Here is a 72,089-nt window from a genome sequence, read left to right as displayed (position 1 = left end):
CGATATCATACTTGAATAATCGATCGACAGAGCAAAAGGTGTATCCATCGATATCCCTATAGGATTATCGATCGACACTTTCTATTGATCAAAATACGACAGTTGAGATCAATAGATCTAGTTAATAGACAAGTCCAAACATTGCGAACGCTGATGGATTTGTTGACTAAGTAGTTGAGCTTTACATTATCATGCATGCAAATCATTAGGCATCTATAGGATTATAATCCCAAATTTCCTGAATAAAGACCCTAAGTCTAACTATTTCCTTTTTAAGCATCAAAACCTCAAACCAGCTATTGGACAAATAGTTGTTCAATATAAAACTGCAAATTTATATTTAAAAACTCTAAAATCATCTTGCTTAACAAATCATATTAAATTTCCTAGGTTCCCTAGCTCCCTGTGAATTTGATCCCTAAGTACTACAACTCGACCTCTTATTTGAGAGAGTATAAATCACTCATTAGGGTAATTTGAATGGTATCAAATTTGGCGCCGTTGCCGGAGAGATTTGATCACATGTTTATCTAATTTTTGTTAAGTTTCTGACACAAAATATTTCTTGGATTTTCAGGTACATGCCCAACAGTACCAGAAGCAACAAGGAAACTCAACTACTATTCTCACCAGATCCTGCAAGTTTGGAACGTTCGATCCGAAAGGAAGCACGCTCCTCATCGACCGACAACACCACTTGTGTGTCGCTCGATTCTGCTCAACCACCGTCGACCCAGATACTAGTTCCGTCGACCGATACTCGCTCTCCACTGTCAACCGACAACACTCAACATCCTTCATCCGACATCGATAGATACTGCATCCCAGACATCGATCGATACTGAGCCGCGTGACATGGTTGCACCTTTGATACTTGTACGAGAAAACAATGGAGACCTGCATGACCAGGAGGGTCATCTGCGTAAAGCAGCAGGTCAGAGGATAGATGCTCAGGGGCTGCAATCCCTGAGCCTGTTCCTAATGTTACAGGTACTACTTTACCTGTGGATGAGGCTGCGCAACCCAAAACGTTGCCTGACTACAACCGTCCAGATCGATACTACACCAACAGATCAGCCATTCTTCCTCCTATCGAGAGGGATTTTGAGTTGAAAGCGCAGTACTACACGCTTGTGGGACAGTTACCCTACCATGGATTATCCCACGAGCACCCTATGGACCATCTGAAAAGGTTCGAGAATCTGATTTCTGTTATTAGAGTCGAGGGAGTCTCTGAGGACTACCTGTTATGCAAGCTCTTCAGGTACTTACTTGCTGGAGAAGCTCTGCATTGGCTCAAGCAGTTACAACCAGGATCTTTTAAATCCTGGAGCAACATCAAGAATGCATTCTTATGCAACTTCTTTGATGAAGCGCGTGCTGAAGATTTGAGGAGCAAGATTGCTACATTCGCTCAGGAGCCTGCAGAATCATTCAGGGGTTCTTGGATCAGATTCAAGTCTTATCAGAGAGACTGTCCACACCATGAATTCAATGAAGTAAAACTGCTCAGTACTTTCTACAAAGGCATCGCGGTACTGTACCAGATGGCTCTTGATGCTTTTAGCAATGGAAACTTCAACACCAGGAATCCAGAGGAGGCAGCCAAGGTTATTGAAAACTTAGCATCCAGAAACAGCACCAAGAACACTGATCTTAAGAGGAAAAGATCTGCCACCATCCTTGGGAATGATCAGATGGGTGAGGTGAATGCATAGCTGGATAGTGTTCACAAGCTTCTCAAGAAGCAGGTTAGATTTGTTGAAGATGCAGAAGCTGTAGAGGGTAGAGCAAATGAAGAAGAGGTGAACTACATTGGTGGAACTGGATTCCAAGGTTCTGGAAACCAGGGTGGAAACAGAAACTCCTATGGAAATAGGAGTAACTTCAACCAAAATTTACAGTACCAGAAACCCTACAACAACAGCTATAGCAACAACCGGAATTATGGAAGTTCCTACTACCAGAAGCCACCACCGCCTACTCAAGAGAGCAGGATTGAAAAGATGCTCGATAGGGTTCTTGAGGCACAGCAGCGAATGACAGTGGACTTCAATGGGAAGATAGATTCTATCTACACCAACCTGAACACAAAGTTTGAGACTTTGAGCACTCATGTGAAGAAACTGGAGATGCAGGTTGTGCAAACAGGAGATGTTGTTAAGAGGCATGAAGCTTCGACAAGAGGAGAAGGGGATGATGTGATGAAACACCAAGTGAATGCTATCATTGAGGATGATTTTTTGCAAGTGGTGAAGGAAGAGAAGCTGCAAGAAGGAGATTTCGAGATAGAAAGTTTGATGAGTTTCGGCGGATCGCAATTGTGTCGATCGACGCCAGACCTCAAACATCGATCGACAGGAACTCCAGAGCATCGATCGATGACGCATACGGAGTCAGCCACGTCTTCGAATACCATGAAGATCCTAACTCACGAAGAGTTCGCAGCAAAACACCCACATCCCCCAAACCCTGATAAAGTCAGAATCGCTCGACGAGCTGATACCTCCATCGATCGACACGGAGAATCCTCCATCGATCGACGCTCGAAGGCCGCCATCGATCGACAACCTCCAGTGCCTATCAATCGACGAGCACCTATTACCTACCGAGTGCTGATGCCAAAGATAGATTTTGCACTACTTAATGCACTCAGGCCCAAACCCAAACCTTCAGAATACCCATCAGAGCCTGTCAGGACATCTTCAGATGATGGAAAAGATCCTACGGGAGAGGATAGGGTTCCTACTGGAAGAACCATAAGGAAAAGAAAGAAAAAAGTGGCGAAACATCTGAAGAGGGGGGGCAATGATAAGGAAAAGGAAAGTTTCCGGAAGAGAGTCTTCAGGATTCCTATAGATAAGCCATTCGAGGATGCCTATTATACCTACAGATTGTGGATGTTCTTCAGAGAAACCAGAGAGATAGAAAAAGACATCAGGAGAATGTTCTGTGAAGCTAGAGAAAAAATGAGGATGAGGATTACATGAAGAAGAAGAGTGATCCTGGCCAATTTGCAATACCATGCATGGTGAAGGGTATTGAGTTCCCACATGCCTTGTACGACACATGAGTGTTGGGGTCAAAATTGGTCACGACGGAATCAATGTCTGAAAGTTGTTGGGGTCGAAAACGGTTGCAACGAAGTTAACGTCAAAATCTCCGAAGAAGAAAACGTAGAAACCTTCTTCGACAAATACTTCTTCGAAATAGAATCTTCTTTACGAAAAGCTTTTCGGAAGAAACACGAGTCATCGGACAAGAGCTCGAAGAGGGTCGCTACGCAGCAACCGAACACATGTCCCGCTCAGTCGCTACGTAGCGACCAAGCTCGAGCAAAAAACCTCGGTCGCTATGTAGAGACCGAGCTCGAGCAGGAGCTTGGTCGCTACGTAGCGACCGAGCTCGAGCCAAAGCTCGGTCGCTACGTAGCGACCAACCTCGAACCAAATTTCGGTCGCTACATAGCGACCGAGCTCTTCTGAAACGTCGATACGACATCAGTCCATGCATTCTCGTCTACCCTTCGATGCTATCTCCCGAATACCGTAGCGAACCCATCTCACGTTCCCCGCCATTTCTAAGTTATCAATCAAACTTTACCGTAAAAACCGCGGAAAGTTCATTCTTTATCGAGAGAAGCCATAATAAATGATTCGAGTCGGAAGACGGCCCAAAGGGACCTAAGACATGACTCGAGGCCCAACTTACGATTTCTTAACCAACAGCCCGAAAACCGCATGTCGGTTTACGCTTGGTTCGCAAGGGAAGATAAATGTCAAATTTCCGCGGATAAATATAAAATTTTGAAGATAATTATGAAGATCAGAAGAAATGGAATATCTCCATTTTTATGCTATGGCGGCTTAAGGGCAGAAGAGAAAAAGCGTAAACCGACCTTGGAGCCAGTATATAAGGGGTCCTAAGCCAGAGGCATGAAAAAGACTTTTTCGGAGCAAACTTAGCACTTAGGGCAATTAGGCAACTTTCCATTTTTGTTATTCGAGCTGCGACTCAATTAGGTTTAGCCGTCTTAGGGTTGTTAGAACTAGGAATCTCGCCGACAGCTCTCGAGCCCAGGCTTATACCTTGTTGTAAACGCTCATACGCAAATTCGGAATAAGACTTCTCTTTGCTCTCTTTTTACGATTTCATATAATTTATCGTTGTTATCACGTGTTCTGATTGCTTAGCGTGTGGTATTAGTAGATATCCGGAACCTCTGAGAAACTAGGGTTCTCCTACTTTCCTAATTTAAACGGAAATCGACAGTGCGAATTTTGGTTCCCACAGTTTGGCGCTAGAAGGAGGGGGGGGGGGTACGGATCAATCTAACTCTCAGCCACAAAACGCTTGATCCAAACAATGGCTGGAAACACGAAAGACGAAATCGCAGTTCGCAACAATGCTGGTAAGACAACCCCAGCCGCCACTGCGCATATGGCCAACGATTACGCAAACGCCATAGTGCCTAAAAAAAATCAAAAAAAAAACCTAGCCGCGACTTTTCGCCAACAGGAAGTGCTACGAGACGAGCTTGCGATTTCCCTGTCTAAACATAAAGGAAAATGATAAATTTTATCAAATCCCGTAAGTTTGGCTCATTTTCGAGCTAAAGAAGTTTCAATGCATAAGGGTTTTACCAGAACATGTTTTCCGAGCACGCACACAGCTCGGTCGCTACGTAGCCACCGAGCACGCACACGGCTCGGTCGCTACGTAGTGACCGAGCTCAAGCCAACTCTCCACTCGCTACGTAGCGACCTACAAGGCCTCAGAAAGGTCCTCCTTTGGCGTTCTCATTTGAATCCTCATCAAAACGCTTTTCGTTTCGTCTCAATCGGAGTTTCCGTTGAGATTTTACGACGAAAACAAGTAGGACTCTTCTTGGCTTGCTTCCACTTGCTATGTAGCGACCTTTCAGACCTTAACTCAATACATAGCGACCTGTCAGGCCTCAGAAAGGTCCTCCTTTAGGTTCTCTTTTGAATCCTCATCGAAACGCTTTTCGTTTCGTCTCAATCGGAGTTTCCGTTGAGATTTTACGACAAAAACAAGTAAGACTCGTCTAAACTCCTTCGCTTGCTCCTACTCGCCCTTACCTCCATCTTTGTGTTCTCCTTCAAATCTCGATCGAAACGTCTCTTGTTTTGTCTTGATTGGAGTTACCATTGAAACTTTACGATAAAAAAAAAAAACAGCAAAGACTTGTTTTCTCGCTTGGATTCAGATTAATCGTATAAAACGGCAACGGTTAACTTAACACCTTAGCCGCCTCAACTATACGATTACGTTGAACCTTTTTATAAAAATGGACGTCGTATCTAAGGAGAAGATAACAGCCAAGTTTGGAAGATAAATGTCAAGTTTAAAGGATAAAGACCAATATCGAAAATGGCGAACATACACGACAAAACTGCGTCATCGAGAGAACTAAGGTATTTCCGACTTGAAATTTTTGAAATCAGACTTAGAATTTTCGTAGAAAATTACTAAGAAATAAAAACGCCTTTGAGACTGCCATAGAACTTTAGGGAACGTAAAACCTAGGTGGATAGTCTAGCGAACTAAGTCTTAGGCGATTTTTCTTGTCTCGATATATCGTTCCATAGCTGTTCAGCCAGATCTTGCAAACCGATCTAAACTCTCCGAAAATCGAGAAACGATCGCCACGCATATCAAGCTCGCTATCTAAAGAGAGAAAAAAAACTAGAGACATGAACGTCGTCTTAAAACCGATTCGTTTCTAGCAATTTTCTCAGAACCGACATATTCCAAGTCGTCAAAGTGGAAACAAACCAAATCACAGTCCAAGCGTCGTCTTTAAATCATCCAGGATTATTGATCATTTCAAACCTTAGAAGAAGAAACGTACACAACCCTTCAAAGTATCGGTTCAACTGTTTTTTTTCGTAAAAAAAAAGGGGAATAGGTACGTATACTATACTCGTATACTCCCAAACTTCAAAAACTTTTGCAAATCGTCTCAAATAGGCAAACGACAATCTAAAATTCGTCTAAACGCTAGCAACATATCCAGACGATCATGAACATAATCTCAAAGACTATACATCATTTCTTGTCGCAATCATGCGTACAGAAAACATATACCAATATCAAACTGAAACTCGACGATTAGCCAAAGTATTGAAGCCCTTTCCAGTTTTAGAAAGCCAGTTTCGTTTAAAAATTTCTACGAGAAATCTTCAATCACCAAACCATTTCTTTCAGTTTCCGTTCTACCAAGTGAGTCACGGAAAAGCATCGAAAACATTTGTGACGAAGAAAACTCGAGAAAAGATGTAGCATCGTGCACAAAGAGACGCTTTCCTCCCGATGGTGGCTAGATCCACCTCTGGTCGATCAATTCGTTCCAGAAACGAATGTGTCATGAGAATCCTTTCATAAAACCTATGAAAAACATTCTGCTACTAGATCGTAATGAAATAAACTTCGGTAACACTCCATGAGTAACTCCAAGCAACTTTCACCTAGGATCGAAATCACAGCAGAAACGTTTCTCGTGAAACCCACAGAAATAACGCTACTTTAACATATGTTTACATATGACCGATCTACAACCCTCGTAAAACCGGTCCCCGTTACTTACGCGAAAAATCCTTCGTACAATCAGACTAAGTCTTACGAAGAAACTTTCTAAAGTTAACATAACAGGCTTTATGAACAACCATGCTGCTTCTGGCTTATGCTTTTCTTTTCCCTCAGTAACATCCGAGAAGGCAGTCGTCCCGCCACTGACTCCACACTGGTTATGTAGCAAACCTCTTGGGCTTCGTCTTCCTCAGGCAAAAAAGATTCGATTTTCATAAGACTATAGGTCACATTATACGAAATATTCGTCGTATAACTGAAACCTAGAGCGGAGAATCGTTTTCTACGACTATCGGCCATATTAGAAGAATCTAAACTTTTCGAAAATTGACCGAGTTCAATACGCTCCACAATTTGCTTTAAGCCCGCAACGTTTTACCCATAATACGCGGCATGTAAGGAAAAATCCGTAACAAAGCTTGTAGAGCTATACGAAACATCCTAACAAATGCACAAAATAGATCTCGGAAAGCCAACACTTCACAAAGCACTATGAAGGAAAACACTTCTTCCCATGAAAAAATTTACGCGACACCTCAGTCCTAATTCCTCGATCGCAAATCAAATTATTAGCATCCAAACAGGAACAACAATTTTGGCTGCGAACATCCGTAGTCAAACAAGAACGTTTCTCAAACGCAGGGCTAAGACTAAACCCTTGCAACATCGCAAAACATCTTCAAGCCCGCGAACATTTCAATTACGAAACGAAACGCGGAATACGAAAGAATAACAAATCTTCAGCCTCGCGAGACGTCGCAGGCGCCTGAAGATGTGTTCTTCGACGAAATTTCCTTCCTGGATAAAAACACTCTCTTGGAAGACCAGACAGTCGTACGAACTAACATCTTCTCAAAACATATCCTTCGCGAAGACTCGAAACGGTATTTTTTACCATTAAGTTTGTTGCTGATCACAACGAACTCTTAACGTCCTAAACAGACTTAGCCATCTCGTGGAGATGACTCTCGTACATCCGACACAAGGATAATAGCGCTATAAAAGAAACCCAAAATTTTTGGTCAACACTTCCAGGAGGCTTAAAAATTGTCCTTGGAGAGATGCTCGGTTCCAACCATACAAGTCGTATAAGCCGAGAACCTATCGCGGACTTTAAATCGGTATGGAATCAGGATGAAACTGAAACGGGATACGTAAGTCGAATTAGTCATCGCACCCTCTAAAACCAGGAGTAAACCTAGGTCTTGCCCTAAACCCAGCGCACTGGTCTCTAACATCTCTAGGCATAGTATCAAAAACCTTGATACGAGATCCTAAAATTTGTCTCTTTGCCAATATTCGAGCGTCTTCAGAAATCCCGCAAGATTTACACACTGCGGAAAACTCTCGAAACAGATCACGGATATAGCAGTTCACAAAGAGTTAGACTACGAGATGACAACTTGTAGTCTTCCTTCTACACCCATATAAAATGCCATCGGCAGCAACACGCCTGATAACCGCTACATAAAAACTAGACCGTAAAGGTCTCGTTGGAAAACAAGTCATAAGAACCTTAACACCAAGACGAACTACGAAAGGCTTGATCCCTTCAACAAGGGTACGTAGGCAGCCGTCATAAGGCGCAGCCCCAATCTTATCGCGTTCTACTCTTAGAAGAGCGAGAAGACCACTTACCACGAACCTTTTCGACCATTAATTCTGCATAAGTCACCTAACTGCCAAGCCACTCGCTAAAACCTCACGCTAGACGCTCATGGTTCTAACGAACTGGGGGGCTAACTGTTGGGGTCAAAATCGGTCACGACGGAATCAATGTCTAAAAGTTGTTGGGGTCGAAAATGGTTGCAACGAAGTTAACGTCAAAATCTCCAAAGAAGAAAACGTAGAAACCTTCTTCGACAAATACTTCTTCGAAATAGATTCTTCTTTACGAAAAGCTTTGCGGAAGAAACACAAGTCATCGGACAAGAGCTCAAAGAGGGTCGCTACGCAGCAACCGAACACATGTTCCGCTCGGTCGCTACGTAGCGACTGAACTGGAGCCAAAAAGTTCGGTCGCTACGTAGCGATCGGGCTCGAGCCAAAGCTCGGTCGCTACGTAGCGACCGAGCTTGAACCAAAGTTCGGTCGCTATGTAGCGACCAAGCTCTTCCGAAACGTCGATACGACATCAGTCCATGTATTCTCGTCTACCCTTCGATGCTATCTCCCGAATACCGTAGCGAACCCATCTCACGTTCCCCGCCATTTCTAAGTTATCAATCAAACTTTACCGTAAAAACCGCAGAAAGTTCATTCTTTATCAAAAGAAGCCGTAATAAAAGCTTCGAGTCGGAAGACGGCCCAAAGGGACCTAAGACATGACTCGAGGCCCAAATTACGATTTATTAACCAACAGCCCGAAAACCGCATGTCGGTTTACGCTTGGTTCGCAAGGGAAGATAAATGTCAAGTTTCCGCGGATAAATACGAAATTTTGAAGATAATTACGAAGATATGAAAAAATAGAATATCTTCATTTTTATGCTATGGCGGCTTAAGGGCAGAAGAGAAAAAGCGTAAACCGACCTTGGAGCCAGTATATAAGGGTCCTAGGCGAGAGGCATGAAAAAGACTTTTTCGGAGCAAACTTAGCACTTAGGGCAATTAGGCAACTTTCCGTTTTTGTTATTCGAGCTGTGACTCAATTAGGTTTAGCCGTCTTAGGGTTGTTAGAACTAGGAATCTCGCCGACAGCTCTCGAGCCCAGGCTTATACCTTGTTGTAAACGCTCATACCCAAATTCGGAATAAGACTTCTCTTTGCTCTCTTTTTACGATTTCATATAATTTATCGTTATTATCTCGTGTTATGATTGCTTAGCATGTGGTATTAGAAGATATCCGGGACCTCTGGGAAACTAGGGTTCTCCTACTTTCCTAATTTAAACGGAAATCGACAGTGCGAATTTCGGTTCCCACAAGGAGCATCAGTCAGCATCTTACCTAGGGTGATGGCAGACCATCTGGGTTTGCAGGTGGAGCCTTCGCAGGAATTGTTCACTTTTGTGGGTTGTTCCCAGAAGAACTCTGGAGGAATTGTGAGAGACCTAGAGGTGCAGATTGGTAATGCCCTAATTCCAGTTGATTTCCATGTCTTCAACATCAAGTTAAACTGGAACTCTTCTCTACTACTTGGGAGAGCTTTCTTGTCAACAGTGGGAGCAGTGTGCAACTTGCAAACCAACCAGTTGTGTCTAACACTCATTGATCCTAATGCCCACTACGACCCTATACCAGTCAAGACGCCACAGACGATCTCCAGAAGAATCAATGATCCAGGAATCATTGCAGCTTGCCATTGTGAAGAGGATTAAGAGACAGATTACTCGGCATCGATCGAGACTCACACAGCAACATCGATCGACAGGGGCCACCAGAAATCGACCGACATACCACATGACGAATCAGTCGATAGTCGTCCAGTTGATTGGGAGAGTGACTACTACAACCCAATTATGGCAGTAAACGATGCACCAGCAGAAACCCACGATGGTTTGTTTGATGAGGAACAAATAAATATGCAAATACGCAATGAAACACGTCAAAGAGACACTACTTGGGGAAGAACACGAACAAGCCATCCGATCGACAGAGCAATCCGCCCATCGATCGACACTCATCACCAACAATCGATCGACAACGACAATGCAACATCGATCGACAACCGTCCAATACCGAAAACCACTATAAGCGAAAAAGATAAACTTGATGACGAGTATCTAATTCCAGACGAATTTGGTATTTTCAGGGACCCTGATGGCTATGCAAAAGCAATAGACGACCGCACACTACACGTATCTCGAGAAGATATCGCAGATATCCTTCAGACAGCCAATGGAGCTGACAATTTGTTCATGCATCACCGCAGCAATCCAGAACAGAGGGCCACAAAAGAGTTCTATGACACAGCTGGTGGCATAGACAACAGCTTCATAAAAAAATCTCGCCATCCAAACTCAAACATCGATCGACGTTGCTGTCCCAACATCGGTCAACAGACAGCCATAATTCGGCAGAAGAGCTTATGATCTCTATGGTAACAGGAAATTTTACTGGGAAGAGAAAGATGAGTACGGAGTCTACAGAGATGATCGGAGATACGCCAGAGATCTAGATGGAAAAACCATTCGTCTTCACAACACGAATATCAGAAGAGTTCTGGAAAGAGCTTCAAGAGATGAGACAAGCTACATATGTCTTCCTGAACATGCTAACCTGTTCACACAGACAAAGCTGGTACCAGAGATCTACACCAAGGACGAGATCAATGAGATGTTCTATGGAGTCTGTGGAGAACACGAGAAGAACAAAGAAACTTTTCTGATGAAGCTTGATGGTGTCTAATATCCATTGAATGATAGTATCAGTTGGCTAACTACTTGCATGGAGGAGATGAAGCAAAACATAGCCAGAATTCAGCACGCGACCGACGTTGCTCGACCTCCATCGATCGATAGAAGACGATCCCCATCGATCGATAGAAGACGATCCCCATCGATCGACAGGCATCATCACACATCGATCGACAACCCCATGCCAGCATCGATCGACGACCCCATGCCAGCATCGATCGACGACAGTCCACCACGCCCACATACGAAGAAGTCCCAAAAAGATTTTCACACCAGGGAGGAGAAAGATCAGTTGGTAGAAGAGATCTATAGAGCTCTGGAAACTACAGAGGAGAGGCTCGATGGGAGATGTGATGACATCTATTTCCCAATGGATCTTAGCATCAGTGCTTTGACATCCAATATTGAAGTTATACAGAAGGAATTGGTGGAGATTCAGAGTTACATTGCCCGTCGACCAGAAGCATCGTTATCGATCGACAGACGAAACAACATATCGACCGACATTCACCATCAAACATCGGTCGACGACGCTACAAACTGAGACCGTCTAGTACCAAAGATGACATCTGACATGTCCGAGAAACATTACCATGGAGAGGAGATCTCAGCTGCCACTTACGCCACACTTAGGAGACATCAGTTCAACCTAGAGAATCTTGAAGAAAGATTACAAAGGATGGAAAACACAACTGTAACAATGAAAGAAAAATGGCGTAGAGGGGATGAAGCTATAAGAGAATTCATTGGTACATGGTTCAACAAGCGCAAAGATGAGATGGATACTTATTTTCCAACAAGTCCCAGTTCTCAACATTACTAGCCAAATCACCTTCAAAGTCAAGTTAGATGACTATAACAAAGCGCTGAGTAGGCAACCCACAATTAGGTAATATTCATTAAGTTTTTATTAATATACTATTTATGTTGGTTTTTAATTATTGCAGGTCATAAGAAAAAAAAAGAACCGAGTAGACGATTGCCATCAGTATCGACCGACGCGAAACTGTCGACATCAATCGACATGGCCTTACATGCATCGACCGACATCAGCATCATTACATCGGTCGACATTCATTCCGGACTGGTATATCGCTCTTACTTGTTACATTGAGTCCTTATGATTGATTTCTCACCATAACTCCGACTGAGTTTACACTGGGGACAGTGTAGTTTAAGTCTGGGGAGAGGTTTACTGAAATTTATTTACTTATTAGTCTTATTAAAATATTTTTTAAATTAAGTTATTATTGAGTCAAGGGGATTATGAACTTTTAGATTTTGCTAGATATCTAACCACTCTTTAGCACCATTCTAGACTTACTGATTGCAGATAGTACTAAAGATACTAAAGTGGATCAACCTGTCAACTATCCACTCTTGCAAAGATTGTTTTGAAGGAACCAAAGCTAACCTGCAACACTAAACTTGACACAACTGCTTGTCTTGGGGCTTGGTATGCATGGGATCGGATTCTTCAAACAAGTCTGCTAGGTAAAGTCTTGTGTATATAGATTTATCACCCTTACTCTCTCTATTTTCGAAATTATAGATAAAAAAAAATTATTACTATTATTATACATATAGAGATTTATTAGGAAGGAATTCGAACAGGACTTGGTGGCTACAACCATTAAGGCTTGCTTCACAAATAATCCTAGGATATAGGTCAAAAAGAAGTGAACAGGACTTAGTAGCAACCACAATTAAGGCTTGATTCATGGAAGTCTGTCCAATCTTGGTCAATGATCTTGCTAATATAAGCAGACTTTGACTAGGAGAGAAAATTAGTAGAAAGAGAGGATATGAACTAATGTTTACATGCAGGTCCAGATAATTGTTTGAAAGTCCTTGCATCCTGTGATCGATACCCCCAAGATAAAGCCTGCACTTTTATTTATGCTAAGAATTGAGGTTAGTAGAGGAGAATGACAAACAAGATTTGCTAAGTTGTTGGCTAGATGAATTTGGTTGCTAAGCTAGGATATGGTATAATGTGCTTTTGTGATTAGGAATTCTTAGATGTGGATTGCAATATTGTAGAGGTGATGATTCTAAGTTTTAAATCATGTGAGTCCCTGCTGTTTTAAACCTCTTTCAGAGAGACTGCCTGTTTGTTTTGCTTGAGGACAAGCAAAAGGGTAAGTCTGGGGGAGTCGATAAACTATGGATTTGACCTATTTGCATTCATAGTTTATAAGTATTTTTACTAATAATTATTATATTATAGAGAATATTTATTATATTTATAAGATCAGAAGTGTTTTGGAGATAAGTGATGATTTTGAAGCATTTTGGAGATATTTGGAGCAAACACCCGAGATGACCATCGAGCTCGACCATCGGTCGATATTTGAGAGGAATAGTCGATCGATACTCACATCTGTGTATCGATCGACAGCTAAGCGCGCAGAAAGCCCGTTTGGTCACAGCCGACTTGAAGCCCAAGTCTTCACCATTTTACAAGATTACCCCTGAAGAGATTTACCCTAATTATATAAGCTTTACCGCCATGTTCAAGGCAAAGTGTGTTTTCTAGTTTTATTATTTCCACAGCAGAGGTTTTTAGGATTTTGATAGATTGGAGAGAAGATCCAAAGTTATAATTTGTGATTGAAACTCCATTAATATCTATTTACTATTCTAATGAAGTTTTTATACTTAACTGCTGTTATGAATAGCTTAGCCATGTCTGAGTAGTTCCATTGTTAGATTTTAGGGTTTAAATAGGTTAGGAGGGATTAGCTCCAACTATAGATTGCTGAGTTGTGATAATCATCTTTAGGATTGTTCATTAATGCTTGTGTCTAGATTAGCTACCTAGAACCTGCCCATGGATTGATTGATAAAGCGAGAGCTTTATTCTCATCCTGAAAACATTCTAATAGAACTATATTTCTTGCTATGAGCAAGGCGAGAGCTGATCTAGTGAGCTTAGTAAGCTATTTTTTAACCCGTGCATAAAGCTTGCTAGAGCGCGTCGATCGATATCACACTTGAATAATCCATCGACGGAGCAAAAGGTGTATCGATCGATATTCCTATAGGATTATCGATCGACACTTTCTATTGATCAAAATACGACAGTTGAGATCAATAGATCTAGTTAATAGACAAGTTCAAACATTGCGACCGCTGATGGATTTGTTGACAAAGTAGTTGAGCTTTACATTATCATGCATGCAACTCATTAGGAATCTATAGGATTATAATCCCAGGTTTTCTGAATAAAAACCTAAGTCTAACTATTTCCTTTTTAAGCACGAAAACCTCAAACCAGCTATTTAACAAATAGTTGTTCAATATAAAACTGCAAATTTATATTTAAAAACTCTAAAACCATCTTGCTTAACAAATCATATTAAATTTCTTAGGTTCCCTAGCTCCCTGTGAATTCGATCCCTAAGGACTACAACTCGACCTCTTATTTGAGAGAGCATAAATCATTCCTTAGGGTAATTTGAGTGGTATCACAAAGGAAAGTTAGAAGACTTCTAGGGAAGTCTTCTATTAAAAACACACAAAAGGTCAATTGCAAAACTAACATATGCATTGACCAGAATTAGAAGTCTTCTTCGTCGAACAGATCTGAAAAATAAAATGTAGTTCGCGATTTTATACCTTGAACTCGTGAGATGACTTGCGTGGTTTCTCCAATCACCCAGAACTTCACCACAACAGCTACCTACTCGTTAATCACCAAGAATCGTGAGCTTATGAACCTTACATAATTTGTAATTAAAATCTTCAGTTTTTTTGGTGAATTTTGAAAGAAAGTGTAAGATATGTGGTTTGTGGATAGGAAATGAGAAAGGATGAGAAAAATCAAAACTTTAGGGCATTAATACTCTCAATTTGGTAGTTCATGATGGTTGAGGTATTGATGTCAATGGCAAAGTTGTGAATATTTGGTGAAGATAAGGATGGTAAGGTAAAAGCCTTATTTTCGAAAAAAAAGTAATGGCATTTTCGTGAATAATTAGAACTTCTAGGGTGAATAGGACAAAACAAAGTTTTAAAAAAAGCATAGGTTATTTTTGTGTTTAACTTGAAATTTTGAGTCATTTTTTAAAGAACCCCATATTTTAATGTAGTTTCAGTACTAAAATTTTTTTTATTTTCCAACCACAACACTAAACTTCACATTAAAAACTATATTATAATATTATAATATTATATATTTATGTTTTTATTTATTATTGATTTAATTGCTTATTTTAATAATAAAATAAATGAATAGTTTTTAGTGATATGTATAGTATTTTAGTGTGGTGAATAATATCACACCAAATTTGGTGTGAAACTATAATGTTGCATTAAAATGGTATAATTTTTAGTGTTGGATTGAAGTACGTTTTTGTGTCAAATTCATACTAAAATAGAATTATTTATTAGTTACAAAAAAATAAAATTATTTATTTTAGTGTTGGATTGGAGATAGCCTAAGTGTATTTCAAAGGAGAAGAGCTCCGCAGGAAAAGAAGAATAGGATGAGGAAGGTACACACACGAATAAGGTGTGACCCGAATTGTTTACGTGTAAAATAGGCAATTATGTGCTAGATGCGAAGAAAAACATATATATAGTAATACAAACAATAACATTCTATAAAAAAGCGAAAATCTTATATACTCATAAGTCATGAGATATGCTACTTCTATATATACATTTTTAACAAATATACACTACTTGTGTTTCATATTTTTGATTTTGACATATGTTCAAGGTAAACTATATCAATAACTTTCCCCCTTTTATGGACGATTTAGGATTTTTCTTACCTAATTGCAATTCATATTTTTTGTTAATTTAAAGCACTAGATGTGGGAGCTTGGAAATGCCCTGAAGGCATCGCCTATCCGAGTCCTATCTCAGGAAGATGCTTTAATTCCAGGAGCACAGAGTGTAAAAAACACTATGAAGTTGAGGGACATAATGTTACTAATTGCCGTTGTGATACTTATAGCATGCAAAATCCTGCGAGGATTACTTGCTACTGTTGCAAAGTTAAATCATAATTGATCAACGAAACATCCAGAGACGGTCACTCTATGCAATATACGACAGCATTGGATCTTTATTTTGGAACATCTACTAGAAAATCATGATATTTAGCAGTCCTCCCTTTTATTTTCATATTAATATCACATTAAGTTCCAAAAAATAGTAATGGATATCAACTAAATTAAACTCAAAGACTAATTAATAAGACCCAGTACATCTTTTCTAGATAGGCCTTTCTATTTTTAGCACAAATATGTTTACTTTGATTTTGACATATGTTCAAGGTAAACTATATCAATAACTTTCCCCCTTTTATGGACGATTTAGGATTTTTCTTACCTAATTGCAATTCATATTTTTTGTTAATTTAAAGCACTAGATGTGGGAGCTTGGAAATGCCCTGAAGGCATCGCCTATCCGAGTCCTATCTCAGGAAGATGCTTTAATTCCAGGAGCACAGAGTGTAAAAAACACTATGAAGTTGAGGAACAGAATGTTACTAATTGCCGTTGTGATACTTATAGCATGCAAAATCCTACGAGGATTACTTGCTACTGTTGCAAAGTTAAATCATAATTGATCAACGAAACATCCAGAGACGGTCACTCTATGCAATATACGACGGCATTGGATCTTTATTTTGGAACATCTACTAGAAAATCATGATATTTAGCAGTCCTCCCTTTTATTTTCATATTAATATCACATTAAGTTCCAAAAAATAGTAATGTGTTATAAATCATGGAGTGGATTGCCATTAACAAGGTCCGGTCTAAGACCAGCCCAATACCTAGAAGATGGAGAGACGGCCGAAACCCTAGAGAGAGGAGAGAGAGGAGAGAGAGGAGAGAGAGAGAGCCGACTTCAGGAGAGAGAGAGGCGGCCACAGTTTCTTTTTCCTAGTAGATGTAATCTTTCCATTATTATGTATTAGTAGTTTTCCTAATCCTAGTGAGTTTAGGTTTTGGATACTTTCCATTTATCTTTATCTTGTAATCCTTATATAAAGGAACTTCTATTGATCATTAATAACACAGAAATATTCAATCTCTAAACTTTCTAATTACAACACGTTATCAGCACGATAGACTCCAAAACCCTGAGACAAAACGTAACCTAAAATCTGTCACATATAAACCTTAATCCAGGCGCAACTTAAAATCAATCTATCTCTCAAACCCTGAGGAACCAGACAACGAGCCACATATCATCTTGAAGCTCGTGACGAGAAAAATCCATCAGCGCAAACCGTTCGTCGATCCGATCTCAGACGCGCCCACACTCGCAGAAACAATACGCGGCGCCGTCTTGGTCTTTTGGAACCCTAATCCCGAAGAACCCTAAATTGTTCTTGCTTGCGTTCCGGCTTGCAAAATCCGATCAAACTCAACTCCGATCAAGCTCAGCTTCAGACGTTCCCTGCCCGTGATCAACGTCCTCAGCCCCAGCTCAGCTTGCGTCCAGCTCAGACCAAATCCCCGACCAGACGCAACCGTCCGCGAGAAGAAACAGGCTCGCGATAGCCCTCGGCAACGCGACCCGATAGGAGCCGTCCCGCGTCCGTTCGTCTCAGCTCGTCTCTGATTCTTGGTGGTCCGGTTTCTACAATCTGCAAAACAAGGGTAATCCTAAATTCTGAGAACATGAATCGAACCTGGTTGTTTTGTAAAGATTGAAACCCTAAAATCAGAACTCTAAAGATGAAATCCATAGGAAAAATAGATCAAATCCTAAAGAGTAAATTGGAGCTCGAATAAGTCCGATCTCCTAAACCATAATTTGAGATTGATCCATTGATCAATTAAAATCAAAGTCTTAATGATTTTGAATCTCAAATCAAATTCCCTTGATCAAAGATCAAAGTTTCGAAAACCCTAAAACCCTAAATTGGAAAATCGGTTTTAATTGTTTGATTTGAAACTTGATTGTTTTATTTGATCACCTAGAATTGATTAAGATTATTTGCATACATATGAATCTGAATATGGATTGCATTCATACTGTTTAAAAGGAATCGACCAGCATGTAGTTTATAAAATCTTGAAACCGTTTGCATTAAGTAGAACTACATGGCCGTGTGGCTTGATGATTGTTTTGCAACATGGTCGATTAGATTGCTTGATTTTCATAAATGCGTAAGACATGTTTGTGGCCGAGCTTGTCGACTATCTTGCGGCCACATGATCACATTGTGAGACTTAATTTTGAATGATGATGTGATTCAGATGTCGAAAATCTCAAACAGAGACTATGCAGCCCTTAATCTCTCCGGAGATAACTACTTGCAGTGGGCGCTAGATACAAAGATCAGTCTAAGGTCAAAGGGACTTGGTGATACTATCATCAAGGGCAACAATGAGACCGATAAGAATCGGTGCATGGCTATAAGTATTATACGCCATCACCTCATTGAAGTTCTAAAAGATCAGTACATCACGATGGAAAATCCACTAGAACTTTGGGATGCTTTACAGCATAGATATGATCACCAGAAAACGGTGTTACTTCCAAAGGCTAGAAACGACTGGAAGAATTTTTAGATTCTTGGATTATAAGTCAGTGGATGAGTACAATTCAGTCTTATTTAAGACGGTCTCGATGCTGAGACTTTGTGGTGAAGTAGTAACCGAAGAAGAGTTACTTGAGAAGACTTACTCTACATTCCATTCATCGAATGTGATACTGCAACAGCAGTGCAGAATGAAAGGCTTCGCCACATATACTGATCTGATCTCGTGCCTGCTTCTGGCCGAGGCAAACAATGAGCTCCTGATGAAGAACAGTGAAGCTAGACCTGTTGGAACAGCACCATTACCGGAAGCTAATGAGGTTGAAAAGAAAGAACCCAACGAGTGCAATTACGTCCAAAACAATAAGAGATCACATGGCAATGGCCGTGGTGGTTACAAGGGGCATGGCAGTGACAATTACTCGAACAGCCGAGACAACTACTCGACCGGCCGGAAAGGAAACCACAATATCCGTGGTCGTGGTTCCAATTATGGCTGTGGCCGAGGTAGTTATGGCCGTGGTCGAGGCGGCATATCCAAACCGTCTTACTCGACCAAATTCGTTTGTCACAGATGTGGAATGGGAAACCATTGGGCCAAGAACTGTAGAACCCCTAAGCACTTATGTGAGCTCTACCAAGAAAGTCTGAAGAACAAGAACCCGGAGGCTCACATGGTTCACAATTCCGGATATGAGGCCGATAATGATTCCGACATTGCTAAAGATGACCAGATGGACTTTGAGACTTCTGATTGTCTCAAGGACTAAATTTCGATACGACTTGTCTTATTGCTTTATGTTTTGCTTTGATGTTTTACGATTTTATATATATATAATAAGAATTGATTTTGAATTCATTATCTTGCCTGATCTTACTTGAACATATAAATGATTTTAAAGAGTTGCCTAAAGGGCATAAAACCAAGTAAGAAATCATGAATGGGTATAGTAAGCATAGTAAAGAAACTATGGCTAAGGCATTGCCTTAAAAAGGCATTATACACACCCAAAAAGAACATGTGACCCATTGAAGTTATAATGTATGGTTTCCAAGTAGAAACAATGGGTAAGGAAGGAAACAAGTTCCTTTAGACTTTAAGAAGAAAAACACCTAAGACCTTAAGAGAAAGTGGTCGAGACTATACCTATGATCTCTACTGATCAAAAACTATGCTACAGATCAGTATGATAAAGAAGCAAGAGATGTGGTAACCATATTGAGATAACACCACGAAATTTTACACTATATGGCATGATAGGATTAGCCATCCTAAAGTCTACACTTGATGCAAAGATTGGAAAGGTACAAAGTTATCCCGTAAAAAGATATCACGTTGTGAAACATGTACACAAAGGGAAACTCATTAGGGTTAATTGTCCCAAGCACCACGACCTTATAGTATGGTCATGAGGGGGAGAGAGGATAAACCCATGATCAATACTACAAGTTCGTGTACCACTATGGTCTAAGACCATGTTATATGGCTCGGCCATTACTCGGCCATAAAGGACCATTCCTCGGCCGTAGAGGCCATGATACAAACGGCCAAACCGAAGAGGGCGTTACTCGGCCGAAGAGACCATGTTATGGTCGGCTGCAAAGACCATCACCTATACACGGCTTGGCCACGACTTGTATATGCATAGTGCAGGCTTGGCCACACACAATCCATTACCTATAAAGGTTCGGCCAAGTAAGCCATTACCTATAAAAGGTTCGGCCATGTAAGCCATTATCTATAAGACTAAGATTCTAAAGTCTATAAGCTTCGAGACATTATGTTTTACATGTATAGAATGATAATATGATCATATGCATCAGGCCATATAAGTGAGAATAGATATTCCCATCTCAGATTGAATAACGGGTCATACAACCAGACATACACCATCTTAAGAGATTTTGAATAAACCACCACATACATATATGTGCCGTCTAAGATGGAACCTCAGAAGAGGATTGGGAATATATAAGAATAAGATCTTCTCCACGAATTCAAAGGACCGTGAGCCAAAACATGGGTGATTAAAATAGTGGCCATGTACGGATTGCATGAAACAAAGGACGTCTGGCTATCCCACTAGACGCGTCCGGCTTTTAAGACTAAAAGGCGTCTAGCCCTTCTTTTTGATCACGGGCTAGTAGAGACAAAGGATCAACCGGATACAAATGTATTGTAGTCCATAAGCTTGTGAAAGCCAAGATTAATGACCTAATAATATATACTTAGCGTGTGATATGATCCACAACAACTAAGGTCATGAGACGCCATCATTAAGATAGGAATGCAAAATGAATACGGCATTACCTAAGGCAAAGAAATCGATGTCCACATCCATGAGAGTGTTCGGCCGCAGAGCTATAATAAGAGATTATAAACTCACATCAATGATCATTGATCTTGAACACTCATGAGACAAGTAGTGGACATGTATAGACGAGGTCTATGACCCAGACATGGATCGGCCAGATCGAGACATAGGATCATGATAACCATGTCTAGTACATTGTCCATAAGTAATTATTTTGTCTGACCAAAGTAAAGAGTTAAACAGTAGGCGATCACGTCTAGACTATGGATATATGCAAACACGATTTGCAAAGACCCAATAGTGATCTCCGAGGACAATGTGATTCACATTGCTTAGCACGTATGCTTTACCGGGACACTTGATGTCAAAGGACATGAGAAATGACCTAAGAAGTCAAAGTGGTCTAATTACGGTTAAGTAATGATACTGGCTGATTACTCCCATCCTATACATACAGGAAATATCACGCACCAAGATGCGTAGAATGTAGAACCTACAATGAGGTTCACATCAGGGGGAGTAGTGCGTGTTGTACTCTTTTTCCTTCATCATGGTTTTGTCCCACTGGGTTTTCCTGATAAGGTTTTAATGAGGCAACATGAAGCGTACTACAAATCCTGTATGGTTATGGCATCCAAGGGGGAGTGTTATAAATCATGGAGTGGATTGCCATTAACCAGGCCCGGTCCAAGACCGGCCCAATACTTAGAAGATGGAGAGACGGCCGAAGCCCTAGAGAGAGGAGAGAGAGAGAGACGACTTCAGGAGAGAGAGAGGCGGCCACAAAGCTTGGAGAAAAGGAAACCCTTTCCTTTTCCTAGTAGATGTAATTTTTCCATTATTATGTATTAGTAGTTTTCCTAATCCTAGTGAGTTTAGGTTTTGGATACTTTCCATTTATCTTTATCTTGTAATCTATACTAATAAAAGGGACCTTTTGAGGCTCCATAGAGCGTCCACATCAGCAAAAAAAACTTCTCCCGAAAGATGACACGTGGCATAAAATATAGTTTTACATTTTAATATTACTAATTTTCGAAAATTATAAATAATATGTAAGCATACAGCATAAAAATGGAAAAACTACATTAAAAATATGTAAAATTACCATTTTTCACTTAAAAAAAAGACGGCTTATCTCCATAATGTAACATTACCGTTTTATAAAAAAAACAAAAAACATTATTTATAATTTCGAAATAATAAATATATGTAAACATACAACATAAAAAATGGAAAAAGTAAATTAAATAATAAAGAAAATAATAAATATATGTAAACATACAACATGGAAATACTACATTAAACATATGTAAGATTACCATTTTACATTTTTATTTTTAAAAAATAATATGTAAACATACAACATAAAAAATGGAAAAACTACATTAAACATATGTAAGATTACCATTTTTCACTGAAAAAAAGATGGCTTATCTGCATAATGTAACATTACTATTTTGTAAAAAAAAATATTATATATAATTTCGAAAATAATAAATAATATGTAAACATACAACATAAAAATGGAAATACTACATTAAACATATGTAAGATTACCATTTTACATTTAAAAATAACAATAATATGTAAACATACAACATAAAAAAATGGAAAAACTACATTAAACATATATAAGATTACCTTTTTTCACTAAAAAAAACGGCTTATCTCCATAATGTAACATTACCATTTTATAAAAAAAATAAAAAAAACATAAATATAACTATTTGACTATTTGTCCAAGTTCTTATATTAAACATTGCCGTTTTACAATAAAAATGGAAAAAAACATTAAGATTTAAACATCTATCTTAAAATATAAAATATAGATATTAACTAAATATAAAGTATAAGAAAGAGAAATACTAAATATATAGAAAAATAAATAATAAGTAAATATTATAAAATATATAAATATATGAATTATATATACAATAATAAGTAAATGCACAATTTTTAAAATATGGAAATAGTACATTAAATATTAAACATCTATCTTAAAATATAAAATATAGATATTAAGTAAATAGAAAGTATAAGAAAAAGAAATACACAACTTAAAAACAATGGAAAAAGCATATTAATATTTAAACATCTATCTTAAAATGTAAAATATAGATATTACGCAAATAGAAAGTATAAGAAAAGGAAATACACAATTTAAAAAAATGGAAAAAGTACATTAGTATTTAAACATCTATCTTAAAATGTAAATCTATCTTACAATATAAAATTATTAGTAAATAAAAAGTATAAGAAATAGAAATACACAATATAAAAAAAAGTAAATATATAATATCAGTAAATACGCAATTTAAAATGGAAAATTACATTAAGATTTAAAAATATATCTTAAAATTTAAAATATAGATATTACGTAAATAGAAAGTATAACAAATGGAAATATACAATTTAAATAAAATGGAAAATGTACATTAAGATTTAAACATCTATCTTAAAATGTAAAATAGAGATATTAATTAAATAAAAAGTACAAGAAATGGAAATACATATACATGAAAATAAATAATAAGTAAATAGTGTAAATATATAATTTATGAATTATATATATAATAATAAGTAAATACACAATTTTTTTAAAAAAAAATGGAAAAAGTTCATTAAGCATTAAACATCTATCTTAAAATGTAAAATATATAATATAAGTAAATACACAATTTAAAAAAAATGAAAAAAGTACATTAAGATTTAAATATCTATTTTAAAATATAAAATATAGATATTACGTAAATAAAAACTATAAGAAATGGAAATAAACATTTTAAAAAATGGAAAAGTACATTAAGATTTAAACATCTATCTTAAAATACACATTTATCTTAAAATGGTAGTAAATTATATAAAAATGGAAATACCACATTAAACAAAAAAAAATGTATAGTTTTATATCAAGAAAGTCCCTATAAAATTCATTATTCCATCAACATCAACCTCACACTATCAAGGAAAACTTCAAAGCACTCGAGCAAAAAAATGGTTCTACCATCAACTCTTCTCGTCCCAAAAACCTTTAATGACCTTGAAGGAGATTTTTTATAACAACGAACTTTTTGTTAGGTAGATTCATTGTTGAGCAACCCGCAACTTCCAAAAGCCAAACTTATTCATGGGAATTGAATTGCTTTTCATAGACTCAAAGGTATTCTTACAAATTTAAATTAATCTAATCCATAATTTTATTGTTAATATTCATACTAACTCTTTCATGATCAAACAATTACAGTTAATAACTATTCAAGCATTTATCCCGAAACACTTCTTTCCTCGCCGAATCAGATATTGGTTCATGTTGGTTTAGTATTGTTTTTGGTTTATTAACCGGTTTAGGATGGTCCTATTGTAAATATAATTTAAGTTGGTTTAGCATATATTATGCTTAAAATAACTTAAATTAAATAATAGTAATATTATTCTTAAAATATAATTTTAGAGAGTTTTCAAATATAGTTTACAGAACATTATAGGTGATGAATTTAATTTATTAAATTCGTTTATTACTTAAACTAAGTTTTATTAAAAACATACTGAGTTATAAATATCAATGCTGGATTGGTGAGTATAACATGAAGACAAAAATATAAATATTTCATTTTCAAGATAAGAAATTCAGCTTTTATTCAATTACTCAATATATAATATCTTAAATTATTTTTTTTTTAAAAATATATAATTTATATATATATATATTAATCTTCCAAACTTAAACTATTATATTATATATGAATAATGTTTTTAAATAAAAATAATTTCTGATTTAAAAAAAAATAAAAAAAACAAATGGTTATTTTCAAATAATGGATGGAATTTATATTATACTATCATTTAACAAGTATTAGATACATTTTGATATATTATTATTTTCTGTTTCCAGAAAAAAATAAATTGTTAAACATCAATATCATCTAGGTTAAGTATACTAACAGCACAAATTCAAACATCACAAAAAATATTTACATAAACATTATAATACAATAATTTAATCAAAAGAATAGTTATATACTTAATATTTGAAAATCAAAGATATTTTTGCTAAAATTGTACTTACCTGGCCAAGGAGATCGACCATATTTTTACGGATCGATCGATTGTTGAGCATGTGGTCGATCCGAAAATACTCTGCAGTTTAGTTAAATATCTAAAACATTTATTCCAACACTCAACAGATAGTTTTGCTAAATATGATAACTATATAGCTAACAAAATTACAAAAAAATATTTAAATAGTAAAAAAAATGTTAATTTAACGTGTTAAAATTTAAAAATAAATTTTAATTATGACATGCATCTTAACATTTATATAAATATATATCATAACCTAAATATAAATAATTAACAACTTAAATTAGAAAAAAATAAAAATCCCGGGCGTAGTCCGGGTTAATCCCTAGTCCTTATATAAAGGAACCTCTATTGATCACTAATAACACATAAATATTCAATCTCTAAACTCTCTAATTACAACATAATGGATATCAACTAAATTAAACTCAAAGACTAATTAATAAGACCCAGTACATCTTTTCTAGATAGGCCTTTCTATTTTTAGCACAAATATGTTTACTTTGTAAAAAAAAGCACAAATATGTTTGCAATATGCTTTAAATATAACAATATTATTTTGTCTTATTATGATTTCTGATTTTTAATTAAAGTGTTACAAGATTTATAACTAAATACAATACAAAATAAATTAGTCTTTATAAAATTAAAAACATAGCAAATCCAAAATTATAAAAATGAATTTTTATTTAAATATATAGATGTATTAACAGAACCCCCCCCCCCCCCCCCCCCCCCCAAAAAAAAAGCAATTACACTTGAAATATAGTAAGTTTTTTTAAACAAAATGATTTATTTAACATACCACTTTAGTTTTTAAACAACAATAACTAATACCATCAACAAATACAATTTATTTATCTATGCTATTAAAATAGAAGTCCTAACTTTTTTTCCTGTGTAATATTTCATTTTAGAACATCTGCTACAAAATCAACATATTTAATTATCTTATCATTTGTTTTCATATTAATGTCACATTAAATCTAAAAACATCTTAATGAATCAATTAAATTAGAGAGGAGCAAGTGGGTCAGTGGTCGCACCACCTCTGCTACCATTCCACCAAGCGGATTCGAACTCAGCAACTGCCTCTTATAAGAAGAACTACTAGACCCCGATAGACCCCGAGAAACTTATTGGTAAGTTATTAATTTTTATTACTTTAAAATTTAATTAATGTTTTTTTCAGGTTTGGGACTAACAACCGTGTTAGCCGGAGCGTTTCGGCGACGATTAAGGGTTACTACGACGGGGCATACCCGAACTGGAGTAAGACACCAAATCACGTTAAGATCACGTGGTTTAAATGTTTTGCGGTAAGATTTTTACATTTAATTAAATTTTCACTTTTAAATATATATATATATATTTTTTTAATATCTATTATTAATTGTAATTTTTTCAAAATTTTTATGTTTCAGCAAAAGTGGCATTGGTCTTTGGGAATCACCGAGAAGGTGAAGGCGGAATTCGTTGCAAAGGCAAAGATACGCCTCTGCAACACAGTCTCTGATTGGAAGGACAAGTGGGAGATCTACGGGTATGAGGGAAAGCCCACTGAGCTCACGACGGATGTGTGGGATGGCCTCATCGCCTATTGGGAGGACCCCTCTTCGATCAGAAAGGCCAATTCGTGCTCGGCTTCTCGAAGGACGAAGGATAAAGATGGTCATTTGCCCATGCTTCGCAGAACCGGACAAAAACCTCATGTAGGAGTCCGTCTAGAAGCTGTAAGTTTTGTTTTAAATATATATTTTAAAATATTCAATTAATATAATTTATAATATTTAATTTAATTTTTTTTTTGTAGTTCGAGAAGACGGGAGTCTTACCTTCTCTGTCTGACCTATTCAAGATGACTCACGCCACATCCGACGGAGTTTTTGTGGATCCTGCATCTGAGAAACTCTTCCAAACAGTGGCTGGTCGGATTGAAGAACGGGAGACGCAACTAACCCAGGAGTCTCCCGATGGATTACCAGTCACATTGTCCACCCAAGAGGTCGACAGAATCTTCGAAGAGGTAACTTAAAATTTTAGTTTACATTATTTTAAATATTTTAACATAATTAACTATATTAATATATGTTTTGATTTTATAGGTGGCTCCTAAAAAGAAGGGACGGATAGTCGGTATAGGCTCTGTTAACGAAGTTGCAAGGGCAACTTCGTCATACACTTCGAGACGGGAGGAAGAGACTGCTCAGATGAAGGCTCAAATGGATAGCCAGTAGGCTCAAATGGATAGCCAGCAGGTTCGTTTAGACTCTCTTGAGGATTTGCTAGACGTGATGGCCGTGAGAAACCCGGTTATGTAGAGAATGTTGAGTGAGAGACGAGCCGCTCTTGGAATGCCACCACGAGATCCCCAAGAGTCCGATCCAACCCGTCAACAGCCGAGCAACCCCACCAACTACTTCGACAATATGTAGTTTTTTTTTTCTGTTTGTATTATGAATTTAAATATTATTGTATGACTTTTTAATAATATGTTTTCCAATTTCATATTTTGTTTTAAAATTTAAATTATTTTAAATTCTGAATATTAAATATAAATTAAAATCTATTATATACTAATTAATAATAATATAATAAGAAACGATGTAAACTCCTCGTAAACATTACATGGAGTTTACATCGAATGTTTACGAGTGATTAACATCGAAATATTTACGAGGATTTTACATCGAAATGTTTACGAGTGATTTACAACGAAAGTATTTACGTTTGCTTTACATCGAAATAATTACGTGGGCTTTACGACGAAGTCTTACATGGCGTTTACGACGAATCCTTTCCCTGCGCTTTACGAGGAATATATTTCGTCGTAAACGTAACGAGTCGTTTACGACGAAACCTCCGTTACGACGGACGTTTAACAACGAAACGTCTTTCGACGTTAATTCGTCGTAACACCCCGTTTACGACGAATTTACAACGAATACTGCCCTAGTAAAAAATATGTTTTCTTGTAGTGAGAGGAAAAAAAATGAATCAATTAAATTAAACTCAAAGACTAAATAAATGAGGCCCAATACATCGTTTCTATATATGCCTTTCCACACAAATATGTTTACAATATGTTTTATATAACTTAATATGATTTTTTCTTTTATGATTTCTGAATTTTAATTAAAGTGTTACAAGATTTATAGATAAATAAAATATAAAATAAATTAGTCTCTATACAATTAAAAACATAGCAAGTCCAAAACTATGAAAACTGATTATTTATTAAATAGATATTCTAATAAAGAGAAACAAACAAATGGTATGCTATATAAGCAAATACACTTGAAATATAGTAAGTTTTGTAAAAATATACCAAATAAAATGACTTATTTAAGATATCACTTTAGCTTTTTAAACATCATCATCAACTAATACAATTTATGTATATTATTAAAACAGAAATCATGATTTATTTCATGTATTTTGTTTTCATTCGAATCATTTCTAAAGAAATTTATCAAATTTAAATTATTTAATTAAAATATCTTTCAATATCTGTATTTTTATTTAAAATATAAACGAATATCTTTTAAAGAAAATTTTTTGAATCTTTTAAAATTATTTCCAAAAATTAGTTAATTTAAATTCTAATTGTTATAAAAATATCTTTAAAATTGAACTTAATTTATTTTTTATTTATAAAAAATAAATTATAAAAAATATTTTTAATTATATTTAACAATATAAAAATTTAAATTGATTAATTTTCGAAAATACATTTTACAAAGATATTTAATAGAATATGTTAGAAACAAATATTTAATTTATTTCAAATAAAAAAAATCTATATTATTAAAACAGAATACCTTTTTGATGTACCTTTCTGGTTTGCAAGTAATTACAAGACACTGCCATCTGTCTTATTAAAATAGAAATACAAATAATAATTACCCCTTAAACTTACAGCTTATTTACAACTAGGTGACTGGTCCGCACCCTGTGCGGGCATAAGAAAATTCAAAATATGGAATAAATATTATATAGTTTTTAGAAGTAACGGCTTTTACAACATAATACCACCGTCTTTGGGAGAATTCATCAGCCATCAAACATTATATTCTCTGTCTTTTTATAATTTATTAGATCATATCCTAAATCGAATATACAACAAAATCAGTATAAAATCTTTAATTCCGTATTACACATCAACACTTAGAATATCCAGCCATAAATTCGTGGATAGCCTTTTTTTTTTTTTTGTCATTGAAAGTGTTCGCAAGGAACAGTCAACCAAAATGGTTGTAGTTCAAACAAAGAACAGAATAATCAACCAGTAGGCACCATAAACCCCAAACACACGGGATAGAACCTTGCTGCTTCCTTTCTGATAAGCAATTGTAGCCATCCTGGCCCATTCCTAGCCACATAAGATTGTTGCCATTGAAACTCCAGGGCGTCTGCGATTGACGAGGCTACCAAATTACCCTCTTTGTGGGTTACCATTACTCGATCTGTCTCCAGTTGATCCAAAGCTCTTCGCAAGCGTCTCCAAAGGGGTTGAAGAATATTAGGTAGTGATGACTGAGTATAATGGATAGCCTAAACCGGGAAATTAATGTTTAGAACCAAACACTTTTTTTTTTTTTTTTGATAAACGCTATCAGCTGATCCGGTCAGCTCCGGGAAAAACGCACACGCACTTAATGCTACAGAGTGGACTAATCCAAAAGCGTACCATCCTTGCCTGGCCCGAGTTTGGACCAAGCACTTTTTTTCCCCACCAAACATTGAATTGATATATTAGTAGCTATTATAATTATATCTGACCAAACTAAACCAAGAAAATTAAATTAAATTAAATTAAATTACCAGAACAACCACATAAATTTTTTTAGCATCTATCTTATGTAAATATTCAAATGTATTATTGATAAATTAAAAATAAATCTATGAACATATGTAAAATTGTTATAAATACACGAGTGCTGACCATTGTGCTATACTATAACCAAACAATAAGAAAAATGTGATAGCTTTAAGAATATATCGGTAGAATTATACATGGCTGACTATTGTTTCATTATAATATTTTCTGGAAATAAAATGTTACTAACTCAATTATGGATTTAGTACAAATCTATATATTCTTTTAGTCATTGATTTAGTTATGTGTTTCATTTAATTTAGTCAAATAGACTTATATTAAGCTTACTATGCATTTATATATAATTAATTTAATAAAACAATAAACTTATGTCAACTGTGTTGTGTTATCTATTAAAAACTAATAAATATGTTCAAAATCTAAGTACTAACTCCTAAAATCATATACACATATAAATTATTTCATATTTTTCAATGATACTTGAAGTTTTTTATTCATTTACTAAATGATAACATAATATTATTTTAAATCTAAGTTGTTGCATTTCTAATTATTTATTAGTAATAAATGAAAAAGTAAAAACTACAAAAATAATCTATTTATATAATATATGCATAAAATACAAATTTAATATGTTAGTATATTATTGAAAACAAACAAATGTGAGTGATATAATTGAAGATTAAAAACAAAAGTCATTACTCAATGTAATAAATAAATTTATTACGTTTTAAAATATAACAAGGATAAGACCTGCACCTTGCGCAGAGGAAATTTATATGAAAATTATTTAAGAAATATTGTATGAAAAAATAAATTTATATTCTTGATCGAATTAATATTTTGGCTTTTTTTTTTTACTTTTTGTTAATTAAATAATTTATATACAGATGAGCTGATCCTATTTTAAAAAATGTTTTAGGTCAAAAAATCATTTATCGCATAAGAACGTTCTTAACGTTTAGGCCGAAGAATTTCAGGTCTACTATTTGGTTACAATGAAACTATGTCAGCTCAGTTTTATATCATGATTTAGAAAGTTAAAAGTTAATTATGGTCGTGAGAAGTTTACGTTCACGTGCCAATCCTGTATATCTTCAAAAAAAAAAAATTGTGTCTCTTTTTCATTTTGGTTATTGCTCGATGTAAATATTTATTTTGGAGTTTATTTTCATTTTGTTTGTTTGTTTTGGTCTGAGATTTATAAAATGTTTAAGATTTAAAATTATTAAAGAGATACAGACTTAGGTTAAGATCTGCACCTTTTGCAGAATAAATATTATATATTTATTACTCATTTTATGTTTTCTGCATATTATGAAATAATAAAATAATAAATATATATATTAAATAACTAAGAAATCAGTTACTATTATGTAATAAATTAGCGTGTGCATATAAATCATACGATCATTTTTATTTATTCACAATTATTTTAGGGTAAATAAATCAAAACAATCAATCTTATCTATCGTATATGATATATAATTAAATTTAAATGATATTAACATAGATATATTGTATACTTTTAATATGAATATTTATTAAATGAGGTTTCTACTTTTATGATTTTATGATTATTTGCATATTTGTGTAACAAAATTTTACACCAACGATTTTTTTTTTAATGTGGGATGTTTAGTAGTTTCAATAATTTATAATCATTTAAAAAACAATGAAGATTTCAAAATTAAAATATTAACTTTTCAATAAATGTTTAATGCAAATATCAAAATATAAGTATGTATTTTCATATGATGTATATTTTAATTTAAACGATATATATATATATTAACATAAAACCTATTAAAATAAAATTATTTATTCATATGGTCTTATAATCATTATATCTTAATATAGAAAAAAAATTCAAGCCTTGATCACAAAAGTTTATGTGAGACTTTTAACAGTTTTAGTAATTATACTCGTTTTGAAAAATTCAAAATACAACATATATAAAAATATCTAGATTTTTTTTATTTGATTAATATAATTGTGTTATTTATTTTAATAATAAAAAAATAGAAAATGATAAAAATTATACATATTGTTATCAAATTTTTATTATTTAAAATTATTAATTACCATATATATTTTAATCACATTAGGTAATTCCGTAGGTTTCATTTAAAGAAAGAATAGATAACATTATATTATGGAAATATGCGACAACAATATATTAAACTATGGTTTATATTAGGTACTCTAGAATTCTTATAAATAGAATTTAGAAGGCATTTAGAAATGGCACATGGGATGAGGTTTTTTTTAATTAATACAAAATTAAGGTTCTAATTTAAAAAAATCCTCAATTAATATATAGGGGATATTTACCCATTATTTAATACATGTAAATTATAAATATATATTATGTCTTTTATACAAAAAAATTAATTATAAAAAAGGGAAAATAAATACATGCGTGGTTGCGCGGATCAACCTCTAGTTACCTTTTAGTTTAAAGTATATTTAGTTTATTAATATCCCTATTAATATTTGAACACGATTTTGAGTCAAAAAAAGTAAGTAAAATATATCTTCATTTAAAAACGCGACTTATCAAATTATCTATAAGTCAAGTATACATAGTGTTTCCATTTGATTCAAAATCGTGGGAATTTTTTTTAACATAGTACCTCATGCTCACATGTATTTTTTATTTCAAGAAAACTTTAAGTACCTCATCTCCAACGACAACACATATGATGATGATCTGTTGATGTTAGTGCTTATAAAGAAATAGATATGAAGATGATAATCTATTATCCCCACTCAATAAATGTTTTAAAAAGTTACCTTATTATATCATTTTCCTATGTTTAATCAAACAAATATATCACATTTATATATAGTAATTGTATTTACTATAGATTTAAATATATAGTAAATAATATTAAAACCTGTAATATATTTAACAAATATTTTTACATGTGTTTTCAAATTAAATATGTTTTTTAGTAAACACTATTTTTTTTTCATCTAATATCTTTAACAAACTAGATTTTATTCTTTGTTACAACATATTATTATAAACTAACAATATTTTTGAATAATCATCCTAAATAAATTGTAACAAATTTAAATCATATCAGTACATTATTTTTAAACCATTTTTACATTTTTCAAAATTAAAATATTTTATTTATATCATAGTATACACATTAACAATAAATGTTTGAAAAAGTTACCTTAGTATATCATTTTCCTATGTTTAATCAAAAAAATATTTAACATGTTTATATAGTAATTGTATTTTACTATAAATTATAATATATATAGTAATATTAAAAACTCCAATATCTTTTTTATTGTAAACAAACTCCAATATCTTTAACAAAGACTTTTACATGTGTTTTCAAATTAAAATATTTTTTAGTAAACAATATTATTTTTCAATATCGTTAACAAAATAGATTATTTCTTCGTTTACAAAATATTCTTATACACTAAGGGTCTGACTGGTTCAAACGCAGCGGTTACGGTTGCGAATGCGAAAATTTGTGGATGCAGGTAGTTGCGGTTTAAAGTATTATTAAGTGTTTCGTATGACTGGCACAATATTTGAATTTTTTGCGTTTGCGGATCATATTTGACTGGTTTACCCACATATGCAAAAATTAATTAATAAAAATTTATTTTACTATTATTTTGATCAATAAAATTTTTTTAATAGATAAATAATTATAAAAATGATAATTTTAAACCCAATAAAAAAATAAAAATATATATTAATAAATCATATCACTAAAATAAATATAAAAGTTATATTTATAAAATTATAGTATTAATATTATATTTATAAAATTATAGTATTAATATTATATTTATAAAATCATAGTATCCAAATTATATTTATAAAATCATAGTATTACAAATTTAAAATAGTAACCAAAACCCAAATAAAAAGGTAACCAAAACCCAAAAATCTGTATAGAATCTATCATTACTATTAACAATGATAAAATTAATAACCTTTAAACTAAGCCCACTAATTGTTAATAAATTTACTAGATTTTTGATCCGCGATTTAGATTTTGATCCGCGCTTGAAAAGCGCTGATATTTATTGTTGACTGTTTGATAAATTTTGAATGAATTTAGAACTTTTTAGTAGAAATTAATAATTAAAAAGTTGTTCTGTTATATTTTTTGAGTTTCAGATAGTGTTTTCATATCGGATCCAGACTTGTGGTCGAACCGATAGATCCATTGACTCATATATAGTCCGGTTTGTATTAATGAAACAAAGTATGGTAAAGATACGGTAAAAATCCAAAAACCTTGCTATTACAGGTTGGATAAATCCTTAAAAATATGATAACATTTTTAAAAATATTTGATTAAATTACTTATATACTTATTAATATTACATAAAATTGAATAAACATGCGATTCCTTAGACTTTGATGAACTTTTATATCATGTCATTCGAAGAAAATAAAAAATAGTAGTAAAAATAACAATTGATATGACAATATTATTTTTTATTACTCACCTGTTATAAGTTCATTTTTATTTATTTTAGATTTAAAAGCTCATTTTATGATAAGGAATATTATGCGAGTATAAAGCAATTAGAATCTACTTTTTAAATTTAAAAGAGTTAATGTTAATCCAATCAAAATAGGTTAGCGAAAATTATGTATGTATAAGGAAAAGAATAGTTAATTGTGGTATTAGATAAACTTGTAGATGAAGCAATTTAAATATTTCTGGATTTAGGTACTTAAATCGTATCTACAATATATTATTAACAAAAAGATTTGAACAATATATGAAATTAGCATATTCAAATTTTTTTTTTTAGATCGTTGGTAACGATTTAGGCAAGATCAAATTTAATTAGATATGTTAGTTTGTGGAATAAAGAATATTATGCGGGTATACATCAATTACAATTTACTTTTAAAATTTATAAGATTTAATGTTAATCCAATTAAAGTAGGTTAAGGAAAATTTTGGTTTTTAATTTTTTGATGGAGATGCGGGGATAGTATAGGAAATAGTTTTAATAATATGTTATGATGTTATGATATCTCATAGCTTGTATATTACATTTTTGAGATGAATAAGATGGTATGATCGGGTGAAAATTATAGTGGTATACCTCATTGACCCTACCTCACGTACTTGGAACTCACGGGCAATTCGGTTTTTGGGTGGATCCACAGGATGCAAAACTTATAGAAATCATACTACTGAGCAGGACTCAGAAGGTAAATAGAGATGAATGGCACTTCACCAAAAATGGGAAGTATACGGTCAAATCAAGATATTAAGTAGAACGGATTTATCCAGATAGGGAGAGACCACCGTTACTGATTGGTCCTACAGTGGATGTTCTGAAGGCTTTCTGCTGGAAAATACGGTGTCCACCTAAGTTAAAACATTTTCTATGGCAATTGGTGACAGGATGTATAGCAGTGAAGAAAAATTTATCAAGGACGCAAAACTCAACGGCAGATAGACTAGCACGCAGTGCTAGAAAGCAACCGTCTTTTGTCGTTCACATGGATACAGATCACCCGATTTGGTTTATAGAGTTAGTATGAGTCTGTAAAGTTGATGACAAAATATATATATATATATATATATATATATATAGTGGTATACCTCAAGAACACTGTCATGGTTCTAATATTTCCTCCGTATTTTGATATAAGTCGTTTTAGAAAATTTTTTATGTTTCAAATTATATGATGTTCTTGGTTTTCTATGTAAAATTTATTAACGCTTAATATTATATGACCAATGATAATATACCTTTTATTTTATTATTGGTTGATTTGTGGTTAGGTAAATAACTAATGATGTTTTGTTTAGAAAATATAAGAAATTAATGATTTTTTAATCTATGTGCATAATTCTAAAATGACTTATATTAAAGAAGAGAGGGAGTATGAATGAGTGAAAACATTGAAAGAGGATTTTCATATTGTTAAACCATTAATATATAAGTCCGATAGGTGCACCACGTTAAACCACATGTCACTACAAGAAAACATCGGTATTCTGACGGACATTCCGACGGAAAATGAAATCCTCGGAATTTCCCGAGGAATTTCCGAGGAAATTCTGAGGAAACCCAAAATTTGGGTTTCCTCGGAATTTCCTCGGAATATACCGACGGAATTCCGAGGAAACATCAATCCGTCGGAATATTCCGAGGAAATTCCGACGAACTAGTGATCGATCGATGCGTTTTTGGACATATACCCATCGATCGATCACATTGTTACGCTTTGGTCCATCTTAGTGATCGATCGATGCGTTTTTGGACATAAATACATCGATCGATCCGTTTATAAAAAATCATTCGAGATTTTGAAACCCCAAACACTAGTTCCTCAGAATTTCCTCGGAATATTCCGAGGAAATTCCGAGGAAATTCCGAGGAACACTTGATATCCTTGATCGATCGATGGGATAATCTCATCGATCGATCACATTGTTACGCTTTGGTCCATCTTAGTGATCGATCGATGCATTTTTGGACATAAATACATCGATCGATCCGTTTATAAAAAAACATTCGAGATTTTGAAACCCCAAACACTAGTTCCTCAAAATTTCCTCGGAATATTCCGAGGAACACTTGATATCCTCGATCGATCGATGGGATAATCTCATTGATCGATCACATTGTTACGCTTTGGTCCATCTTAGTGATCGATCGATGCGTTTTTGGACATATATTCATCGATCGATCCGTTTAAAAAAAAATTGACGTTTTGAAACCCCAAACACTAGTTCCTCGGAATTTCCTCGGAATATTTCGACGGAATTCTGAGGAAGAAAAGGGTTTCCTCGGAATTCCCTCGGAATATTCCGAGGAAATTCCGAGGAAATAGGGTTTTTAAACCGAAAACAACGTTTTGCGGTTTGAATAACACCTATATAACCCTTATTAAGTGTCTTACGTTCATTATGAAGTCAAAAATTTGTTCATTACCCTATAATAAACACTTTTCCGATTGTATGAACGAAATCCCCACAACATAAGAGAAACACTTATACACTTTAATGAACGGTAAAGGGAATACTTACAATTCGTTTTGAAATTTGTTATTTCATGGTTTATGCTCATCTATAAAAAGAATCTTCAATGGTATGCATTACAATTGTATAAGAAATGAAATACGGCAAAAAAAATTGATGTTTTGAAACCCCAAACACTAGTTCCTCGGTATTTCCTCGGAACAATATAAATTAATAGAAATACATGCACAGGATATTCTTTTTCCTCGAATTAATGAAAATATTCCGAGGAAATTCCGACGGATATTTAAGTGGCCGTCGGAATTTCCTCGGAATATTTTCATTTAACCGGGCAAACAAGCCGCCAAATATTTCGCGAAAATTGAAATTGAAAATACTGAGGGAATTCCGACGGAAAATATCCGTCAGACCCAAGGTTTTATAAACTCGAACCGCATCTTCTTCCCCATTTCTCTCTTCTTCCCCATTTCTCTCTTCTTCCTCTCCGACGATCTCTCTCTCCTTCCGGCGTTCTCCACCTTCTCTCGCGACGATTTCTCCGGCGAATCCTTTCCATTCCTTTACAAATCATGTAAGGACCTTATCCCACTCTCTTAGGTCCTATTTGTTAGGTTTTTAAGTAGATTTGATGATTTTAGAAGTTTTTTGATAGATTTTTGTTAGGGTGATTGGGTAGGATTGTGATTTGTTGTGTGATAGGTTTAGAATTGTGATTTGGTTGTGTTGAATTGATTTAGAACTTTTTTTATAAATTGTTTATTATTTTTGTATTTACAAAACGTTTATATAAATTCGATTTTACAAAACGTTTTTGTATATAAATTCGATTTTTGGATTTATAAAAGATGATTTCATATTTATAAAAATATTTATATTTATTAAAACTAATTTTGTATTTATAAAACATTTTTTTGATTTATAAACACTATTTTTTTATTTTTGTATTTATAAAAACTATTTTTAATTATACAAAACGTTCTTTGTATATAAATTCGTTTTTTGGATTTATAAAAGATGATTTCATATTTTAAAATTAATTTTGTATTTATAAAACATTTTTTGATTTATAAACACTATTTTATTATTTTTTGTATTTATAAATACTATTTTGTATTTATAAAAAGATGATTTCATATCTATAAAAATATTTATATTTATTAAAACTAATTTTGTATTTATAAAACATTTTTTTTATTTATAATCACTATTTTATTATTTTTTGTATTTATAAAAACTATTTTGTATTTATAAAAAGATGATTTCATATTTATAAAAATATTTATATTTATTAAAACTAATTTTGTATTTATAAAACATTTTTTTATTTATAAAAACTATTTTATTATTTTTTGTATTTTAAATATGTTTTCTATTTCAATTTTAATTTTATATTTTTGAATTTCAATTTAAAAAATAAATTTATAATTTTTTTTTGAATTTTGGAAATATTCCGAGGAAGTGTATCCCTCGGAATATTCCGACGACATATTCCTCGGAATATTCCGAGGAATTTCCGACGAAAAAAGTCCTCGGAATATTCCGAGAAAATTCATTTCCTCGGAATTCCGTCGGAAATTTCCGAGGGATTTCCGAGGAAAGATGAATTTCCGAGGAGTTATTTCCGAGGACTTTTTTCGTCGGTATGTCGTCGGAATAGCGTTATTCCGACGATATACCGACGATTTTTTCCCTCAGTATGCCGCTGTTTTCTTGTAGTGTGTAGAGGATTTTCAAATTGTTTAACCATTAAATTACAGGACCGACATTAAACCACTTTAAACCACGTGCGATTTTATTAGAGAATATTAAAACACTAGGATAGGATATGACATGCGTCTTGCGCAGGGTGAGTTTATTTGTATATATTATCTATAGTTTCTTTTATATATTTGATCATTTTATTTATATATATAAAATATTTATTATTGTTATTATATAATTTCTTTCCGATGGATCGGATCAACTTTTATTAAAAATAATGGAACAAAACTATAATTAATACATCATGGGTTGATCGAATTGGACATTAAACAAATTATGACATAAAAACTTTATTTTTTCCATCGAACACATTCTTGAAAAAAGTGAACAGTATTGTTTTCACAGTTGAATTATTTTGACTTTTATCTTTCATATGGTTTTGAAAGCTTTCAAATCAACCATCGAATTGATACATGTCATTTTAATGTTTTTAGTCGTATACTTAAGGAAAACTTACATTTTTGTAATTTAAAGTCGTTTTAAAAAATTTAAAATATAACATATAAGAAAAAATCTAACATATAAGAAAAATATAACATATAAGGTGTCCTCATTTTTGTATTTTAAAGTAATTTTTTTTAAAATATAACATATAAGGTTTCCTCATTTTTGCAATTTAAAGTCATTTTAAAAAATTTAAAATATAACATATAAGAAAAAATCTAATTTTTTTATTATATGGTTAATGTGATTATTTTTTTTAATAATATAAAATTAAACAAAATGAAAAAAAGATGCAAAAATTGTTATCAAATCTTTATTGTTCATAATCATTGATTGTCATATATATGTAAATAATATTAGGTTATTTCGTAGCTTTTATTTAGGGAAAAAATACACACTTCTTATATTTTAGGTTAATATAATGTTCTCTAGTGGACATTAAAAAATTATGACACAAAAATCTTATTTTTCCTCTCGAATACATTCTTGAAAAAGTGAACAGTATTGTTTTCACAGTTGAATTATTTTGACTTTTATCTTACATATGGTTTTGAAAGCTTTCAAATCAACCATCGAACTGATACATGTCATTTTAATGTTTTTAGTCGTATACTTAAGGAAAACTTACATTTTTGTAATTTAAAGTCGTTTTAAAAAATTTAAAATATAACATATAAGAAAAATCTAACATATAAGAAAAATATAACATATAAGGTGTCCTCATTTTTGTATTTTAAAGTCGTTTAAAAAAATATATAACATATAAGGTTTCCTCATTTTTGTAATTTAAAATCATTTTAAATAATTCAAAATATAACATATAAGAAAACATATATTTTTATATTATATGGTTAATGTGATTGTTTATTTAAAAAAATATATATAAAATTAAACAAAAATGAAGAAGTATGTAAAAATTGTTATCAAATCTTTATTATTCATAATCATTAATTGTCATATATACGTAAATCATATTAGGTAATTCTGTAACTTTTATTTAAGGAAAGAATACACACTCCTTATATTTTAGGTTAATATAATGTTCTCTAGTGAACATTAAACAAATTATGACATAAAACCTTATTTTTTCCATCGAACACATTCTTGAAAAAAATGAACAGTATTGTTTCCACAGTTAAATTATTTTGACTTTTATCTTCCATATGGTTTTGAAAGCTTTCAAATCAACCATCGAATTGATACATGTCATTTTAATGTTTTTAGTCGTTTACTTAAGGAAAACTTACATTTTTTTTAATTTAAAGTCATTTTAAAAAAATTCAAAATGTAACATATAAGAAAAATATATCATATAAGGTGTCCTCATTTTTGTATTTTGAAGTCATTTTAAAAAAAATATAACATATAAGGTTTCCTCTTTTTTGTAATTTAAAGTCATTTTAAAAAATTCAAAATATAACATATAAGAAAAAATCTAATTTTTTTATTATATGGTTAATGTGATTGTTTAATTTTTTTAATAATATAAATTTAAACAAAAATGAAGAAGGATGCAAAAATTGTTATCAAATCTTTATTGTTCATAATCATTAATTGCCATAAATATGTAAATCATATTAAGTAATTCCGTAGCTTTTATTTAAGGAAAGAATACACACTTCATATATTTTAGGTTAATATAATGTTCTCTAGTGTTATATAATTATGAAATAAAGTGACACCATTAGATTAAACAATACTTTATATTAGATGCTCTAGAATTCTTTGAAATTGAATTTAGAAGGCATTTAGAGTGCCACCTAAGATTTAAGGGTTTTTTTAATTAATACAAAATTAAGGTTTTAATTTTTCAAATGCTACTCAATTAATATATAGGGAATATGCGACATCTATCGAGTAAAGGGACAAGAAATTTTGACCGAGTTAAATATGGCAGATCTTGGTAGGCGAAATATAAGGTAGACCATCTATACTTACTACTATTATTTAAATTAAATGGTCCAAACAACTTTTATAAGTAGATGTTTTAAAACTCTTTCCTTTTTAATAGTATTGATTAAATATATCACATATATAAAAGTTGAAATATAAATAAATTTAATTAAAAAATTGAAACTTTTATAAATATTTAATTATTATGTATTTAAAAAAATTGTGTCAATTTTGCAGTAAAAGCCTAATGATGATAAATAAAATAAGTTTTTTTGAAGAAAAAATAAGTTGGGTTTATAATTTTGTATCATTCTTTAGACTATGATATAATCAAAAATCCATATCGTTTTCTTTGCGTTGAATCTCATGGCGGGAATCAGACTACCACCGGAAGAACCAGAGACAACTCCTCAGCAAAAGGCAATAGCCACAACCGATAGTTTTGCTTCCGGACGACGACGATCGTTCTATTGCGGCAGATTCATGGTCACGCCGACGCCGACGCCGCCGAGGCTCTCTCCTCCGCCAACTTTCGCGTCTCTTACAGGTTTACCTTTTGTCTGGTTCATGCTGATTTTGAAGGAACGGTCGGATTGATTTTCCAGATCTTAGGGTTTACTTTCGGCTAGTTAACCTGAATCTAATGGAGTATCGCTGTGAATCTTAAAATAATTTTCTGTTTTTTTTTGGTAAGGGATAAATAGTACTTCCGTTTCTTACCTTATTAATTACATCTTTCTAACTAATAGTATTTCTAACCAATAGTATTTGAGATAAATAAATTTTTTTATAAAATCAATGCAGTTTATAAAGTAACACTTTTTGTATAACAAGAAAAAAAATCTAGAATGATGTTATCTTTTATATACTAAAGCGCAAATCGCCTGGCGAATTAAAAATTGACATGTGGCAAAGTTTTGTAAAAATATAATAATGTAAAAAAAATAACTGAGTATGGTTTATTTTTTGAAACAGAAATCTAAATCCCTGAATTTTCTCCTATAGTTAATCAAAATGATCGTGTCATCTATAACTTCCACTCATGCCACGATTTCAATAGGTCTGAACTTTTTAATAAATTGGAAGCAATAAAATTCATCTTTGTTCAACTTCTTTCGCTCTGGTTCTATATCTTCCTCATGCAAGTATGATTCAACGAGAAATGCTTTGTTCTGATCCGTGAAACTCCTCTTACTTGGTTTTTTCTTCAAGGTTTGGTTCTAAATGCTAACCATGTGCACTGAAAGTCCTCATTAATTAAGCAACAAAATTTTAACTTTGGCACTATTAGGCAAACCATATGTCTTTGCCTTTGTCTTATTATTTGATCTTCTCTACAGCTGTGTACGAGTCAGCTAAACACTGCTCCGTTACTCCACTCCAGTATTAAATCATGCCAGGTCAGTGCAAGATTATTATTTGACTACTTTTCCTTCCAATTACGTTGGATTACTTCTTGATTTTAGTTGTTCCGCAAGATCTCAGATTTCTAAACTCTGATGCATCACCTTCTCCTCTATTGGGTTTAAAAGAGTTAATTAACCAGAAGATCAAACATATAATTTGGATTTGTGTTTGCTTTGACCAGAAATATGTTGAAAGCAGCGTACATGCTACTGCTTTGATCTGGGAATGGTGTTAGCTTAATATGGAAAGCGATCATGATTAGGAGCAACCTTAGACCCTATATTTTCTACACATGGCTGAAGGTGAGATGGTACGAGATAATCTATTTCTATTTATTTGAAGTTAATACCCTTCCACATATATTTGATGCATAATCATCAAACCGTAACTCTCCTGCAGTATTTTGAAGGCCATGGAAAGTAATGTTAATTTTATTCATTGTAACTTAATCATATGCTCTTTTCATGTTCGTCACATCTCACAACTTAAGAAATCGTTGCTACAGTTCTTCACTTTCTTCCTTGTGGTAAAGTATATAAATTACTATTCTTTCATGTATCTCTTTGTAGTTAAAGTAGCAAGAGAATTATGAGTCTGATCTAGGATACATGAGGTAGCCCCAAAGAAGATTAACTGCCCAAAACACATGATATCTACAAAACAGTCTCTAATTACCAAAGTAGTATCTTTTTCTAATGCATATATACATATGAATTTTATCTATGTAGGTTTAGTCACTATATATATAGGTTCTCATCAAAAAATACTTGGCATCAGATTTGGGAAGTGACAGTACAATGCTCGTGGAGTCAGAGTATGAGGTTTTCACATTCAATGCCAAGGTATGTCTTTCTTATGTGGTTCACGAACCTCACTTACAGACTTTACTCCATCATAAATTAACCACCAATTACATATACAACCCCGCGCAAGCGCGGGGTCCTGCCTCTAGTAAACCATATGATGGATATTCATAACCGGCCCGGTCCATAAGCCGGCCCAATATCTAGAGAGAGAGAGGCGGCCGCAGCAAGAAGAGAGAGAGAGAGGCGGCTAGGAGAGACAGCAAACCCTAGTTTCCTTTTACTTGTATTTTTATACTTTCCATACTTGTATCTTTCCATTTATCTTTTTGTAATTCTCATATATAAGGGCACCTTATGCTATGAATAATAATAAAAACCTACAGATTCTAAATCCTTAAGTTTACAACACGTTATCAGCACGAAACTCTAAACACCCTGAGCCAAAACCAAAATCGCAAAACCCTAAACCTAGCCGCGACCCGACGAACCCTAATCATCCGATCGCGTCTCTTGTTCCAGCTCACGTCCCCGATCAGCTCCAGCCCAAGGCGTTCCTGATCCTAGACGAACTCAGCCTCAGCTACCATCCAGGACATCTCGCGTTCCCGGACAGCATGCGTCCCGTTCGCACCAGACGATCAAGCCGTTCGCAATCCGACAGCAAACAGCTCGCGTCCCCGATCAGCCGCTCGCGACCTCAGCCTCGATCCGTTCGCAGTCAGCTCGCGTCCAGGCCAGCTCGCGTCCAGTCCAGCTCGAGGTTCATTCTTTTGTGGTCCGGTTTCAACAATCAACTAAGCTAAAAGGTAATTCGAAATCTAAGAACATATGAATCGAATTTGGATTGTTTGATAAAGAATGAAACCATAAAACCTAAACTTTATGATAAAAGCCATAGGGTAATAGATCAAACCCTAATGAGTAAATCGAAGCTCTAAAGTTCGATACCCTAAACCTTAAATCATGTTCCTATACATGATTAAAACCCCAAATCGGATTTTACAAGTTAAAATCCGATAAACCCTAACCCTATATCTATAAACCCTAAATAATATAAGTATCAGAATTAATTATACTATAATTATCAAATCACATATTAAAACCCTAATAGAATATTTTTGAAATCAAAACTGTTTTCGGTTTTGATCATTGAGGTTTTAAATCTGATTGAATCTGATGCTATGTTGCTAAAATTGTTTGACAGTTAAGATGCTAGATTTATTATTCTCATCCTGCTAGTTTAATAATTCTGATCTGTTTAAGTCTTGATTAAATCCAACCTGCTTGTTTTTATTAATGCTTTGATCACAGTTAGGATTGATAGATTTATTTTCTCATCTTGCTTGGTTAATTGTTCATCTGATTTAAAATTGATTAAACCGACCAGCCTGTTAAAGCATTGATTGAATCCGAAGGTTGCTAGCTTGCTTTGCTTATATAATCCGATAGGTTGATAGATTCATGATAAAATCTAATGTCTTGAGGTTTAAGATTGTATGCTAGGTTCGATTTTATTGATTGATCTGATTAGAAATCATGAAACCCTAACCTTAATCCTCATATCTGAAACTTGAAACCCTAAATTCATTATGCTTATGAGATATATTAAATTGATTGATCTGATTATATGTTTTTGAGGTTTAATAAATTTGGATACTAGATAGATTATTTACACACGGTTTATGCTAAATACTAATCAGCCTTGAAACTGATTCATTGAAATTCATGCTAGAATTCTATATTCTAGTATTGCTAAAATCAGCCTTGAAACTGATTGAGTGATTAATTGAATCAGTTTTTGCTAGTCTTAATAAACCATAATATTATGAGCACATAGAAATAGTATTGCTGAGACTTGCTAGAAATTGACTGATTGATTAAATGCTTTTAAGATTGATAGTTTCATTGTCCTCAAGATTAAAATCCGAATTGATTGTTTTTAAGAATAAGGCCGCATGAAAAATTATACCTAAATATTGACTGATATATGATTTGAGATGTCGAAAATCAACCTGGATTTTGCTGCCCTAAATCTCTCTGGAGATAATTACTTACAGTGGGCATTGGATAGAAAGATTATCCTAAAGTCAAAAAGACTTGGTGAATGTATCATAGAAGACAATAATGCAAATGAGAAAGATTGATACAAGACAATATTAATTATTCGTCATCATCTTATTGAGAGTCTCAAAGATCAGTATTTGACAATTGAGAATCCTCTAGACCTTTGTACATAATTCAAATCGAGATATGATCACCAAAGAAAGGTGTTATTACCAAAAGCTATGGAGGAATCTCAGAATCCAGGACTACAAGTCTGTGGATGAGTCTATTGCTAGCTAAGCCTCCAATACTGCTGAGAAACAATGAATTGAGACCTCCTGGACTAACCCCATTACCTGAAGCCAATAAGGCCGTAAAGGAAAAGAAAGAATCCAAAGAATCTAACCACGTCCAGGATGATAGACCACACGTCCATGGCTGTGGAGGGTAGAAAGGACGTGGCCATGGCCACTATTATACATTTGGCCGTGGGAACCACTATGGCAAAGGCCGTGGGAACCACTATGGCAAAGGTCGTGGGTATCAACCTAATTTGATACCATGGTCGAGGCAGAGACCGTGGTATATCCTTTAAACCACAAAGCTTGACCAAATCAGTGTGCCATAGATGTGGAATGGGGAACCATTGGGCTAAGATATGTATATAGGACTCCCAAACATCTTTGTGACCTCTATCAAGAGAGACTGGAAGGGAAGAATCCTGAAGCCCACTTGGTATATAAAGATGGTAAAGATGATCTTGATCATGAAAGAGATGATCCTACGGAATATGAAATTTCTGATTGCCTAAAAGAATAATGTTGATTTCGACTTTTGTGTTTGTTTTGCTTTTATACTTGCTTTGTTTTATTGCTTTATTTGCTTCGAACTTAATAAAAGGAATGAATGATTTTTTCAAATATAAAAGTTTATAAGAAATATGGTTGCGGGTATAGCCATTCTCATGATAAGCTACGACCAGACTAAAGAAATTTAGTGATTTATATTCACTCATAGAAGCCCATTGAGTTTAAAAGACATAAGAGTGGTTTCCATATTGAAACAATGGGCAAAGGAAATAAAAAGTTCCTTTTAGATATATAAAATTCGCCCAAGACCATAGAAAAATGGTCGAAACTATACATGCATTCTCTACTGGTCTTTACTATGCCAAGATCGGGATGATAGAGGCTAAATGCCGCGAAAAATATTCAATTTATGGCATAACCGGATTGGCCATCCTGGTTCAAACATGATGTGAAATTGATATACAAATGGGCACACATTGAAAGAAAGAAAGAGTTATCCCAAAGAATCTCACGTGTGTAGCATGTACACAAGGGAAACTCATTGATAGGCCATCACCAGTCAAAGAGACTAAGTAAATAATAAACTGGTGAATACATGTCTCAAGCGTTTAAATGATTATGGTATGTCCATGGGGGTAAGTGTGGACAATTCCGTGATACATGTCCATACCAAGTACGGCTTGGCCGAAATCTTTTATTAAACGCATACAACTGATTGCTAGACCATTACTTATGAGGTCAAAACTCCCAGTCACAGCTTGGACCACACAAAATTTACATGCATCTAAGTTAATACGCATCAGGCCATTTAGTGAGCATAGATATTCCCCATCGATTAGATAACGGGTCAAGAGCCAGACATATCCCATTGTAAGACGTTTGGATGTGCCGTCTATATACAAATTACTCCACCACAGAGAACTAAGATGGGACCTCAAAGGAGGATGGAGATATATGTTGGATATGATTCTCCCACGATTATTAAGTACCTTGAGCCAAATATGGGTGATCAATTTGAGGCCAGGTACACGGATTAGGGGGGAGAAAGTAATAAGCTGGTAAAAGAGTAAAAGAAATTACATGGAATCACACATCCTTATATTGACAAGATCCTCGGACTCAAAAATGATATTTAGAAGTCCAAAAGATTATACAAAAGCTAGCTTAAACAATTGCCAGATTCCGTTACTGACCCGAATAGAATGACTAAGTCATATATACCAGCTGTAAATGCACCAAATTCGAATTGATGTTCAAGAAGGACACAATCAAGTTGCTACTGAGTCTAAGGCACGTTTGAAACGTGGTAGACCAATAAAGTTCCAAAGATAAGATCCCTCGGATATTAAAGAAAGGTGCTAATGAATCCGTGGACGAGGGAATCCTAGACATGGTCGATCCTAAGATGGATAAACTTAAAAGCCACGGCCGTGGATGAGGAAACCATAAACATGGTTGTACCTAAAGTGCCTAACAATGAGGCTTGGGACGCCAAGCTTCAGGGTACTGAAGGTTATAATGAAACCTCAATAAGTTATCTCATGCTCGGGGCACAAATGGAACAAGAGAAAGAAAGTCGACATTGATGATATATTTGCATGCAGTGTAGCACTTGAGATTATGAAATGAATGAGGATCATGAACACACGTCAATACAAGAGTGCACTCAACAAATCAGATTAGATCAAATGGAAAGGGGGCGTGGAGTTAAGTTCATTAAGAAAAGAGAGGTTTTGGTCCCATAGTTCGGACACCTCTAGATGTGAAACCAGTTGGACAAAAATGAGTCTTTGTGAAAGAAATGATACATGGCGAGATAACAAGATATAAGGCACGGCCATATGCACAAGGATTCCACAAAGACCAGAAAACAATTATGAGGAGACATACTCCCCTGTGGTGGATGCAACAAACATTTAGATTCCTAACAAGTCTGGCCATAAAAGAAGAAAAATAGACTTGCGGTTAAAGGATGTAGAAACCGCCTACTTGTATGGTCCACTGGATAATGAGATATATATAAAAGTCCTTGAGGGTATTGAGTTGTCAAATGCAACAGGTTCTCGAGAACTAAAGTATACAAGTATATGTTAATGATCTAAAATATCCTAGGAACCTCTGGAGAGACTTTCAAACGATTATCTAAAGAAAGAGATTGAAATGAAAATTTGGGACAAGCAAATTTTTGTTTAGGATTACAAATTGAACATCTTAAAAGATGGAATCCTTGTGCATCAAAGGACTTATAAAAAGGTATTCAAATGGTTTTAACATGGACCAAAGCTCGCCCATTGAGTTGTTCCATAAGGTCCCTTGGTCCGGACACAAACCCATTGTCAGTCCCAAGAAGGAAATGGTCGTGAGCACCCCTGACTTGGACACGGATCCTTTGGTCCCAAGAAGGACAAGAAATATGGCCTTGGTCCGGTAAAGTCCCTTATCCAAGTGCCATTGGCGCCTTGATGTAATAGGCAAGCCATACTAGGCCGGACATGTGTTCTTGTCGTGAATCTCTTATATATGTTTAGCTCATGTTCGACCATGAGGCACTGGAAATAAAGACATACACGTCCTTTACCTTAAGTACTATTGGCGCCTTGCCTTAATGTATTTGTCATGTCATACACATCCGGACATGAGTATTGATGTAAACCTATTGTCTAGGTTTAGGTCATGTCCGAACATAAGGGACTGGGACAGGATAAAATACATCCTATGTTACATACAAAGAACTAAGAAATTGAGATTACATTATATTAACCAAAACCCAAAGAATGGTTAATATGTTTTGATTGATACATGTTATCTCTCGGATCCACAATGATAGATCCCAGGCAAGTTATGTCTTTGCAACGCGGTAGCACTACTTTACCTTGGTATTGAGATCATTAGTCATTGGCGTCCATGAAGCTCAACCATCAGGTTGGGATGCGCCAACTTGAAGGATATACGGAGGTACACATCAGGGGGAGTAATACGTGTTGTACTATTTTTCCTTCATCATGATTTTGTCCCACTTGGTTTTTCTGATAAGGTTTTAATGAGGCAACATCCAAAGCGTATTACAAACTTTGAATGGTTATGACATCCAAGGCAGAGTGTTATAAACCGTATGATGGATGTCCATAACCGGCCCGGTTCATAAGCCGGTCCAATACCTAGAGAGAGAGAGGCGCCCACAGCAAGAGGAGAGAGAGAGGCGGTCAGGAGAGACAGCAAACCCTAGTTTCCTTTTACTTGTATTTGTATACATTCCATATTTGTATCTTTCCATTTATCTCTTTGTAATTTTCATATATAAGGGTACCCTATGTTATGAATAATAATAAGAACTTACGGATTCTAAATCCTTAAGTTTACAACAAATGACACTTATTATGTTTGCTCAAAACAAAAATGACGCTTGTTATGAAATAGAGAGAGTAATATATTTTTTGATGAAACTAGAATTTTATTTATCTTCAGAATACAAATATGGTATAACAAATGAAAAACAAAGTCAATAGACAGAATTTCCTGAGAACAATATTACATAAGCAGAAATATATGCTATTTGCTGAAGACAATAAAATAGAAAAAATGAATTTAAAGATGCTTCCGGAAGTAAAGACTTATCCCTAACAGATTATTCATTATGTTATTTTCCTTGTTCATAAGCGAATTGTGTGTTTAGCTAGCAATTCCAAGACTTTTATTTGTACACTGCATAGTGAAACTCAATGCTTCCATTAAATAAAATTATGTTGCATAAATAGATACCGATGCTTTCGTACCCAACATCTTATAATACAGTTTTGCTTTGACTGCATATTTCTTGTTTGATTCAATTTATTATATACACTTGTATAGAAATATGTAAACATATTCAATTCATATTAATTATTGAAAAATATCATAGGATAACCATAAAAAAATCTTTAATCACAATATAGCCTCTAGAGACCAAAACGACTAAAAATATTCTATTAAAGAGGTAAATAAATATTTATACCGCTAGAGTTAACTAATCTAGAAGTTATGGTATAGAATTAAGGGTTAAGGTTTTGTAAGTGAAGTTTAAATTTTTTTAAAAATAAAAATAAATATTAAATATAGAAAAATAAAAATTCTAAAAATATTTTCCCGAAATTTTCGAATTTCCAAAAAAAATTTGAAAAAAAGTATTGCATAATTTTTTTAAAAATGTATAAAAATTCGAAAACATATAATTTGAAACTGTAAAAAAATATTTATTTATTTTTTAATTAGTTATATTTATGTATTTATGGTATAAGGGCCTTTTTCTTTTTAATGAAATGTATTTTTGTCATTTTTCTCTTCTTTTTCTGACGAAAACTTAAAAAAATTATGAGTGAATTAGCTTAAAAACCAAAAGAATGCTATATATATATATATTTTATATAAAATTTAGAACATATTTGAAATTTATAATATAAAGTTTATACTTTGAAAAAGGTGTATATAGTCATATATTGACATAATATTATTTGTTAATAATTTTATAATAGTATTGATTAGACTTGTATATAATAATAGTCTAGTGATTTGACTACTATATAGTATTTGGTTAATATATTGGGATGTCTACGAAAATGGGTTAGATAGTTATATTTTATTTATTTATCTATTTTTAAATCAAAGATTTTTCTAATTACATTTCATAGTAACTAAGGCTTAATGATTAATGCAATGTGGTGAAACAGTGAGACAATCAAATTATAAAGTTTTCACATAATCGTCTTCTCAAATAACACTACAAGAAAAACGCGTTTTTATAGCGGACGAATAACGCTATCTAACGATAGGAAAGCGGTTTGTTAAGCGTTGTATCATCGCCCGTCATAATAGGTCGAGGACATTAAATAGCGGTATTTCGTTGTGCTATCTTTTCTTCCGCTACGATAGCGCTTTTATTTCTGCAATTAAATATTATTTAATAGCGTCTTTTTACTGCTATTACTAATTTTATAAATAGCGTTTTCTGTTTGTTTTAGTTAATTCTACTATAGCAGTTACCAAAGTGCAATGTATATATGTACTACTATAGCAGTTTCATTTGTGTTGTATATATAATGTTAATATATTTATATATTTTAATTTTTAATTTTTATATTTTTATATTTTTAAATTTACACAAATTCGTTTTCTGGGATTTTGAAACAAAATATCAACTTATATAAATAAACATAAATTTCATAGATTCAACTTAAACAGATTAAATAGTTGTTCACACATCCTTAGAGATTACATTATAAGTTCACACTAAAGCAACATTGTAATCCTTAGAGATACACAATGTTATCATTTGGCCAAGCCACGGTGCTTCCTACTGCATCACCCATGAATTCGATTTCAGAGTTTGGCCTCCACACTCGAGCCCCATCGAACTCGGAAACCTCTACCCAAACCTTCGTAGCATTGGGACCTAAAGGAACGAAATGCACTTTCTCTGCTGGATCAGTTGAGAACACACGACCTAAAGCAACTCTCTGTCCTAAGTTATGACAGTCCAAGAGAGCAACCTTCTGTTTGCCACCTTTGTTGCTACTACTAGTGCTGTTGCCACCACTCTAAAACCAAAAAAGACAAACACATTCACCACAATATCAACACCGGCAACCTAACAATTCAATATCTAATCACCTTCTAAGAATTTACAAACTTACCTGATTGGATATCTTGTTTGATTCAGTAGGTGAATGTTGATCAGTAGGCGAATTTTGATCGGGTAGTCTTATCTTATCTAGAGGCCACGCTATTGTCCCATGTACTGCATCACCCATCTTTGTCATTTCAGGTGTAGGTCTCCAGATATAGGCATTAGGTTTAAAAACCATTTCGACTCTAAGAACTGCTGCATTCGGTCCCAGTGGAATTTGGTTGACGAGGTGAGTAGGTTCGGTTGTCAACAAGACACCCTCAGCTATCAACTCCTCTTCTATTTTCCAGTAATCAAATATTTTAACATTTCCTAAAGATGCAGCTACATCCTGAATCATGTAAAATATATTCACACATTTCAGGAGTACATTAATGAATGATTATCAAGATTTGGAGGACGGAATTTATTTACCTCCGACTCGTCGTTGTTGCCATTGTTTGAAATGTCAATGCCATCATCCAAGATGAGCTTCTCAGATGGCCATGCAATTTTGACTCCAACAGCCTGACTAAGCGATACACAAGTTGGAGTAGGTCTCCATATAGGCGCTGTTACGACTGATACAGACTTCACTATAACAGCAGCCGCATTAGGACCCAGTGGAATGCGACCAATCTTATATGTGGGCTCACTAGAGTAGAATTCTCCTTCAGCAACAACCAAATCATCATTCGAAACCCAATCCAGTATTTGGCACCTTATTCCTCCGCCCTTGCTCACATCGCTTCTCTCAGAATTAGAATCAAATCCGTTTTTTTCCTATACCCAACAACCACAATCATTTTTGTTACAACCTTATACATATCAGAAGTTTGAATAATAAAACAAGAAGAATAACGAAGTTACCTTTTTACCAGCCAAGTCTTTAACCACATTTTGCAAATCTTGAACCTTGTTGATTAGTTCTGCTTGAGCTGCTTCAAGTTGCTTGACATGTGAATCTCTAGCATGTAAGAATGTCAACTTGGTTACAGTAACCCCTCGTCCCAACCCCCTAATTCTTCCTGGCTTATCTTTTCCTAGAACCTGAGTGACAGCATCTTCACCGATATTATCTGCTGAACTTGATTCCATTTCACTGTCAATTCTCTTTATCTTCTACTGCAATTAAAAATTACAAAAGTTATGTAAATTGTATTCTATAGCCAACAATATTATTGTTACAAGTAATCTTACTATTGTATCTGCAAATTCTTGACGAACGGGTGTTCCATCAGAATGTGTATGACCAGCGACCCAAACCTTAGTTCTAGTGACTAGCTTAGGATCAGAACTGTTTTTTTTTTCTACAAGTTAAATAAAGTAGTAGTCATCAGATCTCATAAACCCAATAACACACCAATTATTATTTCAAATTGTAAAACATACCATCTCCTCTGCAAGCCGATTCATGCCTTTTCGACTAGTGGTGTGTGGAATTTGAGCCTTTCTGAGTTCCCTGTACTTATTACTTTGTTCCTACATAAACCAAATACCATTTTGTAATAAATGTTACTTACATAACCAAAATGTAAATACGCAAGACACAAAATGTTACCTGAAAAGCTGCAGTACATCTTCCTTTCACCCAATTGTTCCAAGCTGTTACCGATTGTATGTTGCTGGGTTTAATTATCTGTAGTTGCGCCTTGTTTTTTGCTGCTCTAACTATGGAAGAGAGTCTAGATTTAGAGGCCCTCCACAAACAACCCATCTTCTTAAAGACTACATCCTTTTGCCAGTCTTCTGTCAAGTTGAATCGTCCATGTACATAATATTCATATTAATACTGAACTCGTGTGTATGTATATACATAGGTAACAGAATTACCTGTATTTCCTCCCACAGACCGTCTTTTGTTTTCTCTTCCAGATGTCTCCAGTCATCTAGCAATACATGCACATGCTCTCTCACAAGAGGACCAAGGAATGAGGACAGTGTCACTGATCCACGACCAACATGCTCTCCCAAAGAATTGAACTCCACATCTACCTTGTCCTCTATATGTTTCGCCACTTTTCGCATTTTAGTTGGACCTCTAGTCTTCTTCACTTGGTTATCAGATTGCTGTGTTTGTGTCTCAGAGCTAGGAATGACTTCTTCTTCTTCGTCTTGTACATTTTCCTCGTCATGTTCTTCTTCAGCTGGTTGTGTTTCGTACTGATCATGTTCTTCGGGTGGTTGTGTTTCATCATCATCATTTTCTTCTTCGGCTTCTACAGTTTCTGGTTCTTGTTCCACTTCTTCTGAACCGGTATGTTGCTCGAGTTCGTCGTGCTGTGACTCCTGTTCCACATTCTTCTTCGGGCAATTCTTCTTCTGTTTCTTGGTAGATAAAGACACCACAGGACTAACAGCAAGGCCTGCTTGACGTTTACTGCGACGCGCCTTCTCAGTAACAGCATTCTCGTTCATTGTATCAGTTTACCTGTTACAACAACAAACTTATTATTAATCTCAAAGAATAATACCCTCACAATCATTCCTAACACAAAAACTCTCGTCATCTGAAGCGTGATCTCCGATATCTTCATCATGCTGGACTGTTAACGTTGCAGGGCAAATTTCCTCTTCAGTCTCTAACTCATGATATCCTCTCGGAGGTGCTCTCATAACAACATACCAAGGAGAGCTGTCATCCTCTCTTGAGTAAAAAATTGTTTAGCTTGAGAAGGCAGAATGTATGGATCATTAACAAATGCTGACTGGTTCGTGTGGAGATTCACAAGTGTAAAACCGTCTTCCTCTTTAACACCTTTCCCTTTATGTGCCCAACTACACTTAAACAGAGGCACCTGAAACATGTGGTAATCAAGCAATATGATCTCCTTTATGACTCCATAGTATGCTACCATGTCCGCCATTTGATTAGAATCTTTCGCACTAGCTCTGCACATGGAGAATGCTTCATTTGAAACCCCACAGTTCTGAGTCTTCCTTTTGACATCGTCTGTCTGGTATCGATGTCCATTAACTATATATCCCTTGTAGGTGTGTGCGACATTCCTTGGTCCAAACGCAAGCCATCTGAGCCGCTGAGAATGATCCTTTGAGTTATTTGGTATCTAGCATGAACAGATCACATATCAATATCATTACCAGATCACATATCAATATCATTACCATGACCAGATCACATACCTTATCTTTTATCCATGTCGAAAACCTTTCTGTATGAGTTTTCCATAATATGGTACCATTTCTTGCACATCTTCCATCTTTTGCTTGAAGTTCCTCTAAATGCATCCTGTAAAGGCAAAAATATCTTCATCTACAGTTATCTACACTGATAGTAAAACATAAAATATCTATATCCACACTTACTGAACATAAGGATCCATCATTGCAGTATTCATGAGGACATAACGATGAGCTACATCTCTCTCCTTATCAGTAAGTTTCACTTCTGTAGCTTTTTGCAAAGGGCGCCCTTCAAGTACATTATCATGTGCCTCTAAATCTTCATTTCTTGTCATTGGTTCCTCAACTGGTACCGATTTCTGTAAGAACTCCATACAAAATGCAAGACATTCACCAGCTAGATAACCCTCTGCCATACAAGCTTTAGGTCTTGCAAAATTCTTCACAAAAGCTTTCAGTGTCTTCATATACCTGCAAATCAAGATGGTTAAAATATTGAAATTCGCTTCATACAATAATTAAGCTTCTAATGAAAACAATATACTTACCTCTCAAATGGATACATCCACCTGAAGTGTACAGGGCCACCCAATCGTGCTTCTCTCGCCAGATGCAGTGGAAGGTGGAACATGATATCAAACAATGAAGGTGGAAAGAATCTCTCTAACTGGCACATTGTCTCCACAATCTCTGTTTCTAGAGCAAGTAGCTTCTCAGGATCAAGAACGCGTTGACAGATTCTGTTGAAGTAATTGCACATACGACTCACTGCAATCCGAGGTCCTTTTGGGAGTAAACCTCTCAACGCAACCGGAAACAGATTCTGCATAAGAACATGATGGTCATGTGACTTCATGCCGCCAATAGAAGGAGGATTCAGTGAGACACAATTGGATATATTTGCACAATATCCATCAGGGCCTCTGAAGTTGGATAATCTTCTGCAGAATTTTTTTTTTTTCTTCTTTAGAGAGCCAATACGCAGCTGGAGGCAGATAAGTTCTCTTCCCCCTTACTTGTGTATGTAAGCTGCTTCGAATACCCATATCTTCTAAATCCTTTCTCGCTTTCAGGCCATCCTTTGATTTGCAACTATTCATCAGAATAGACAACAGGGCATCGCTCACATTCTTCTCCACGTGCATCACGTCGATGTTATGCCTCACATGCATATCCTACAAGAAATTTTACAAGTATTTAGCATAAATAATATTAACAATTTCAGACTAATAAGGTAGGTTAAAGAAGGTAAATCAAATAAAATACCTTCCAATAAGGTAAGTCAAAGAAAATAGATTTTTTCTTCCACCGCCACATATCATGATCTTCTTCGTACTCCTCAGCTGAAACAACATCATCCTCATCTCCTTCACTCCTCTTTCTCTTACTCTTCTTAGGTAAGAGTTTTCCAAAATCGTTTTTAAAGTCCCTTATACTGTCTAATATTTCTGAACCGCTCTGAATCCTCTTTGCAGAACCAACCTCAACCGTATTGTCAAACCATCCTTTCTTTCGTCTGTATGGATGACTAGGAATGAGCCGCCTCCTGTTCTTCATGTATACATGTTTACGACTGAACTTTAGCCACCTATGTGGTGTATCCTTCCCACAGACATTACACGCTTGCTTGCCCTTCACTTTACAACCAGCTAAAGTTCCTAAACCAGGGTAATCTGTGATACTCCACAGCAACATGGCTTTAAGAGTGAAACTCTCCTTCTTAAAGGCGTCATAAACTTGTATACCTTCTGTCCACAGTTCCTGCAAGTCTTCCATCAATGGTTGTAGATATACATCAATATTGTTGCTAGGTGCGGTTGGGCCAGGAATTAGCATTGTCAACATAATGTTCTCGGACCTCATACACTGCGTTGGAGACATATTGTAGTTGACCAAGAGAACAGGCCATGTGCTGTGGTTGGTGTTCTGGATGGAGAATGGATTCATGCCATCGGTTGAAATACCTAGTCTTAGGTTTCTTGCCTCAGCTGCGAACTCCGGCCATTTGTTGTTTATCTGCACCCAAGTCAACGAATCCACTGGATGTCGCATAGTTCCATCTTCAGAAGCATTAGTGGAGTGCCAACACAACTCCTCAGCCAACCGCTTTGATCTAAACATTCTCCTGAACCTGTCTTTGATCGGGAAATACCTAAGCACCTTAGCAGGAACCCCTTTCTTCTCCTCACCAGATTGCTTATCCTTCTCCCATCTTGATTCACTACATCTTGGACAGCTGACCGCATCTTCATACTGTTTTCTATATAAAATACAGTCATTCTTGTAGGCGTGGATGACGTCGTAGCCAAAACCAAACTGTTTCAGAAACTTCTTCATCTCATCAGTAGACTTAGGTAGCACATTTTCAACGGGAAGCATGTCATGAACCAAGGATAGTAGCTGATCAAAATAGTTCTCAGACATCCCACTCTTCACCTTTATCCTGTAAAGTCCCATGATTGCAGCAACTTTTGAAAATTTCTCACACTCCGGGTACAACGGAGTTTCTGCATCCTCTAACTTCTTTCTGAACTCAGCCTCTTCTGGACTGTCAGGCCCCTCAAACGCTCCTGCATTCTCTTGTTCAGCAGTCTCATTGCCTTCACTTGCCAAGAAAGTCGTTCTGAACAACTCGTAAGCCTCATTTTCAGATGAGTACACATCAGCTGACTTATCTGGTCTTGTCTCCCCGTGTTTTGTCCAAAACACACAACTCTTGTACTTCTGATCCATTCCTCTAATCACCAGGTGCTCCAAAACTGTCTCACAAGCTTGATGGCAGACATTGCGACAATCAACACAAGGGCAGAACATTTCAGCTGGATCTCCTAAACGTCTTGATGAAGAAGACACAAATTCACTAGCTCCTTTCTCATACTCAAGGCTATTCCTGTCATGTAGAACAAATGAGAATACAACATTCAGTCTTCCAAATAAATGAGATCAACACAAAACAATTTCTAAAAGATAGTGAAGTGAAGTTAATACCTTGGTAACCAGACCCACGATTTATCCATGTTACCGCTCCGAGCAATTGTACATACAAGACGCTCACTTTATCAACCCAGAAAACCAAAACAGAACGAGTTTTGTAAATAAAAGATGATAGTGTCACTTGTTTTTACCTTTCGATAAAATCTCTTCAATTTTGCTTCGAGTCAGCTACAAAATAAGAGAATTGTGTTAAAATAGAAAGAAAAAAACTAAGTAAAAGAGAGATGAAAAGAAGAAAATGGACCTTAATCCGAAGATCTACAAACGAAATCCTTCATGCAAAATAGTATACAGAAACGCATCAATTGACAATGCAATAACACTAGAACATATATAAGAAAAAGAAAATCGAAATATAATCTGATGGGTTAGTAAAAGCGAACTCACCTTCGACGGATTGGGAATGGATTACGACAAGAGAAGAGGAATTGAAAATGGATTCGACATTACGAGAAAGTGGATTCGAGATGAGAAAAGGTAAGAGCTTAGGAATTAAAAATGAAATTAGAAGTGATAGAGATTGAGATTGATTCTTTCCAGCACAAAAGAGGCAAGGAGATACGAGAGAGAGGAAAGATCGTAACCCTAATAATTTGGGTTTTTTTTTCGACACTAATCTTGTTTAGGAGCCAAAATTTTACCAAGTGTCCCGGGTATAACCGCGAAACTCAACCATAACACTTTTAATCATTTATTGCTATTATTATACTCCTATTTCTTCTTTAACATACACTTAATTTTTTTTTTCAGTTCACAACTCTAACATAGCGTTTCGAAATATACAAACGCTATCTTTAAAACCCGCGTATATCAAGCATAACACAATTGAAAAAAACCCTATTCCGGTCTGCTATTAAAACTCATTTTTCTTGTAGTGTAATAGTATGATTTGTTAGTAAAATATGTTGGAAATGTTTTATGATATTAAAAATGACAGATGACATTTTAAATTATTTTCAGTGTAACTGTATACATTTAAATTGTTAAACTGATAAATGATTTTTATATTTATTTAGTTCATTAATTCATTAACCTTACATTTTCTTAAAAAATTTCATATATAGGTTTTTTCAACTAAAATTTCATATATAGGTTGTGCTTATGTGTCTACAAATTAGAGAGTTATGTGATAAAGTAGTTTAATGAGAAGAACTTTTTTTTCTACTTTATATATGTAGATTAAACACATCAAAATTGTGTACAGTAACAGACCATATTTATGAGATTAATATTCTTATATAATGACGCAATCATTAATATTTTATCTGCACTAATCGTTTTGTAACTATTTTACTCGTAAACATAGAAACCCACAAATTTTATGCTTTATGTGTAAAAGAGTCGCAAAACGATTAAGGCTTAAGGAAAATTATGCAATTAATCAAATTAAGATTCATGAAAAAATACATAAAATTTAGTCCGAGTTTGGATCGACTTATCACTATAGAAACAATCTTAATTTAAAGTTAGGGCCATTCCAGCGACGTGGTGGCTTAGTTCGAGGTTCAAGATTCAAGAAAGAATGCATAGAAATTATCAGCATAGATCCATATATGCATTAGAGATAGAGAATACTCGTTAACAATTGTTCCGATGTGTTCGCCAGCATGAACACGAATATTTTTCTATGGTTACGCTATAAAACCATAGAAAATTATTTGTTGCATGGTATTAGATTTTTTTAAAATCGAATGTGAATAGTATTAGATTGTTTTTTATTAAACGAGAACAAGGTTACTGAACGTGAAGGAAAAGACAATATTGGTTACAGAGAATTAGAAATAAGTTTACATGTGCAAAATAAATGTTTTAAATTATATAAAGGTTATGGGTTAAAAGCCTGTAGTCCCTACCAAAATTAATATTAGTTTATCCCTAACATCCGTCAGTTCTTCTAAGTTTTGATTTTGATATATGTTTTTTTTTTTTGTAACTGATTTTGATATATGTTAACTGAGCGAATGACACTTCACCAAAATAGATGTTTTAACGTTCTTTTCTTTTTTGATAATTGGTTTTCATAGATGTTTTAACCTTATATTATAATATAAACCATGGCACTGATAAGAGTAGTAACTCTATATTATATAATCATATAACATTCTTTTCATTGGTACCTCATTCCATCTTTGCCGCATGATCCATTAAAAAGTTTTCTTCAATAGGAAATTGTTTTTGGAGCATTCAGAGAAAACAGAAACAAGGACTGGAAATGATTTAAATATATAAGAATGACGAATATCCTTTTTCATTTTTTTTTTGTAGGTTGATCCGAAAAGCTTCACAATTTTTCAATTTTGTCAAAAATCATGATCTGTTTTTATGTTTTGTATACATCTAGTTAGGTTAGTCGTAGTATATTACCATGAACTCATTTAAATATTACAAGATATCTTATCCAAAAAAAAGAATAAAAGAGAACTTAATATATATATATATACATAAAATATGTGTATTTACGTGTTATGACTTTTTAGTTGCTAAAGAACGTGTTGTGACTTGTGACTTTACAATGAATTTTGTTTGTCAAGTATGTGAATTTATTTCCAAAGAAATAGCAAAGAGATATAAGAAGTTTTAGATCTAAAGCTATTAAAAAGCAAAATTCTACTTAAGAATCTCCGAAGAAAAGAAGAAGATAAAAAGGCTCTTAAATACAAGATTAGTTCTAATGTAGTTGTAGTAGAAAGGATTAAACCTGCAGAGGCAAATATTCAAAGGATCGAAGGAAGTTGGAAAGATCCCGAAAGATACTTGAATGGACGATAGCCGGAGGCAAAGGCGGTTGGCTTCCCGGCCCCCGGCCATCGGAAGGTCAAGGTACACCTAAACCAAACAATCCACAAGTGATGGAGGGAGGTGACTGTAGATCCTTGACAACGGTGAGAAGAGCTCACGATGAGGAAGAGAGACTCTGGAGAATGCAAGTTAATCTCCCAGCAGCGGAGAGAAGAGCTCACGATGAGGAAGAGAGACTTTATAATGATACAAGTTGTGTTTGTGTCATTCTATATACAAGCACATATATAAACACATAATTTTCATATAAACATATCAACACCTGCCCCGTGGGAACTACCCGCCCCGTAGGAACTACCCGTCCCGTGGGTCTCAGGCTGGCTCTGCAGGACACCGACCCTAACCTTTCACATGTGAGTTTTCATTGACTTTTCCATGTAGCTTATTGGTGCGTTTGGCGTTACTCGAATCCAAGACCTCACCCTTTAACAACCTTCTCACAAGACAAGTTGTCACCAACTGATCTGCAGGTCTATATGTATGCACATTTTTTTATGCTCCTCACAAGATGATGGTGAGAAGCCGAGACCAGGTGTTTTATTCTCTAATCCGTTTCCGGTTCCCGATCATAGCAAAGGTGAAGGTCTATTCTGTAAATCCCGTACCAGTGTAGAATTCTTTCTATTGTAGTTTAGATTTTGAATCATAATCTGTTTGTTTGAATTGAGTCTTTTTGAGTCTTGTTTGGTAGTTAATTATTTCATTGTAAACCGGAATTAGGGATTTAGAGGATTCAACAGTTGATTGGATTATGTGACGTTAAGTGATGTTATATAGATATATATGTATATATATATAGTTATAAATATAAGAACTATGTGGAGATTACGGGGGCAAGAGACGTCTGAGTTAGCGACGCAGATGTTTGAGAGATTGTTTATATCGATGCATAGTGACGCAGAGCAAAGATTGCGGGGTGCAAAGACGTTTGCATATCGACGCAGAGCAGACACTGCAGGGGTATAGAGACAGACTTTCGTACTACCACCACAGTTGATATTGTATATCCTTATGAGGAGAATGTGGGGTGTATGGACTAGCTATGTGTTATCATCGCATTGTTTGTTTTGTGTGATGTTTTAGGCATTTTGTTTGTTCATGTTAGAGCTAAACTCCCATAGTGGGAATTCTATTTATTGAGTCAGTGGTTTGCGTGTTTAACATTTCATACCTCACTGAGTGACTCTCATGTTACTCACCCATTTCTTTTCATTGAAGGTGAGATTGGAGAGTGTTTGATATCTGGACGGTTTGGTGTCTTGGGATCGCATATTTTATTTCGGTTTTACATTCGATTTATTTTACATATTTTTATAATTCAATCTAAAGATGTTTTTTTTTTTGAATTTATTTTATTAAAAATGTTTTAGTATTTTATTCGGTTTTGAATAACTCGGTTTAAATCGATATTTTACCGGTAGTAACACGCTGTTCTCAAGACAGGAGGAGATGTGTGTTACATATTTATCTCAGTATTATGATGCAAATTGTATTTATGTAATTATATATACATAAACATGAAAGTTGCGTGTTAGGTGTCAGTCTTTACGTGTAATTACTGTCATCTTACTAGATTAAAGATTTTGCGTATAATGTGTACATTTTGAAACCAAAGACATGTATGGTGTTGAACATTTCTCGGAGGGCTCTAAAGGCAACATCGCCGTAAAGTATTTTAGGGAACTCTTCTTGAGCTCAAATCCCTCCCATATGGATGAACTCTTTGAAGGACTTCAGAGTAAAGTAACACTAGATATGAACGTCATGCTTACCCATCCTATCTCTGGCGAGGAAATCAAGTGTGTGGCTTTTGGAGTAAAGGGTAGCAGTGCCCGGGTGAAGATGGCTTGACTGGCATATTTTATCAGCAATATTGGCATATCATCGGTCCAACGATCATGGAGGAAATGCATCGATTCTTTCACACAGCGATACTACCTGCTGGGTGGAATCACACCCAGCTATGCTTACTGCCTAAAGTGACCAACCCTTCTGAGATGAAAGATATGAGACCGATCAGTCTCTCTCCGGTCCAATATAAGATAAATCTCTCGGATACTGTGCGACAGATTGAAGTTGGTCTTACCTCAGATTGTCTCTGAGACTCAGGGAGCTTTCATCGCGGGCAGATTGACCATAGACAACGTTATCATAGCCCACGAGTTAGTTCATTGCATGCGTACTAACGAGCCGATTGGGAAGAAATACATGACCATTAAAACTGATATGCCCAAGCCTTATGATGGTGTAAAGTGGAACTTCTTGGAGACACTAATGGAGAAGCTGGGATTTGATCAACATTGCGTTATGATATTTGAGGGACTTATTCTCTCAAATAAGAGGTTCAGTTGTAGTACTTAGGGATCGAATCCACAAAGACTCTAGGATTACATAATAGATTTTATAGTTTTCGAAGTAAAGCTAGATGGAAATGTTGTAAACAATAAATAAATTGATGTTTTGGTGAACAAGATAGTTGTTCAGTTGGTTGATTGATGTTGTAAATAAGTAAAGGTAAATAGCTAGATTCAGGTAAATTATCAGGTATGATAAGTATGCTTTATATGGTTTATTAGGGATTCATGAATATTAATTGTTCTCGAACTCAAACTTAAGTTATAAACTATCAACTTCCGTTTGTTTAGATTATCTAATGTCTAGATCTAAGATCTCAAATTCCATTTGTTAATCATTAGAAAGTGTCGATCGATGTACTTCTCAAGTATCGATTGATACACCTTTTAAAACGCCGATCAATACACTTGTTGGTGTGTCGATTGATGTTCATTCTAGCAAGCTTTATCGAGTGGGTTTATTGTGTTCTCTAATTGCTTAGACCAACTTTCGTGTGCGCCTAGCTAATTAGATCATACTAGCTTAGTTTCAGGCGACATACCAATCTTTCGCTTGCGCCGATCAATCCTAAGATCTAAGTTCAGGATGATCATGCATAGACTGAGCAGTAAGAATAACTAGATGAAGAACTATTTTAATTCCTTAACAACTATTCATTCCAGCAATACATAGATCAGTCTTTGAAAAACCCTAAATCTAACAATAAGACTACTCAGACATATTCATAAGAAACATTATGATTGGTCTGAATAATATTGCAATATAATGAAATGAAAAGCAAACAAAGTAGAGTAAGAAACAAAGGACTTCAACATCTTCTCTGGTATGAAGTTTAGATCTCTCTCTCCAATCCTAAGCTCTCTCAATAAGTGTAGAGATGTCTGCCTCCAAAAGTAGTCTCTCTCTAAAAGTTTGTCTCTAGTTATAATAGAAAAACCCTAATAAATAACCTAACAGGTGGCCATGGACTTGTGGTGAAATATCTAAGAACTTATGGGTAAAACTTGTAATTTTCCAAAATCATCATTAAACTCGCGGAGCAAGATGTCGATCGACGCTTCATGTCTTCCGTCGATCGATGTTTGTTGCAACAATTGACTCCGACTTCATGTTTTCAGCAGAATTTTCCTCAAAGTTCCAAACGATCCAAAGCTCCAAATATGTCCACTGAGTACTTGAACCTGTAAAGTCTCTAAAAAACTCTAAATGCATATAAAAGACTCTAAAAACATATATAAATCATGGGTAAAAGTGGGTAAAATCCATGACATATCAACTTCCCCAGACTTATCCTTTTGCTTTTCCTCAAGCAAAATATAGGACAATCATCTGGAGAAGGTTTAAAAAACAGCAGGGACTCACAAATCTAAAATTACTACTCTCACTTCGGCAAATATAATAGGTGAGAATGAATAATTACTAACCTTGGATGATTCAATGTACTATACTCTAGCTTAGTCATCATGACCATACATCACATAACTCCATTGATAGCGCCTGACATACCCCTCTACTGACCTCATTTCTGCATAAAGTAAATGTGTAGGCTACATCTTGGGAGTATCGATCAAGGGACACATGGAATCAACTCAAACAAGTATCTAGACCTACATGTAACCCTTTCTGGTTTTCTCTCTCTCTTCTCTCTTCTCTAAATCTGAGTTTTTTTATTATATAGTATATATTATTATTGGGCCAAGTTGTAAGCGAATAGTGGGGTCATCGATAATGTATCTATCCCTCACTTCTAATCAATGTGTGATCATTCTATTATAGTACAATAATTGGGTCGCGGGAAACATTCATACCCCTCTAAACCACAAGAAATCAATTCAATCTTTTGTAAATATGGATGCCAAAGAGAGGTGGAAGGAGAACTAGGGACACTAAGTCTAATACCTTTCTAGACTCGCAGGAGGATTCCGATCCAATGTATACCAAACCCCAAAACAAGCGAGTAGAATAGGTTAAGGTTGGACGTCAGCTTTGGTTTCACCAGACATTCTCAGTAAGTGTGGATATGAGTAATATGTGATACATTATGGTGTTACCATCTAATATATCTTGCAGTCAATAAATCAAGATGGTTCTAGAGAGTGGTTAGAGTAGCAATCAAATTGTAAACGATCATAATCCCTTTCTTGACTCAATAAAGTTTTTAAGTAAAACCTATTTTTTTAATAAGACTCAAAATAAAACATAATATCAGTAAATACCGTCCCGAGACTTAAACGATATTGTCCCTAGTGTTATTTAGTCTAAGATTGGTTAGGAAATAAATCATAAGTACTAAAGAAATGCTAGACAGTAAGATAAAGTTTCGTACCTTTCTATCTCGAGCGTCGATCGCCACCATGAACTTGATGTCGATCGATGGTGCTGGGAAGAAAATTTTTCCGCCTAAGGTAACGTTTCATATGGTCTAACTCATCAGGTATGAGTCATCAGTCAGCACTGTTAGCTCTGTTAGACAATCCAAAAACATGTGAAAGTTAGGCAATAGATAGCCTCAAGTCATAGCAATGTAAAATAGAATAAGTGCAAGCATAAGTCCTAATAAAACCAAAAAATAAAACATAAGTAGCTAAAAGATAGAAAGATGGGGACTAGTCCTCATCACTGTCTTCATCAGTGTCATCTGATTCATCCTCTGGTCGGCGAGATGGTCCTCCAGCTGATGGTGATCTCGCGCACACACTCCCTCTACGCAGCGGCATCTCGACACTCTGGCTCAAATGGCATGAAGAGCGTCCACCACTACGAGCTGGAAGTCACCATGATCGTGCATGGGTATGTCCGGGATATGTGGGAAATCAGGACCGTCTGGCTGTGCATGGGCGGCTGCTTCTGCGGCTCCTCTGAGAATGGCACATCGGCATTCAGTTGGCTGGGTTGAGGAGGAGGAGTGGGTCCGGGTGGAGCGCAAGTCTGCTGACGTCGCCTCTAAAATATGTAGCCGTCCGCTGAGGTAACTCAAGCAGATGTGATCTGTCACCGTTCGCAAAGGTCCAGAAACGTCCCGCCTTGAGCCATTGTGTGCTCGTCAGGTGCACCGCGTCCATGAAGACCGTCTCTGACGACGGTGACTCCATCCATCCTAATCCCAAGGTGCCTGACATGGGTGTAAGCAAGCTTCCCACTGTCTCCTTCTTGGCGCCAATACCATGAAACAGCTTAGTCTTCAGCTTGACCAAGTACTCAGCAAAAACAGCCCCTAAGTTGACTGATCGGTCCTCCATTGATCCTTGCAAATCGCCAAAATCCACTGATGCGCCTCGGATCGTAGACCCGGACCAGGATGATGCGACAATGGCTGAGACAGCTGATTCTTCAACAAAGAACAAACCAGGAGGACTTAATGGCGAGTATACTGATTTAAAACCAGCTGGTGAGAAAGAGGACGAGCTGAAACAGAGTGTTCATGAACTGGAACCAGCTGAAGAGAGTGTGCATGAGATGAAACCAGCTGAAGTGAGAGTAGATGAGCTGGATGAGCTGAGTGAGTTAAGTGACACTAGCTTGGAGCTGAATGAGCTAAATGACACTGAAGATTGAGCTGGTATAGTTGCTGGACGAAATGAGCCTTTTTCAGCCCAAGGAAAAATTCATAACAATTCAATTTGGGTCGGTTTTCCACCAAATTTTACCAGGCCTTTGCTGATGGTCTCATGCCCATTTGCATCAAGAGGCATTCAACAACATACTTATTTCTGGTCAAAACTCGTAGTCTTTGTTTGTGTTTTCTAAGTTTCTAATTTTCCACAATTTCTTTATGACTTTCTTTGACCATTGCTACTATAAATATGTAAACTCTTCTATGAAAAAAATCAGTCTAAGTTTGAGTTTTTTTTCGTTTTCTTCTTTTCTCTGAGTGAGAGAGAGAGTTCTTTAGCTAGTTCATTGGTGTGAACCGGCTTGTTGATTTGGTGGCCAATTCATCTTTGTGTGTTTTTTTGTGGTTAGCCAACACACTACATTCTTTCTTAGGTGGTTAGCCTTAGATCGTGGGTATATCAAGAGTCATTCTGCATCTCTTGACGATCCTTTCATTCCATCTCAGTTCCAGAATTTTCATTTGCCTTCTCGGATCATATCCAACACCCAGCTAAAGTGATCCTTCAATTTAAGGCGTACAAATGGTATCAGAGCCACTTTGGCTAGTTTGTTTTCATTTCATCTTTTCATCTTCTCATCTCTTCACAAATTTCTTTTATTATTTCTTGTTGGATCCGGGTTGTACATTTACTCCCTTGTGATCGCATGTAATTAAAAAAAAACGTTTTTGGCTTGAATCACTTCTGAAGAGAAATCTAGGGGGAGTGGTGGAAGAGAAACCCTGCTGGCTGAAGAGAAACCCAGCCTTAGGACAGTTAAGGGGATCCATATAAAAATCTCTTCATCTTTCTTTCTCTTTTCTTGTACCCATACAAGGTTTTTTTGGGTTTTGATTGCTGATTTTTGACTGCCTATCATCCTTTGAATCAGTGAAAAGAACTCTGAGTGATCACCTAAAAATCGTGAGCTAAACACTTTGAGAGTGTGAGGATTTTTATTTGCTAACTCTTTTGTTAAGTTTTTTTCAGGATGTTTGGACTTCACAAGAAATCAAATCAGGCTTCAAAACCACAACAAGACGTTTTTTATCCTTTTAAAACCGTGTTTGAAAAAGAGCAATTGATTTTTGGAGATAAGAAACAGCTTGCTTCTAATGGGTTAGATTTTATGCAGAAACAAAGAAACTGAAGGAAGAGACAAAACAGGTTAGATGATGATGAGAAGAGTGTCAGAAATGGTGATCGTCACTTCACCAAAGCCAAGAGAAGCAATTGTGATATGCTTGATCGGAACGAGCTTCAGACTTATGTCAGTTTGGAGAAGATGTTGCATAAGGCAATTTTTTTTTCTATTCAGCAGCAATGTAAGTTTTCTTTTCTTTCAAATTCCAATTTGAAAACTAATGTGTTTTCTTTTGATAAAAGCAAAGCTGTGAAACCCACAAGCAAAGCTTATTCTACCAGGTGTTTCAAATGCCATAGGATCGGTCATTATGCTAACAAGTGTCAAAACCAGAAACTGTTGGTGACTTTGGAGAATGAGAATGTTGAAACCGACCCAGAAAACGAAGGTCTATTGCCAATTTTCGATGACTATGCACATAAGCCGATGGCAGGTAGTTCTGAATTGATTTTTCAGTTTGAAAAGAATTCTAAAAAGGTTTTGAACAAGAATGAATTTTCTGGTCCTTTGAATGCTTTTGATATTGGCGCATATGACCTTGGTCTTGGAAGCTTTGTGTCAATATAGGAAGGGTCAGATGAAGAACAAAACCATGGTCATCAAGCAAACCAAGACAGATTTTCTTCCATTCAAAAGCCGGACCAAACTCAAGGTGAGCAATGTTCTGATTATGATTCTTTTGCTTATAACCCTTTTCCTTTTAATGTTCCAGATTTGAGGACAAATCTTTTTGAAGAGGGAGGGAATGATGCGCCTCGGATCGTAGACCCGGACCAGGATGATGCGACCATGGCTGAGACAGCTGATTCTTCAACAAAGGACAAACCATGAGGGCTTAATGGCTAGTATACTGATCTAAAACCAGCTGGTAAGACAGAGGACGAGCTGAAACAGAGTGTGCATGAACTGAAACCAACTGAAGAGAGTGTGCATGAGCTGAAACCAGCTGAAGTGAGAGTAGATGAGCTGGATGAGTGATTTCACTCAAATTACCCTAAAGAGTGAATTTACTCTCTCAAATAAGAGGTTCAATTGCAGTACTTAGGGATCGAATCCACAAGGAGCTAGGGAACCTACTGAATCTAATATGATTTGTTAAGTAGGATGCTTTAAGATTTAAAATTTAAATTTGCAGTTTTGTTGAGCAAGTAATTGCTCGATTGATTGTTTGAGGTTTTGGTGCTTAAAATGAAATAGCTAGACTTAGGGTTTTTATTCAAGAAACTTGGGATAATAATCCTACAGATGCCTAATGAGTTGCATGCATGATAATGTAAAGCTCAACTACTAAATCAACAAGTTAATCAGCTCTCACATGTCTGGACTTGTATATTAACTAGATCTAATGACCCAAACAAATGTGTTCGATCAATAGCAGTGTCGATCGATGATCCTATAGGGGATAGATACACCTTTCACTCTGTCGATCGATTATCCAGTATGGATATCGATCGACGCATTTCTAATTAAGCTTTATGCATGGGTTGAATGATGCTTACGAAGCTCACTAGATCAGCTCTCGCCTTACTCTTAGCAAGAAACTTAGCTCAGTTAGAATGTTTTCAGGATGAGAATGAAGCTATCATTTTTATCTATCAATTCAAGGGCAAGTTCTAGGTAGCTAATCTAGAAACAGACATTAATGACAATCCTAATGACTATTATCACAACTCAGCAATCTATAGTTGGGGTTAATCCTTCATAACCTATTTAAACCCTAAAATCTAACAGTGGAACTACTCAGACATGGCCAAGCAATTCATGAAAATAATTAGGTAAGAAAACTTCATGAGAATAGTAAATAGATATTAATGGAGTTCCAATCACAATTATAACTTTTGATCTTCTCTCCAATCTATCAAAATCCTAAAAACCTTTTGCTAAAAGTAATAAAACTAGAAACACAAGAAAGCACACTTTGCCTCTAACATGGTGGCAAAGCTTATATAATTAGGTTAAAACCCGTCAGTGGTAATCTTGTAAATTGGTGAAGACTTGGGTTTCAAGTCGGCTGTGACCAAACGGGCTTTCTGCGTGCTTCGCTGTCGATCGATGTTCTGATGTGAACATCGATCGATATTTGTTCCTCAATATCGACCGATGGTCGAGCTCGATGGTCATCTCGGGTGCTTGCTCCAAATATCTCCAAAATGCTCCAAAATCTTCACTTATCTCCAAATCACTTCTGATCTTATAAATATAATAAATAGACTCTATAATATAATAATTAGTAGTAAAAACACCTATAAACCATGGGTGAAAATGGGTCAAATACATAGTCTATCAATGAGCTGAGTGAGTTAAGTGACACTAGCTTGGAGCTGAAAGAGCTAAGTGACACTGAAGATGGAGTTGGTTTAATTGCTGGGCGAAATGAGCCTTTTTCAGCCTAAGGAAAAATTCATAACAAATTCAATTTGGGTTGGTTTTACACCATATTCGACCAGGCCTTTGCTGATGGTCTCCTGCCCATTTGCATCAAGAAATGTCAACAAAAGGAGTCAAGTCGTGATCATCCAAGAGGCATTCAACAACACACTTATTTTCTGGTCAAAAGTCTTAGTCTTTGTTTGTGTTTTATAAGTTTCTAATTTTCCACAATTTCTTTATGTCTTTCTTTGACCATTGCTACTATAAATATGTAAACTCTTCTACGAATAAAATTAGTCTAAGTTTGAGTTTATTTTCGTTTTCTTCTTTTCTCTGAGTGAGAGAGAGAGTTCTTTAGCTAGTTCATTGGTGTGAACTGGCTTGTTGATTTGGTGGTCAGCCAATTCATCTTTGTGTGTTGTTTGGTGGTTAGCCAATGTACTACATTCTTTCTTAGGTGATTAGCCTTAGATCGTGGGTATATCAAGAGTCATTCTGCATATCTTGACGATCCTTTCATTTCATCTCAGTTCCAGAAGTGTCATTTGCCTTTTCGGATCATATCCAACACCCAGCTAAAGTGATCCTTCAATTTAGGGTGTATCATCCACCAAATCCCTCATTGACTTGAATAGCAATGTAAGTTCCTGCACCCGCACTTTGTTTGGCTCCATCTTGCACAACAGTGTGTTGGCAAGGACCTTGATGAAGTAGCATAGTGTCGGGTGACGAATGTCTGTCTGATTCGTTGTCCCTGAGTCAAAGTGTCCGGTAGCGATGAGACCCCAGAAATCTGACTGCCCAAGAAATGTTGGTACCATGTGGTAGATGTTGTCGAAGTACTTGATCTCACTCAAATTACCCTAAGAAGTGAATTACTCTCTCAAATAAGAGGTTCAATTGTAGTACTTAGGGATCGAATCCACAAGGAGCTAGGGAACCTAATAAATCTAATCAGAGTGATTAAGCTAGGTTGATTATGTTTAAATGTAAATAAGTAGGTTGTGAGCAAGGCAGTTGCTCAATTGATTTGATTGGGTTTTGACAATTAAATAAAGTAGCAAGACTTAGGGTTTCTATTCAGGTAATCAGGATTATAATACTATAGATGCTTAATAGTTGTATGCATGATATTATAGAGCTCGAACTCTTAATCACAAACCCATCGGCGTTCGCTTTCTAGGTTTGTCTGTCGACCAGATGAAGTGTCGATCGATGATTCTAGAGGAATATTGATCGATACACCTTTCGCACCATCGATAGATTATTCTATAGGAATATCGATCGACGAGCGTTAGTCAAGCTTTACGCACATGTTGAATAATGCTCACTAAGCTTCCTAGATCAGCTTTCGCCTTACTCTAGCAATCCTAGCTCAATTAGGAAGGATTCAGAGTGAGATGCAAGTAATAACTTGAGTCTACAACTCATAGGTTAAGTTCTAGCTAGCTAAACTAAAAACATGCATTAATGACAATTCTAATGTTATAAATTAGATTTATTTATTAATTGAATTTTGTTAAAATACATTCAAGTAAAAAGAAATTACTAATTAATTCAGTGAATCGAATAACATTCGGTGAACGAACATATTTTATGGCGATTATACAAAAATATTAATAATCTGAAAAACATGATCAGTTGTTTTTATATCGAGTTAAAGTACAACTCAAAAATGATCTACAACTTTTTATTTTAAAATTCTAAAACTGATGTGAAACTTTTTATATTTATAGTTATGTTATTAATTAATTTTTTTACTAATGATAATACAAATACGTTATTCTTGTATTTTAAGAATCTTATCAAAATGTAAATTTCATAAAAGAAATTGTACATGTCATAATAATGTGAGAGTTATGCTGCATTTTATATTAAATCATGTCATTATTTAAAAACAAAATTAGTTAATGACACAAATTACTTTTCAAATAATGTCTAAGAGATCATTTTTTTTCTTTTTACCTTTTTAAATATTTTTTTGGCAGAAATTTTTGTAAATGAATGTTAAAATATGGTTTTCAGAGTTATAAAATACACTTGAGGAGTGAAAGAAAAATTTCTAGATACATAAACTGTTTTATAAGCTAAATGAAATTAATTGGATGGCAACAACACTAATATTTTTTTTAAATACAAAATAACAAAGGTTGTACTCTCTGTTAAAAAAA

At 34.8% G+C, this 72,089-nt stretch overlaps 1 protein-coding gene, 2 long non-coding RNA genes and 1 pseudogene across 3 annotated transcripts; 3 read left to right on the top strand and 1 right to left on the bottom strand.

The window, feature by feature from the left end:
- The first annotated feature begins 15,578 nt into the window (after positions 1-15,578).
- LOC125588862 lies at positions 15,579-15,892 on the top strand. The gene is made up of 2 exons (XR_007325067.1): positions 15,579-15,695; positions 15,791-15,892. It is a non-coding gene; the product is annotated as an uncharacterized LOC125588862 (long non-coding RNA).
- Positions 15,893-17,045: 1,153 nt separating this feature from the next.
- On the top strand, positions 17,046-19,371 carry LOC106380344 (annotated as a pseudogene).
- A 34,562-nt stretch (positions 19,372-53,933) lies between these two features.
- LOC106442760 lies at positions 53,934-57,680 on the bottom strand. The gene is made up of 8 exons (XM_048759912.1): positions 57,652-57,680; positions 55,930-57,553; positions 55,680-55,838; positions 55,212-55,486; positions 54,847-55,134; positions 54,664-54,769; positions 54,146-54,587; positions 53,934-53,950 (listed from the first exon to the last, which is right to left on the bottom strand). Exons 1-8 carry the CDS (start codon positions 57,678-57,680, stop codon positions 53,934-53,936), a joined length of 2,940 nt encoding a protein of 979 aa, XP_048615869.1.
- A 1,165-nt stretch (positions 57,681-58,845) lies between these two features.
- Positions 58,846-61,033, top strand: LOC111207107. Its single transcript, XR_002659344.2, has 2 exons — positions 58,846-60,809; positions 60,927-61,033. It is a non-coding gene; the product is annotated as an uncharacterized LOC111207107 (long non-coding RNA).
- The last annotated feature ends 11,056 nt before the right edge of the window (positions 61,034-72,089 follow it).

This window comes from Brassica napus, chromosome C6 (assembly GCF_020379485.1).
Source record: "Brassica napus cultivar Da-Ae chromosome C6, Da-Ae, whole genome shotgun sequence".
Lineage (NCBI taxonomy): Eukaryota > Viridiplantae > Streptophyta > Magnoliopsida > Brassicales > Brassicaceae > Brassica > Brassica napus.
This window is presented reverse-complemented; position numbering and strand designations above follow the sequence as displayed.

Coding starts and splice junctions, on each gene's coding strand:
- LOC106442760 (XM_048759912.1), bottom strand. CDS start 57,680: ATGGATAAATCGTGGGTCTGGTTACCAAG. Junction 57,554..57,651: donor TCGTGGGTCTGGTTACCAAG/GTATTAACTTCA, acceptor TCTACATGACAG/GAATAGCCTTGAGTATGAGA. Junction 55,487..55,679: donor GAAGCAGCTTACATACACAA/GTAAGGGGGAAG, acceptor GTTCTTATGCAG/AATCTGTTTCCGGTTGCGTT.